This window comes from Lithobates pipiens, unplaced genomic scaffold, assembly GCF_037356315.1.
Source record: "Lithobates pipiens isolate NorthernLeopardFrog02 unplaced genomic scaffold, aLitPip1_a1.2 Scaffold_10, whole genome shotgun sequence".
NCBI lineage: Eukaryota > Metazoa > Chordata > Amphibia > Anura > Ranidae > Lithobates > Lithobates pipiens.
In genome coordinates this window covers 54,948,173-55,004,186 of record NW_027507686.1, presented here as the reverse complement: position 1 = coordinate 55,004,186, position 56,014 = coordinate 54,948,173, and the positions used below count along the sequence as shown (strand labels likewise).

At 44.1% G+C, this 56,014-nt stretch overlaps 1 protein-coding gene across 2 annotated transcripts; it reads left to right on the top strand.

Annotated features, from left to right (window-relative positions):
- Window positions 1-8,343: 8,343 nt before the first annotated feature.
- Window positions 8,344-49,908, top strand: B3GNT9 (UDP-GlcNAc:betaGal beta-1,3-N-acetylglucosaminyltransferase 9). 2 transcript variants are annotated; one of them, XM_077455172.1, is made up of 3 exons: window positions 8,344-8,700; window positions 8,791-8,846; window positions 47,183-49,908. In XM_077455172.1, the coding sequence occupies exon 3, from the start codon at window positions 47,245-47,247 to the stop codon at window positions 48,553-48,555; it is 1,311 nt and encodes a 436-aa protein (XP_077311298.1). In that variant the 5' UTR covers window positions 8,344-8,700; window positions 8,791-8,846; window positions 47,183-47,244; the 3' UTR covers window positions 48,556-49,908. The 2 variants fall into 2 exon arrangements, with proteins under 2 accessions (XP_077311298.1, XP_077311290.1); XM_077455164.1 differs by lacking the exon at window positions 8,791-8,846 and having other exon boundaries at window positions 8,345-8,700.
- The last annotated feature ends 6,106 nt before the right edge of the window (window positions 49,909-56,014 follow it).

Here is a 56,014-nt window from a genome sequence, read left to right as displayed (position 1 = left end):
TAGGAATTGTGATAGCGCTGCTACAAACTGAGTAATAAAAAAATGTGATAAACAGTGTCAATACATCATAATTATTATAATGCTGATTATATTCAATATTCATAGTCCAATAATTGGCATGAAAAAACAAAACATATAATGAAATAAATTAATGTGGTATGGATTAAAAAAGTCTTCTTATGAGAAAAAGTGCAATGCAAACTTCACAGTGTAAAAATGTGTTTCATGAATCAAAGGGCACTCCGTGATAACTACCACCTTCACCAGGTACAATGGACGCTCACCTCCTTATTAGACCCCGATAGGGTCAAACCTAATCAAAGCTCAAAATAATTCACATCAGCCAATGGCTTCACATTGATCTCCAATGGCTCCTAAAGAGACCCCGCAGAGGTCAAACACACTCTGAACCCCGTATACTCTGTGTACTTCTCCTTTAAAAATGCCTCCATGCGGTTCACCAGCAACTCCAAACCGAAATGAAAAAATAAAATGTTTCCAATAGTGGAATAAACCTCACCACCCCAGCTTCCAACATTAAACTCACATTTATTAAGGTAGAAAAACAGCATATAATAAGCATATATAAGTCCACCAAGGCTCACATATATCACCGCCAGGCTCTACCTACTCTACGCGTTACACCACCATCTTCGTGGCTTCATCTAGAGGGCAAAAACAAGACTTTCAATCCATGCAACATTAATTTATTTCATCACATGTTTTGTTTTTTCATCACAATTATTGGACTTTGAATATTTGTAATCAGCATTATAATATTTATCATGTATTGTATGTGTTTATCACATCCTCAGTTTGTAGCAGGGCTATCACAATTCCTATAATATACCAACTTGCACTAGATTTATTGCTCTCACGCTAACGTTCGTGGTGATAATTCACATGTGTGGTTTGAATGTCATTTACATATGCGGGTGCGACCTATGTATGCATTCTCTTTTGCGGGAATGGGTGTACTTTGATTTTTGTTTTTTTCTATTGTTTATTTTAATTTATTTGTTTACACTTTCACTTAAAAAACATTTTTGGTCACTTTTATTCCTATTACAAGGAATGTAAACATCCCTTGTAATAGGAATAGGGCATGAAAGGTCCTCTTTACAGATAGATCTGTTTAAGACCCCACATCTCAACTCGAGGCTGGAAAAAAATAGATCTCAGGCTTCCCAGCAAAAAAAAAAAAAACAGCAGTGTTTACATCTGGTCTCTGGGGGGGTCATAGAGATGGCCTGGGACCATCTGGTCCACAGTCAGCTCTATGGAAAAACCTACCACTAGGGATGAGCCGAACACCCCCTGGTTCGGTTCGCACCAGAACTTTCGAACGGACCCCAAATTCGAACGAACTTTAGAACCCCATTGAAGTCTATGGGACTCGAACATTCGGAATTAAAAGTGCTAATTTTAACAGCTAATATGCAAGATACTGTCCTAAAAAGGGTTTGGGGACCTGGCTCCTGCCCCAGGGGACATGGGTCAATGCCTAAAATGTTTTTAAAAATGGCCGTTTTGGCGGGAGCACTGATTTTAATGATGATTAAAGTGAAAAAAAAGTGAAATATTCCTTTAAATATGGTGCCTGGGGGTTGTCTGTAGTATGCCTGTGAAGTGCCACGTGTTTCCCGTGTTTAGAACAGTCCCTGCACAAAATGACATTAAACGGAAATAACACCATTTAAAACTGCTTGCGGTTTTAATGTTATATCTGGCTCCTGCAATATGGTTGAAAATCATTGAGAAAAATGGCATGGGTAGCCCTCCCTGCCCATTACCAGCCTATTTGGGTCTTGTACGCATATTAAGGGGAACCCTGTACCCATATTAAAAAAAGGAAATGCGTGTGGCCCCCAGGCCCTATATACTCAGAACAGCAGTATACAGGCGGTGCAAACAAGACAGGGACTGTGTAGGTTTGTTGTGTTAAGTTGAATCTGTTTGTAATTTTCAACTGGTACATTTTTAAAGTGTAGCTCCAGTCAAAAAAACTATTTTTAAGCTTTTTGGAAAACATAGGGAAGGGTTATCACCCCTGTATAATTTGTTTTGCCGTCCATCTTTTTTCATCTCACTTGCTGTTGTCTCCTTCCGTTTGCAAGTAGGAGATGTTTGTAAATTGGATGTTTGAAAGTAGGGGCCTGCCCTATATGCTCTGCAGAAATGGCGGAACAAGGTGTTGGTTTTGCCACAACATTGTAAGCCCTCAAAGTGACTCTTGGTGGGCGCTGGAGCGCCCTGCTGTGAACGATTATATCAAGAATTGTAATTACATGCCATTGTTGAACAGTGGTAGAAAAATTGAGCTTTGGTGGTTGTGGTGCTGGTGCCACAACACTATAAGTCCTCACCGTTACTCTGGGTGGGCACAGGAAGGAGCCCTCCTGTGAAATATTATATCAAGAATTGTAATTACATGTCCCTGTTAAACAGGGGCAGAAAAAATGGGCCTTAGGCACTGGTGCTGGTGCCACCACACTGCAACCTCTTCCATATACTCTAGTTTTATTGCAGGAATTAGCCCTGCTGCAAAGCATTGCATCAAAAATTGTAATTAAACGCCCCTGTTAAACAGGGGCATAAAAATTGGGCCTTAGGCACTGGTGCTGGTGCCACCACACTGCAACCTCTCCCATATACTCTAGTTTTATTGCAGGAATTAGCCCTGCTGCAAAGCATTGCATCAAAAATTGTAATTAAACGCCCCTGTTAAACAGGGGCAGAAAAATTGGGCCTTAGGCACTGGTGCTGGTGCCACCACACTGCAACCTCTTCCATATACTCTAGTTTTATTGCAGGAATTAGCCCTGCTGCAAAGCATTGCATCAAAAATTGTAATTAAACGCCCCTGTTAAACAGGGGCAGAAAAATTGGGCCTTAGGCACTGGTGCTGGTGCCACCACACTGCAACCTCTTCCATATACTCTAGTTTTATTGCAGGAATTAGCCCTGCTGCAAAGCATTGCATCAAAAATTGTACTTAAACACCCCTGTTAAACAGGGGCATAAAAATTGGGCCTTAGGCACTGGTGCTGGTGCCACCACACTGCAACCTCTTCCATATACTCTAGTTTTATTGCAGGAATTAGCCCTGCTGCAAAGCATTGCATCAAAAATTGTAATTAAACGCACCTGTTAAACAGAGGCAGAAAAATTGGGCCTTAGGCACTGGTGCTGGTGCCACCACACTGCAACCTCTCCCATATACTCTTGTTTGATTGCAGGAATTAGCCCTGCTGCAAAGCATTGCATCAAAAATTGTACTTAAACGCCCCTGTTAAACAGGGGCAGAAAAATTGTGCTGATGGCATCAACCAGAACCAGAAATGTTCTTCCAACATATCAGCGGAGGAGGAAGAGGATAGACAATCAACATAACAGGACAGTCACTCAGCATCAGCATAGGCAGTCTTGAAGGGATGTGATATTTCAAAAAAAATTATTCTGTTACATCAGCTTCAGGTGCTTGGTAGCTGTGGGTGATCCAAGACTGATTCATCTTGATGAAGGTCAGTCGATCAACTGATTCGGTGGACAGGCGCACCCTGTGATCGGTAACAAAGCCACCAGCAGCACTGAAGGTGCGTTCCGAAAGAACGCTGGATGCAGGACAGGCCAGTAGCTCAATTGCATACTGTGCAAGCTCTGGCCAGTGATCCATCCTCAAGACCCAGTAAGCCAGAGGATTTTCGGTGGGAAAGGTGTCCAAGTCTGACCTTGCCCCTAGGTATTCCTGCACCATGTAAATCAGACGCTGGCGATGGGTGCTGGAACCGATCATACCTTGGGGCTGCGGACTAAAAAATTGTCTGAAAGCATCAGTCAGACGGCCACCTTCTCCACCGCTCCTTCTGATCGATGCCTCAGCAACACGTTGTCCAGGACCAGGAGTTTGTAACCTCCCAGTCTCTGGGAAAGCGTTGCACAGACCTTTCTGAAAGGCCTCCCGGAGATGTCTCATCCTCTGCTCCCTCTGCGATGGCAAGATAAGGTCGGCAACCTTACCCTTGTACCGTGGATCAAGGAGAGTGGCCAGCCAGTAATGGTCCCTCTCCTTGATCCGAAGAATACGAGGATCCTTCCGCAGGCTTTGCAGGATCAGGGAGGCCATGCAGCGTAGGTTAGCTGAGGCATTCGGTCCGGAGTCCTCTGGGTCACTAAGGACAACATGATCCGCAGCTACCTCCTCCCAGCCACGTACAAGTCCACGTGTTTCTTGGGACTGTAAATCATCCCTATAAGACTGCTGCTGCTGATGCTGAGTGACAGCCTCCACCTCCATGCTGACACAATCATCCTCCTCCTCCTCTTCCTCCTCCTCATCCTCTTCCTGTGTGATGGGTGGCACAGCAGGAACACTGTCTGGATAAAGGGGGCCATGAGAGGCAAGGAAGTCCTCCTCTTCCTGCCTCTGTTTTGCCTCAAGTGCCCTGTCCATTATTCCACGCAGCGTATGCTCCAAGAGGTGGACAAGAGGTACAGTGTCACTGATGCATGCACTGTCACTGCTCACCATCCTTGTGGCCTCCTCAAACGGTGACAGGACAGTGCATGCATCCCTGATCATGCCCCACTGGCGTGGTGAGAAAAAACCGAGCTCCCCTGACCCTGTCCTGGTGCCGTAGTCGCACAGGTACTCATTGATGGCCCTCTGCTGCGTGTGCAGCCGCTGCAGCATGGCCAACGTTGAGTTCCATCTGGTGGGCATGTCACATATAAGGCGGTTCTTGGGCAGGTTCAACTCCTTTTGGAGCTCAGCCAGCCGAGCACAGGCATTAAATGATCGGCGGAAATGCACACAGACTTTCCTGGCCTGCTTCAGGACATCCTGTAAGCCGGGGTACCTGCCCAAGAACCGCTGCACCACCAGGTTAAGGACGTGAGCTACACAGGGCACATGGGTCAGTTGTCCCTGTCGGAGGGCGGAGAGGAGGTTGGTGCCATTGTCACAAACCACCATTCCTGGCTTAAGCTGGCGTGGTGTCAACCACCTCTCGGCCTGCCCCTGCAGAGCTGACAAAACATCCGCCCCAGTGTGGCTCCTGTCCCCCAAACAAACCAGCGCAAGCACGGCATGGCATCGTTTTGCCTGCGTACTTGCGTAGCCCCTGGAACGCCTACAAAGCACCGCTGGTTCTGAGGACAGAGCACTGGAAGAGGCCATGGAGGAAGAAGAAGAGGAGGGGGTGGAGGAGAAAGGTGTGTCACAACCAATAGTAGCATTTTGGAGGCGTGGTGGTGGAACAACCTCCAACACTATTGCACCTTGTCCTGCATCCTTCCCAGCTGCCAGAAGAGTGACCCAATGGGCCATGAAAGACAGGTAACGTCCCTGTCCATGCCTGCTGGACCATGAGTCAGCGGTAATATGCACCTTACCGCTGACCGCCCTGTCCAGCGAGGCAAGGACATTGCCTTCCACATGCCGGTAGAGAGCCGGAATCGCCTGTGGTACTGTAAAAGTGCATGGAAATGAACATCTGATATAAAAATATATTAATAGTGCATCATACCAGTGTCTATACAGTAAAAAACGGGGGGGCTCCAGCTATACAGTGCAAAAAGTGAATTGCAATAGCTATAAAAAATAAAGTGAATCATCTAAGATAAAACACAAAAAGGGAAAGCCAAACATCTAAAATGAAACTACAAACATTATATATCAATAACTTCATGTAGCAAATAGTCCAAGAAAACCTATGAATGGTTTAAAAGTGCAAAAAACATAAAAACCAACAGTATAATCCTTAATAAAAAGGAAATAAAAATAGCAAAAAAAAAATAGTAGCGACAAATAGTGAATCTCGATAGTGTCCCATACACAGTCCAATCGTGCAGATCTAAAATGTGATTTCACAACCAAGCATAAAGTGCAAATGTGCCAAAGTAGCTCTCTTCCAAGCGGTATCCCGTGTTAATGTGGATAATCCTAAATAATTACCTCACAGCTGTAAGGCCGCGTACACACGGGCGGACTGTTCGCCCAACTTTGTCCGCTGAACAGTGTTTGGGCGGACAGTCCGCTCGTGTGTGGGCTTTCAGCGGACAGTTTCAGCGGACAGTTTGACGGACAAGGTTTTTCGGAATTTCCGAAAAACTGTCCGCTGAAACCTTGTTTCAGCGAACAGTCCGCTCGTGTGTAGGCTTGTTCGTCAAACAAAGTTGCGCGCATGCTCAGAAAGGATTTTCACGCCGAAAGCTATAATGCAGTGTATAGGACGTCGTATTTTTCGTCCCGTCGTACGTGCCGTTCACGTCATCGCGCACGGTTTCAGCAAACTGTTCGTCCGTCGTGTGTGGCCATGTCCGTCCATGCTAAGTTTGAGCGGACTGTTTGCCGAAACTGTTTGACGGACAAAGTTGGGCGAACAGTCCCCGCGTGTGTACGCGGCCTTAGGCTACAGCAAGAAAGTAAATTTGCAGGGGAAATTCCGGGGGATCAGATGGGCTGTGACTGGGACTTCTGACAGTGCCGCTCTTCCTTGTAGTTTTAGTCGACCAGCAATGCTCAAAATAACAAGTAAAAGATATCCTCCATAGTGTAGTAGTTTTAAAATGAACGATTTATTTGTAAAACAAACTATATCTACTCACAAACAGGAGCGAATAAACAGGCACACACAACTAGACGGATCGATGGATCGGAAGTGACGTTCGTATCATTCATCGATCCGTCTAGTTGTGTGTGCCTGTTTATTCGCTCCTGTTTGTGAGTAGATATAGTTTGTTTTACAAATAAATCGTTCATTTTAAAACTACTACACTAAGGCTCGGTTCACACAGGGGGCGATGCGAGGCGACACGACTTGCCTCGCCGCGACCTGCCGCGACCTCAGCGGCGACTTGCAAATGACTTCTGTATAGAAGTCAATGCAAGTCGCCCCGAGGTCGCCCAAAAGTAGTACAGGAACCTTTTTTCTGAGTCGGAGCGACTCGAGTCGCTCCTCTTAGAACGGTTCCATTGTACAGAACGGGGGCGACTTGTCAGGTCGCGGCACGGCAAGTCGTGTCGCCTCGTGTCGCCCCCTGTGTGAACCGGCCCTATGGAGGATATCTTTTACTTGTTATTTTGAGCATTGCTGGTCGACTAAAACTACAAGGAAGAGCGGCACTGTCAGAAGTCCCAGTCACAGCCCATCTGATCCCCCGGAATTTCCCCTGCAAATTTACTTTCTTGCTGTAGCCTTACAGCTGTGAGGTAATTATTTAGGATTATCCACATTAACACGGGATACCGCTTGGAGGAGAGCTACTTTGGCACATTTGCACTTTATGCTTGGTTGTGAAATCACATTTTAGATCTGCACGATTGGACTGTGTATGGGACACTATCGAGATTCACTATTTGTCGCTACTATTTTTTTTTTGCTATTTTTATTTCCTTTTTATTAAGGATTATACTGTTGGTTTTTATGTTTTTTGCACTTTTAAACCATTCATAGGTTTTCTTGGACTATTTGCTACACGAAGTTATTGATATATAATGTTTGTAGTTTCATTTTAGATGTTTGGCTTTCCCTTTTTGTGTTTTATCTTAGATGATTCACTTTATTTTTTATAGCTATTGCAATTCACTTTTTGCACTGTATAGCTGGAGCCCCCCCGTTTTTTACTGTATAGACACTGGTATGATGCACTATTAATATATTTTTATATCAGATGTTCATTTCCATGCACTTTTACAGTACCACACATTTTGCACTTGTTTTTTGATATTTTGTGAAGGATTGACAGTCACTTTTTATCACATAAGTTTATTGTTTATTTTTCTTTTGGTATTTAAGGAAGCGCAACACACCCCCCTTCTGTTTTATCTAGTTTTATTGAGAGTTTACTCATAATAGTGTCTGCTGCTCCGATTAGAACTATTTTTTCACTCTACTTCCAAAATTGTTCTTCTTTTCCATAGAGCGCAGGAGCCTTTTCACATATATAATGCCTGTGTATTCTTTTATGGACCTCAAGTCGCATAAAAGTGGAACCACAGTGTCCAGGGACTACTTTGAAGTCACACAGTTATGAATGGTACTCATTGGAAATCATGGGGTACGACTTCGCAGTCCCAAGTCGCATGACAAGTCGCACTAGTGGTAACGTAGCCTTAAACTGAAACATACAGTGGATCTGAGCCCTGATTCCGAAGGACCAGCTTCCTATTGTCATTATCCGAACAAAAAAGTACAAAAAAGGAAGACACATGAGATGCCACATTACATATACCGTACGTAAGATCGCCATGTATTCAGACAGCCATGCAAGTCCTGTCCTGCCTCTGGCTGCCTGGCTTAAGCTCAGATTTTATTTAGGAGGAGAGTCAAAAAGAATGCACATACTGAAACAAATCCAGATGTGCTTATTTGGCAGTCAGTAGCAAGACGCTCACACACAAAGAACACCAGAGACCCCTAGAACAAGAAGACCCTGGTGCAGAGTAACAATGGAGGATCTGCCCCTTCCCCTCTCTGACAACTCGCTCTTATGACAAGCCCAGTCTGGCCGGTTACCAGATCTTCTGTGGGGGATCCAGCGGTTGTGGCTGGCTGTTCCAGCTGTGTCCACAGTATAGAGATTCATGTTTTCTGCCACATCACGGACAAGCCTGGACCTCACGTATCAGAAATCCTGGAGGATCTAGCCACACTCCCATGGGCACCTAGCAATTCTGAGCTTCCAAACTTTGAGAGGGTAAGTGATCTGCCATTCATTTTATATCCAATGTGTAGATTTCTGCTTCCGAACTGTCAGCTCATAAAGCTATATGTGCAATTGTTATAGACCAGACCTGACTCCAATCATTATTCAGAGCAAAACACCTGGTGCTTCAAGTGATGGTAAGTCCAACATGGTGCGGGAAAGGTGTGTGCTGTGTTCATTTCCGACATAACTTTCAAATGCACTGTCCTTGCGATCTACATGCGAGTGCCAATTAAGTGTTAATGGCACCCCAAACACACATCGTACATTCAGTGCCTATGCAGGCATCAAATCCCATGGTACTACAGTGCCATTTGGTGTGACGTGTTTTTTAATAGTGGTGCATGCACTACTTGTTCCGGGTTTTGGTAAGATTTGCAATCATATCGCACCACACATGAATGTGTATTGTGAACTGGCCCTTAATCCTTGCCTGTGATCTAAGTTTAAGCTGGAGCCAGTGGTGGCCCATAATGCAGGGTGGCCGCCTCCCTTATCTATGCGTCCAGCCCCCTAATCTACATGCGGGGCGCCGGACACATGGATTCCAATGGGGCTTTTTTTTTTTTAGAAGCACGTGATTAGAGCCAGATGTTCTAATTAGCTTAAAAAAAGGGTGTGCTTGGGGCACAGAGCACTGCACTGCCATGTGGCCTGGTAAGGTTCAGGGGGGGTGCTCTCTCGACCCCCCCCCCCCCTCTTTTCCTACAGCCTGCCAGGTTGCGTGCTTGGATAAGGGTCTGGTATGGATTTTGGAGGGGGGGCCCTATGCAATATTTTAAATTTTGGCGCAGGGTTCCCCTTAAATCTATACCAGACCTGAAGGGTCTGATATGGATTGGGGGGGGGGGGGGGCAACTATATAATTTTTTTATTTTTTTGGTTTATTTTGCCATTTTTTTCATTGAGTTTTATCTATATTGCCGAGAGCCGACAATTCATAGCCACAAGCAGTTTTAAATTATTTTTTTTCCTTTAGAAATGTAATTTTGCTGTGGTACTGTTCTAAACACTGGAAAACTGCGCCACTTTACAGGCATACTAAGGACACCTCCCAGGCACAATATTTAAAGGAATATTTAATTTTTATTGTTACACTTTAAGCATTATTAGAATCGCTTCTCCCAAAAAAAACTTTTTTTTCATTGATATGTGTTCCTGGGGCAGGGCCCAGGTCCCCAAACACTTTTTCTATAATAAATTGCCTATAAGCCTTTAGAATTAATCTTTTTGATTTTTCATGTTAATGTCCTATAGACTTTAACTGTGTTCTGCAGCTTTCTAATTTGCCGCGAACACTGCATAATGTTCGCTGTTCGGTGAACAAACGATGTTCAAGTCAAACATAAAGTAGACTCGAACATCGGGCTCATCCCTATTAATGAGAAAGTAAACCCTGATGTGTTTTACTTTCTCTTTTTTCCTCCTGCAAAGTAAAAGCATACTTAGTTTGCCTGCAAACGAAGCCCGCGCTGTCCCCGCATCCATCTTCGCCCCTCTTCCTTCCGGGGCTGTAGGCTCCGGTTCTGTGACTGGCCCAAGCCGCATGATGTCACTCCCATGCATGAGCAGTCAGTCACGGCACTTGCGAGTGAAGAAAGGGTATGGAGGGCCGTTTCTTCACAGCACATTCGTCGATTACATCATTGGCAAACTACAAGGGAAATATCTCCTAAATGGTGCACGTTTAAGAGATATTTCCACTACCTATAAGTAAACCTTATTAGTCAGATCAGATTATATTGTCGGAAAATCCAATAGTGTGTGGACTCTATCAGACTTTTTCCGTCGGAAATTCAGACGGAAAAAATTTGAGAGCAGGATCTCAAATTTTCCGACAAAAAAAATCAGAACGGACTTTTTCCGATAGTTTGTAGAGAATTCCGATTGGACAAAGTGCCACGCATGCTCAGATCAAATTACGAGACCAAAGATATTGGCTACTAGCCTCAACGTAGTCCCGTCGTAACGAATGAACGTCATCATGTTCCGAACGATCAGATTTTCCGACAACTTTGTCCGACTGTGTGTATGCAACACCAGTTTCGGACAAAATCCGTCGGAAAAAATCCAACGGATTTTGTGGTTGGAATGTCCAACCGTGTGTACAGGGCATTACACTTACAGCTGGAGTATATAGATCACAAAGGTTTGCTCTTCATTGGATTCAAGGTATCCTATGATTGGAGGAGGAAGAACATCACAATCTCCCCTCCTCTGATCACAGAGATCATGTTGAAAAGAATGCATGATATTATCAGAATTGTCGAGCTGCCAAGCAAGCGACCCACTATGATCTGTGTACTCCAGCCAGAACTGTAAGTTTTAGTGTAGGATGTTGAGAGCTGACTGTACTGTACAGAGGGAATGGAAGTATGATTATTACATGACACAGCACTGTAGTGGGTACAGGGTACATCTAGGAGAATAAGGCGCATCCTTATCTGTAGTGGGTACAGGGTACATCTAGGAGAATAAGGAGTGTCTTTATCTGTAGTGGGTACAGGGTACATCTAGGAGAATAAAGAGCTTTGAACCGCGATCAAAATCTCCGTGTTCGGGAAAGTCCGTTCATTTCAAATGTCCGGCGGACTAGCACACACACGGCCGGATGCGAGTCTGGCGGACCATTTTTGAGTCAAAACTACTTTCTAAGTCCACCGAACTTTTGAGAAAAAAAAGTCAGCCGGAGCCCACACACGAGCGGAAGTCCGTTGGATAGTTTGATCGTGTGTATGTGGCATTAGGCAGACCATACATGGTGCAATTTTTTTTTCCTGCAACCATAGACAGATTTGACAGGGGAATCCCTCCTGCCATTATATTCTCCTGGTGGGGGGGGGGCAGGGGAAGACTTTCCAGCCGGGAGAAGACAGTGATTATTGCTAGCGGCTATAGCAGTTGCTAGTGAAAACCACGTGTAAATCAAGCAGGCTGGTTGTACCCAAGTTGATTGATTGATCAATTTGGTACAGTCAGCCTGCTCATGCATGGTTCAAATCTGGGACGGTTCCTGCTGAGCCAGGCAAGATTTGAATCATCTATGGCCAGCGTTACTTTCCTAGATGCACCCTGCACCCATTACAAAAAAGGGCTCTCCTTACACTCTTAAGCCTCGTACACACGATCGGATTTTCCGATAGTGATGACAGGCTGTTGGCAGAAAATACGAACGTGTGTATGCTCCATCGGACAATTGTTGTCAGATTTTCTGCGGACAAATGTTGGATAGCAGGTTTTAAAATTTTCCACAGACAAATGACTTTCCGAGCGTGTGTACACAAGTCCATTGGACAAAAGTCCAAAGTACAAACAAGCATGTGCGGAAGCAAGGACGAGCCAAAAGCAGACGGTCTCGTAAACTAACGTTCATAATGGAGAAAAACAACATTTGTGACGTGGGAAAGTATGAAATCTTGAAATACCGCGAAAAATTCTCTTCTTCTAATGGAATAATAATGAAGCTGCTTTGCTGGTGATACTGATGGAGATATTGCAATTTTTCAAAGTTTTTTTTCTTTCTAGTGATAGCAAGAATAATATTATTATGCATTTTTTTTTTATGAATTTTTTTTGTGCAATTTACCACAACACCATTATCCCGTATTTTTTAAGATCAAAGATACAACTATGTTGGTGTCCTTTGTTAATTTTACATTGTATTTTTCTAAATGTAACTACCTACTCCCAAACTGTCATTTGAAGCAAAACACATAGCCAAGTATTATTCTACACAATTATTTTTATTGTGCATTAAAAAAAGAAAACAAATAAAATTAGACATGCTAACTGCCAATAGAACTTAACCAAAAAGTGCATTCTATGCATCCAAAAATATAGAAAATATACCAAATCAAATCATTATTTAACCAAAATAATGTCAAAGCGATAACTCCAAGGCCGATAATAAATAACACGTTATCTCCTCCGATTCCGCAACATGTCTGGTTGACGAACGGCCGTTCAGAAACAAACTGAAAAGTGCGAAATGAAAAGCGCTAAATGAAAAGCGTGAATCAACACTCACCAAACTTCTACTAACATGAAATTAGCAGAAAAAGGCCAAAGGGTGGCGCTAAAGAGCTGAAAAACCATGTAGTACGTCACTATGTTTGTAATTGTTGGCCAACAATTGTGTGCTGTGTGTATGCAAGACAAGTTTGGGCCAGCGCCCTTCGGACAAAAGTCCACGGTTTTGTTGGCCAACAATCTGATCGTGTGTATTAGGTTTTAGATTTACTCTGTACCTATTTCGATCCAATGCTTATTAAACAATCGCATCACAGCAAAGAACAGCTGTGATGTAATCATTACAGATAAGGCCTCGTATTACTCTCTACTTTTGTTTTTAATTAGACTGACTCCATACATTTGTGAGCATGCTCCAATTTCATCAAACATCCAGGGCGTCAAAGAAAAAAGTCTCAATAGCGTAAAAATGGCTCAGACAGAACACACAGCATGTACAAAATACCTTATTAAAACTTCAGAAAGTTTTTTTTTATTACAAAAACACTATTTAGAAAGAACACAAAACCAAAACGGATGCATGCTAGGAACTATTAGGAATTTATAAAAATAGAGAATCAGGCTAAAAACCGCACCGATGAAAAAAAAAAAAGGAAAAAAAAGAAAGCAATATCAAAAGACAGTGTCTAGTATTCATAGCCCACCTTTCTGACATGTCTCATCCTGTCATCCATGTCCAGGATGTTCAGCGCTGACTGTACTGAAAGGGGTATTAAGAGTATTGCATAACAAAGCAGCAGCCACGTATTGCACACATTTTATTAGTTTCATTTATTTATTTTTTAATTATTTTTTTATTATATTTTTATTTATTTTTCCAGTGCAAATAGGCAATACATGTTTTGGCTGGAGTTCAGCTTTAAGCTTAGTGTAAAGTGAAAGATAAAATCCAAATTTATATATAATAATATATTTTATATTATTAAAAAGCACAAAAAAATAATGATGTGAATTTAAAGGGTTAGTTCACCTTTTCAGAAAAAATGAAAAGATGAACTAACACCGTACACTGTGTCTGTCCATCCCCCACCCACACTGTACTTACCTCTGCGAGTGATGAGTTGTCAGTGCCCATGCAGCCAGTACAGCGGTACAAGGATTTCAAATCCACAGTATTCTCCCTCTTCTCTATGCAGCACTTCCAGGACAGAGCTGAGCAATTCTCTGTGTCTGCATTGACCAATCAGAATCAATCTGAACTGTCCCCAAAGTGCTGTATAAAAAAGAGCGTGAAGACCAGAGATTTCAAATCCCCAGGCCACTGCACCTTCTACAGTATAAAGTCACTGATAGTTCATCACCAACAGAGGTAAGTACAGGGGGGACCTGGGAGTGGGGAGGGTGTAAAGTGTTGGTTCACTTTTTCATTTTTTTCCCAAAATGTGAACTTACACTTTAAATAAAAATGTTGATTTTTACTTTAAATGCATCTGATAAAAATATTGTTATTCTATTTCTAATATTTAGCATATTTAACCACTTTCCACCCACGCTATAGCCGAAAGATGGCTACAGTGTGGGCTTCCAGTGCTGGGAGGGTCTCAATAGGCGTCCTCTCGTGAATGCGCTTCTCGCGTGCCCCCTGAAGCACGTGGGCGGCAAGCTCTGTGATTGCCGGGTCCTTCGAACATGGCTGATCACAGAATAGGGTAAAGGGCCAATCACAGAGGCCCTTTACCACATTATCAGCTGTCAACCAATGACAGTTGATCACGGAAGAAAACAGAAGCTGGTTATCGGCTTTTTTTTCTTCTCCCGATCAGCGTGAGAATAGAAGAAAGATGTAAACCAGCTTCAGTTACAGGGACATGCAGGGCCGTCTTTAATATTGATTGGACCATGGGCAAAAATTTTCTTAGGGCCCCCCTCCCCCCATGCAATTTCGCTCTCCACCTTCTCTGAGACATACAATAAATAGCAGCTAGACTTAAAATCAGTTTACTGTATCAGATCAGCCAGCGATTGCGATTGTTTGCCAGAGGTTACAGCATATCATTACTGCTTACTGACTGGTTGCTAGAGGTTACAGCACTCCTTAAGGCTCACTGATTCGTTGCTAGAGGTTACAGCACATTTCTGTTTGTTGATTGGCTGCTATAGATTGCTGTACAGTAATACTGCTCACTGGTTGCTATAGGTTACAGCACATCTTCTCACTGCAGGGGGGCATGATATACCTATGAATGCTGCCTTTATTTACATATCAATGCAGTTGGCCTCAGCTATTTACATATGCATGTCATCGCTATTTACATATGAATGCCAGTATTTACATGTAAACACAGGGTCTGCCGGTGAGTCATCTGTACACAACAATAGGGCAGAGCTGGGCAGCATTAGTAGCAGCACAGGACTAAAACTTCAAGGGACAAGGGAATGTAAACTGGGATAGTTGGCAAGTATGAGGCAGCTGCTTTGGGCCCCACAACAATGACAGGGCCCAGGGCAGCTGCCCCTTTTGCCCTGCCTTAAAGACGGCCCTAGGGACATGGGTCCCAATCTGTGCCTGCTGGTGCTGCTAATAAGTGCCAACCAGTGCCACCTATCAGTGCCCATAATTGCTCACAAGTGGCACCTATCAGTGCCAATCAGTGTTGCCAATCAGTGCCCATCAGTGCTGTCAATCAGTGCCCATCAGTGCTCCCAATCAGTGTCACCTATCAGTGCTGCCTATTAATGCTAACTACCAGGGCCACTCATTGCCACCTATCAGTGCCCATCGTTACCACCTCTCAGTGCCCATTAATGCCACCTCTCAGTGACCATCAGTGCCACCTATCAGTGCAGCCTCATCACTGCCCATTAGAGCTGCCTTAGTGCCATCAGTGCAGCTTCATCAGTGCCCATCAGTCCCACCTATCAGTGCCCATTAGTGCAGCCTCATCAGCGAACATCAGTGAAGGAGAAAAATTACCTGTTTGCTAAATTTTCTAACTATTAAAAAAAATGTATTTAGTTGTTTTCAAAAATGTTTATATATATTTTTTTGTTTCTTTAGCAAAAAATTAAAAAAACAATTGTCATTAAATACCACCAAAAGAAAGCTCCATTTGTGTGAAAAAAAATGATAAAAATTTTGCTTGGGTACAGTTTTATATGACCGCGCAATTTTCATTCAAAGTGCGTCAGCGCTGAAAGCTGAAAATTGGCCTGGGCAGGAAGGGGGTAAAAGTGCCTGGTAAGCGAGTGGTTCAAATCATTTCTCCCTTTCTCCCCTCTCAACTTCTAAGGTTAGGAGTTATGTGATGATAAAGGGCCAATACCGTGAAAACCTAAAATACAATTATTTAAAAATACAGCCTGTATGATTATCCTTAAAGTTAAAAAAGAGGCAACAAAAAAGTATTTATTCTGTCCAAAAAAAAAACGAAAATGCTGCTTCATCGTGGTTGGGTTTGGTATGCTTCTATGTCCAACATCCAAATACACTCTAATCCTGCATCAGTCCGGCACACAGGAAAGGTGTACCGTTGCAGGATGTTTAATTAAGTATTTAGGACATCATGCAGGCTGTGAAATAAAATAACCATGTATTCATTTTTCGGTGAAGGTCCTCTTGAATGTTCTGAAAAGCTGAAACAATTTTGTTTGGCTTCTATTGGGGCTAAGTCATAAAAGCTGGACGGATGAAAAAAGAGCTTTTGCCAACAGAAATAATTACCTTTCACTTCATGGAAATATTACACAAGATGTCTGCCATGGGCAACAAATCCACTAATTCTTATTTTCTTTTTTTGACTTGCTATGAATTATCCATAGCCTTAAGCCTCGTACACGATTGGATTCTTGGCCAATAAAGCACCAGGCTTTTGTCTGAAATAATTTGAAAACCAGGTTGTCTCCTCTAGGAAAAGGACTTTAAAGTGGGCAGGGGGCCAAGGAGGTGTACAAAATATAGTAAAACATATCATTTTTAATTATGATAATTAGAATAATAGCACATACAGTGTTGACATAAATATTACAATACAGATGTCATATATTTACATAAGTTAAAAAACCACAGACAAAAATTAATTGCCATAGCTTGTTCCTGTCTTACTATTTTTCTCCTAAAACCCAACTGTATTACAGTAAATTACAGTGGACAAAGGAAAAATCTCAACGCGTTTCGAGATCTTAAGTAAATAAATTCTCTTCATCAGGGGTATATATAATTCACATAAGACAGTAATTAGAAACTGGTAATCTGAGATTGAAACAAAATCAAATTGAAATTAGTGTATCAACATTTCAATCAAACAACAATCAGTAAATGCTATTATCCATAGATAAAAAAAAGGGGGGAAGGAAAAGGAAAACACTAGCCAATATGGTATCCAGGTTATGTATGCCGGACATGAGGAATATGAGTGATATAAACACAGATGAGGGAGGGGGGACCGAAAAGAAAAAACCCCTCTCTCTGGTCTTCAGACAACAACGTAAGCCAGTGGGATCAACAAGCGCAACTTCATACCGCACACAGAACAGAGACTCCACAAGGGACGTCAGTAAATGTAACCCAAAGGGATGTGAGGTCACTGAAAAAAATAAATACAATTTTTTTAGTTATAGAGATAATAAATATATATTTTATTGATGTTATTATATAATTCATATGCAGGGAGGGCGACATACATCCAATACCCTGCAATGGTGGATAGTATAGTTATATTTAAGACTCTCATCCAGGGTAAGACCAGCAAATGCTGAACCCCCTGCATGAGAGACATGTGCAAAACTAGGCAATTTAATAGACATATAGAAAAATATAACAGTTATAAAGAGAAGTAATAACATAAGAAAGCTACCTGTTCTGCTACCACCAAGGAGAGAAAGAGAGCCAGAATTCTATAACGGAGACTCAGCAACAAAAACTCTGCACACATCACCTACTTGGACAAAAGCCAAATTGCCAAAGCCCTACAGGGGAAAACATAAAGAGACAAAAACGTTGTCTAACTTTTAATATCCTATGTGAGGCGAGCAAGATAGCTGACCATCAACATATAAAGGACAGAGTGTAATAGAGCAGTTGTAAAAAGGCCATCAAACCATGCCTGTAAGTGTATCTACCTGACTGGGTGACATATGTGAAGGCTAGATCCAAGGGTTCACGTCCTGAGCCCTTGAGGCCATGCCTACACTAAATAGGGCTGATAATTGATGTGGGAGGTGGCAGAACATGATCACATGACATGTTACTATCAAATGAGGAGAGGAGAGCCTGTGGGTGGTCCCCACGGCGGCGGCGTGGGAACAGCCAGCCCGCCGTTGTTATGGTAGCCTAAGTGGCGTCACACAGTCAATGACGGGCAGCATCACATGATCGCAAGCCGAAAGCAGTGGTTGTTCCCTTAGGGTGGCGGCGCGAGAACGGCCCGCCCTCCGTCCTCATGAGGACCGGTGTTCTGCCGTATAGTGTCCGGCCATGAAATAGTGTCCGCCCCATACTGCGCATGCGCAGTACGAAGCAGACGAAGCTTCGGAAAATTTCCGAAGCTGAACGGCGCCTGCGCCGTGAGTGGAGGTGGTAGCCCCACCATCCAAGCGGACATAGGGTTGTGAGTATTAAAGGGCCCCTCGCGGGCGAGCTTCGCTCGCCATGCTTCGCTTGCCACGCTTCGCTCGCCACGCTTTGGGCTCGGCCTCGCTGCGCTCGGCTCTTTTTTATTCCTACTCTATGTCGACTTGGATAGTGGGGATAGAACCTGGACTCACGGCGCAGGCGCCGTTCATCCTCGGCAATTTTCGGAATCTGTTGTGCTGTGTACTGCGCATGCGCAGTACACAGCGGACACTATCCGATGGAGGACGTTATTAGACAAGACACCGGCATAAACAAGCCAGAAGTCACAGGGACGGCGGGTCAGCACCGCAACTGGCAGAAGTGAGGCAACTGAGCCGTCCCGCGCAGCCACCCATCGGCACACAAACCCTGGCCACGTGACCGGGGAAACCAGGTCACATGACAAGATGTAAATAGAGGCCGCCGAATTGTGCATAAACATGCCACAACGGCGGCCTCCTGTGCGCCGAGTAGAGAAACCATTGCGGTACCCCACCGCGAAGCATCAATCAGCCAGAGAGAGGGAGGTACAAAAAAAATAAAAACATTTTTTTATTGTTAATAGGGGGATTGTGGTGTAAAAAGGAAAACCAAACAGTACAGCATATAAAAGATACATTTATAATAGAAAACCAACAAGGAAAAGCCACAAGAACATACACAAAAACACAAAAACAAAAGTAAAAACCAAAACCGAAAATACAAGCTCTAATGATTAGAGGGCTCCCATTCACAACCGCCCGATGAAAAACCCTCCAGAAATGGCCTAAACGATATAGTGCCATTAAGGCCAGGAGAGGAGGTGGCATTTAATCTGAAATCCAGTGCTGTTCACGCTGGAGCAAAGTCCGATTGTAATCACCCCCCCCCCCCCGTGCTCCAAAGTGGACACGGTCGAGGATGACAAAGGAGACTTTGGGACATACTCCAGCGTGAACAGCGGTGACATGCCTACCCAAAGGAAGAGTGGGGGTACAGGATTGTAGGGATATCAGATGTCGGTATGCTCTCTTCCAAAACTCTTGAATTGTTTTCCCCACATAAAAACAATTGCAACTGCACAGGAGAAGATACACTACACCTGGCGTTTTGCAGTTTGCATAGTGTTGGGGTCTATATTGCTCACCATTGGGGAGCACCAAATTAGTGGTGGTATTCATAAAGCGGCAGTAACCACATCCACCACATGTGAAGGTCCCAAAGTGTTTACATGGGTCTCTTTGGTTACCCTCCTTGAATGCGCTAGATACTAGTTGGTCCCGTAGGGACCTGGCCTTCCTAAAAGTAAAGTGGAGTGTTGGAAACAAATGGGCCAATGGTGGGGTCCATAGTTAGGACATGCCAAAACTTACGTACGATAGTTTGAATTTTGTTAGACTGATTCGAATAACTTGTAATGATAGAGATCGGATTGACTTTCCTATTTTTAGAGGAGGGATTATAGAGTAGATAGAGTAGATCATTTCTTGTTCTACCACATGCCCTCTTAAAAGCCTTTTTGAGACATGTTTTGGAGTATCCGCAGTGGAGGAGTGTCACTCTAAGGAGATCTGCCTCCTTTTTGAAGTCAAGATCAAGATCAAGAACAATTCCTTCATGTTCTGAGGTATTGGCCATAAGGGATAGAGTTGATAAGTGCCCGGGGGTGAAAACTGGTGGCGTGTAAAATGGAGTTCCCCGCCGTGGGTGTTTCCTATAAAGGCTCGTACTCAGGTACCCTCTTTCATCCTTGTGAATGGTCACATCCAGGAAAGTAATGTTTGACTTATCGTGAGTCATCGTAAAATTAAGGATGAACTTGTTGTGATTAAGCCCAATCAGAAATGACTGCAACAGTTCAACAGGGCCATTCCAAACCAACAGTATATCATCAATATAACGTGCCCACATGGATACATATACCATAAGTGAGCTGAAGTTTTCATCATTATTGACTTGTTCCCACTCCCCCAGGTACAGATTGGTGTACGACGGGGCACACGAAGTCCCCATAGCCACGCCCTGTACCAGGAGGAAGTGGAAACCATTAAAGACGAAGTGATTGTGTTGGAGAATGAAATCAAGGGCACCCAAAATAAAGTTCTTGATAGATGGATCTAGCCCAACATCTCTAGATAGAATATTTCTAATGCAGGCCATCCCTAACTCATGGGAAATGGAACTATACAAAGCTTCCACATCCACTGCCACAAGCGTGGCAGTGGGTGGAATACAGATACCATCAATGCTTTGTAAAAGTTTCATCGTATCTTGGATGTAGCTAGGTAACTCATATCTACATATCAGCGGAGATGTTCATCAACCCATTCACTTAGTTTGGCAGTAATCGAACCATTTCCTGAGATTATCGGGCGGCCAGAGGGGTTATGTATACTCTTATGCAATTTTGGTAGACAGTAAAAAGTTGGAATCCGTTTTTTTTTGTTCTTATAAATTCCCACTAATTTTTACTAATTGTGTTGGTGGACCTTGCGTGGTCCACAAGACTATAGAACTCCTGATAGAATCTTTGGGCCCCTTATTAAAGGGGGTTGCCGGATTCTGATAAGCCCCCTGCCCGCAGACCCTGACAACCAATGGCCAGGGTTGTCGGGAAGAGGCCCTTGTCCTCATCAACATGGCGACAAGGTGCTTTGGGGTGGGGGGGCCGCAGGGCCTCCCCTTCCCAAAAGCACCCCTCATGTTGAGGGCACGTGGCCTGTTACGGTTCAGGAGGGGGGCGCTCGCCCGTCCCCACCCCCTTTCCTGACCGGCCAGGCTGCGTGCTCGGATAAGGGTCTGCTAAGGACTGTGGGGGGGACCCCCAGGCCGTTTTTTTCTGCCTAGGGGTTTCCCTTTAACTCCATACCAGGCGACGGGCTCGTGAGGTGTCAATCTCGCCAATGGAGGCGGCGACATTCACTTCCTTTGCTAGTTCCTTCTATAGAATATAAAAGTCACAGTTACTTTGCTGAGTAACTAATTACTTTTCCACTGTAGTAACCGAGTTACTAACGCAATTACTTTTTGGGAGCAGTAATTTGTAACTTAACTAATTACTTTTTTAAAGTAAGATGACCAACACTGCCTATTTTTTACCTTACATCCTAAGTATTGGTGTAATGTGTTCCTACAGTTGAACCTAGCCTTTAATATAATGGGGGCGTTTACACTGGCCACTGGCACCCCAACCACCCACCTGGTGCCACCCCTGGATAATGCTAACGCACATGGCACATCCTGTGCACAAGCCTATGGTCAGCAGACGTGTCACCGCTGACCCATAGGGATGAATGGAGGCTCTGATTAGGTCCACCTGAAATACTGGCTGGTGGACCTGATCGGAAAGCCGTGTAAAAGGGACCTTAAAATTTGGAATGAGTGAATCTATGTGGGTTTGATTTCTGGCAGGTTTGATAACCTTAACTTAGCAGTGGATCCTATTGAAGTTTATGGGGGTCATATCTTGATATTAAATTATTCCCATCTTCAAGGCTAATAGGCAAGATTTTGTAAAAAAAAAAAAAAAAAAAAAAAAGGCATAGGAATCTAGGCACTGCCCGGGGAAGCATGTGCCAATGCAAAAAATAAAATAAAATAGTGGAGACAGACTTGTTTATGCAGCTTTGCAGACGACATAGAAAATGCAAAAATCTTTGAGGCTTGAGGAATGTCTTAAAGCTCTATGTTGTATTTTGTATGATATTTTTTTATAGGTATTTATATTTTTATTCTGTATGTTGGGTATTGATGCAGTGGTTGGGCCAAGCATGTCTGTAATTCCTCTGCTTTGACAACATAATCTTTCTCCTCCCGGGCACTCAGGAGCCAGTTATGTTTGAGTTTTTTATTTATTTCATTATAGTCAGGGCCCTGGAGGTAAAGCTTTAGACCAGTCCGCCCTTCCCCAATTTAGGCCCCATTCACACCTGAGCGATTATCTGCTTGAAGCTTGAAAAAGTAAATTATTCTTTATGGAGACTGTTCACATCTCCACTCCAAGTCACCTGAAGCTCAAACAAGTTCTGGACCTTTTTTTGTCACACAAATCAGTCAGATTTAGGCGTTTTCGGCGCATTTGTATTTCAATAGAAATTAATGGAAACTGACCATTTGCACGGTTTTGCGTGTTTCCGTGCGAATTTTTATGCGATTTTTCTGCTCAAATTAAAAAAATAAAATAGTAAGAATATATGAATAAATAAATGTAAAATAAATACACAAATAACTAAAAATCATCATAAATAAGTAAACTAAATTAATAATATGTAATAATACATGAATATATAATAATTAACCACTAACCTTGAAAATATTAAATATATTATTATTATTATTATTATTATTATTAATAATTATAAAATAACACCCAAATTCAAACAAAAAATACATTATTAATAATAATAACAATAATAATTTTTGTGTTAGGGTTAGGGTGTTAAGTTATTTATTCTTATTTTTTTTGATGGAAAATGTGCGATCGGATTATGTTGTCGGAAAAGCTGACCATGTGTGGGCTCCATCGGACTTTTGAGAGCAGGATCTAAAATTTTCCTACAACAAAATCCGATCACATAAATTCCGATCGTGTGTAGACAATTCTGACGGACAAAGTGCCATGCATACTCAGAATAAACTAAGAGACGTAAGCTATTGGCTACTGGCCCGTTTATAGCCCCACGTACGTTTATGACGTCACCTTGTTCAGAACGATCGGATTTTCCGACAACTTTGTGCGATTGTGTGTATGCAACACAAGTTTCGGCCAAAATCCGTCTGAAAAAATCAGATGGATTTTGTGGTACGAATGTCCGACCGCGTGTATGGGGCATTAAAGTTAAGGGTTAATTATTTATTTATTGTTACTTAGTATTAATTTATTGAATTTATTTATTTTTTATTTATTTGTGTATTTATTTTACAATCATGTATTCATTTATTATTAGTAGTATAATAATAATAAAAGAAAAAGAAATATAAAATAAAATAATATTAAATAACCCTAATCCCAACTCCTAATCCTAACCCTAACCTAAACTGAACTCAAACACCTTACCCCAACGAAAAAAACATTATGATAGATGAATAATAATAAAAGAAGAAATAAAATCTAATGGAAAAGCTAAAAAAAGCTGAAATACCTAGCAACAAATGATGCAACACATAATAGTTTTCTCTATTGGTTAATAAAAAATGGCAAAGCCTAAAAATGCTGCATACAAACGCACAAAAACGTGCCAAAAATGTGCCAAAAAACACCAGAAAAGTGCTCAGACGCTACGCTCGGTGTGAATGCTCCTTGTTTGTGCACTTTATGTTATGCGGTGACAATGCTCCACCACTGTCTCCCTACAATCTCCCAATTGTAAATCACCCCGTCACAGCTTCCCCTGAAGGAAACTACAAGATTCTTTGCTAATTTACATTGACCAAGCACCTTTCACTGTTGTCACTATTTAACCGCTTAATTTTTTGCAATAAGGCAGTACGTTACTTTAACTGACAATTGTACTGGCGTGCAACAGTGTAACAAAAATTTATGTTTGTTTTTCTCCCACAAATAGAGCTTTCTTTTGGTGGTATTTGATCACCTCTGCAGTTTTTATTTTATGCGCTATAAACAAAAAAAGATTGTCAATTTAAAAAAATATATATATATATTTTTTATCTTCTGCTATAAAACATGGGAAAAGAAAATGGAAAAAAAACAAATTTCTTCATCAATATAGGCCAATAAGTATTTGGCTACATATTTTTGGTAAAAAATCCCAATAAGCGTATATTGATTGGTTTGCGCAAAAGTTATAGCGTCTACAAGCTATGGGATAGATTTATGGAATTTTTATTTCGTTTATTTTTTATTTTTTACTAGTAATGGTGGCAATCAACGATTTATAGCGGGACTGTGACATTGCAGCAGACAAATTGGACACTAAGTGATACTTTTTGCGGACCAGTGGCACTAATATTGTGATCAGTGTTAAAAAAAAATATACACAGTCACTGTACTAATGACACTGGCTGGGAAGAGGTTAAAATCAGGGGCGATCAAAGGGTTAACTGTGTGCCTAACCTGTGCATGTGTACACTGTGCTTGTACTATGGGAAGGCAGAGATCTGTGTTTCTGCTTGGCAGGAACACAAGTTCACAACCTTCCCTTCTCGCATAAGAGCGGTCTGCCTTGTTTACATAGGCAGACCGCTGTTCTGCCTGTGTCCCAAATGGTCGGCGGGTTCGTCGATTGGCTCTCAATGTGTTGAAATAATAGTGGGAGTGGGTCGCCAGCGTGCACGCCCAAGAGCTGGACGTTCTGGAGCACGTACATGTATGTGATCCTGCCCAGGAAAGCCGCTGCTGTATATATACAGTATACAGTTGGCAATCAGTTAAAAAACACCTGTGAATAAACTATTTCACTCAGCAATAATTGCATAGCTCCCAACTGTCCCTGATTTCCAGGGACTGTCCCTGATTTGGAGCAATGTCCCTCTGTCCCTCTTTCCTCCTCATTTGTCCCTCATTTTGGTCTGATCTATATAGTTGTATATAAAATGCCCTTGTTTAGCACTGTTTGTGTTTCCCAGTGCTAAACCTTTCATCCAAATTCTAAATTGCTGAATTTGTCAATTTTAAAAGCCAATATAACGGAATAGTAGTGGTAAAAAAAAAGTCCTTAGTTATTAAATAACCTTTTTTTTGGTTAATTCTCCTTTAAGGGGATGTGCCAGGGGAGCGTGTCCTATGCCTACATACGTTTGCAAGTAGGTGTCCCTCATTCCCATCTCAAACTGTGAGGTTTGATAATTGGTAAATATGCCCTATGAAAAAACAAATGCTGCCTGTTATGACCGCAGTGCCTGTAGACATAAATAGACTTTTAAGAGGTTTCAGAACATCAGCAGCATTGAGATGTAACAATGGATGAAAAAAGGTCTAAACTCCTCTTCCACCTCCCCAATTATCTAAGATAGAGAACATTTTGCTACTTACATGACATTCAGTAAAGGTTTACATCTACTGTACTTCAACAGACCTTATTTGCAGTGCTTCCCTTATTATACCCAAAAAAAACAAAATGTAATGAATGGGTGGGCGCATATTTGAGTGCTTTTACATTGGCAGGACCAACAGCAAAAGTATAACTGTCACACAAATCAATCAGGTCTGTTCATAGTTTTGTTATGCAGTGTAATGTATTATAAAAAAAAACACTGCCTGTATAAATTTTGCACTGTTAATATGTGCTCTGGAGTCCATAGATATTAAAGCTGAACTGCGGTTAGCTTTTCCTCCCCTTAGAATAAGAGACCACATCGTTCTTATGGAGTATAATGGCCATAACAGCCTTTTATTAAACAATCTGAATAAAACCTCCAAAATAACCTTAAATATATAACATATATAAAACATCAGAGAAACAACATGTTTCAACCCCAATCTGTTGGTCAATGATGGAGCTACCTCCTTTTTCCACCATATATCACCAGTACACTGCAGGACCTTTTTCCAAACATAATAGGCCTCCAGCTGTACCGCTCGGAGACAACCCCCTTCCCGCAGTACAACCATACCAGTATTCCATCAACCATTAGGTGGAATACACCGGGGGGGGCCATACTACCGATGAGCCCCCTACCCCTTTTACCACATCTGTTACTGCTACCGTCACCGACCAACAGAAAAAACACAGCCAACCCCGCCAGCTACCATGAGGTTCATCTTCACTTGATCCTGAAACAGAAACACACACATTAACACCATCAACAACAAACCTGTAAGGGAGGGCGGGTGGTAAAAACTGCCTCCTCGTTCTGTCCCCCACACGAATGTCTGGACCTTGGCCCCACCCCTATAAATAAGGCCACTCCCTCTGCCTATCCACTAGTCTCCTCCCCTTACTAACCTTCCCCATTTTAACCCTATGTGTGTCACACTAGACACACAGTCATGCCCAGCCCTACACTAAATTTTTCTTGCTATATTTCGTTCCGGGCCTCACTAATACGGGGAGAAAGTGTGGGGGGAGAAAGTGTGGGGTGGGGGTTGGAAAATGGAATAGAGGAAACCTGGAGTGACTTCACCACTTATCCATGTTGTACGATTACATTGGTAAAAACTAGTACCAGAATGGGCTGTTGGGGGCCTACTGTACCCACCATAAACAAGAGCCTTCTGACTCCTCTCAGCATCCCCGCACCACATTCCATATACAGTTATCGTTCTGAATTTAGTCACAAATGTCTAGAGGTGGACAGATTAAAGTAATACAAGGACAACATTGGCACAGGTCATAAATGTGGAGGCTTTTTGCTACCCCATTAACCGATTTGCTGTAGGATGTGCCCTCTAAGTGGCATTATGGTAAATATAGCCCTGCCTGCCTCCACACAAAGGCCATCCTTGTCCTCATTTATACAAAATAACTTTAATCCTGTTGATCTGTGAGTCATGTTGATTGTGAAAGCAGATCTGGTAGACAGATGAAAATAAAGAGCCAAGTAAACACTAGTTGATGCTGGGAAGATCAGGGCAATGAGCTCATTGTACAAAATGAGTTAAATAGTCTTTTTAGCTACATAGAGTAACAACATATAAAATATAAGTATTGAAAATAAAAAAAATGTTATTCCTACATGGAAGCGCTAATTTTAAAAATGGTTCTCATATATCCTAAATATTCCTAGATATATTCTCCTCTACAGTGGGTCGTTTTTGTAGTCCTAAATACTTACCTCACTCTATCCAGTGCTGTGCCCATCTGTAGCGGCTCTCACCTCTCTCCCTACATTCACAGGACAGAGAGACAGCAGCTCCCTATGGTGGCACAAGGAGAAGAGAAGGAGCCCAAAGTGTCGGCGATTACTGGGCTATACCAACATGGAGAAGTAGACATTGCCCTTTGTTGCCTAACTATTTAGTGATGCTGCACTATTCCCCCCAGCCAGCTGAGGGGGAGCCACAGCCAAGCCTGCCCTTGGACTCCTATGCAGAGCACTGAGAATCATGGGAGTTGCACTTTGAGATGGCAGCCATACAGTGGGGCCGATGGATTCTTTACACTACAGTTCCCAAGAGACACTGAGGAGCAGGGGGAGTGGTGAGATGGCTTTTACTGACTTGCCCAGGAAACATTGCTTTTTTGGCACCATGGGACTCAGGAAGTACACATTTGCACTCCTGTGGGGCCAAACCCGCGGGATCGAGCGGAGGCCCAGGAGGGGAGAGACGCCCTTGCCTTGCAACACAGACTACAGTGATTGCGCTGCACCATTGCCACAGGGAAACTGGAGTGTCCTCTCACAGTCTGCTTCCCGCAGTGAGGGTCTTGAGGCATCCTAGGGAAAGAGAGAGGGCATGGTGCCCCATTCCACAGTAAAAGCTCGCAACTGCACAGCTGGGACTGGTAAGCGGCCTTATCATCTATCAGTCACACCGTTATCAGGAACTGAGTCATTGGAGACAAGACATGAAGCACATCCATACTGCCACTGTGCCTTACCCATTCAGCACCTATACCCCATTGATACTGCACCTGTGCCATATCTGTGTTACACTTCTACCACCCTATACTGAATGCTGGTTTATTAAAATTGTTGCCAAGTGCACCACAGCCTCTTAAAGGGCCCCAATGATAGCCGGCTGAAAGGACTGCCCTTACCGTTAAAGGACTGTCACTCCCATTAAGCCATCCTACAGGTCCTTTTGCCCCTCCCCCTTATCCCCTTTTTACTATTTGTTTTCTATGGATAGTACCTTCAACAGTACCTTCAACAATGACAACTCCCATAATTCTGTCATGACTATTTACTTTTAAGTCAAGCTGACATTTTTAGCCTGCATATCTGACTGACTTCTAAGGTGTATGAGCAGTCTAGGGTCCTGTTCACGTCTGCATGCTGCACAGCATTTGAAAAGACCTGTACAACACACCTGCAATGCAGTGCATCCACAGAAATGCTAAAACAGATAGGTATGACTAAAAATTTACTGTTTTTTAGTGGTGGATGTCCCGTCTCTCAGGCTCCCTATGTCCTGCTAACTGAAGGCTCCTACAGTCATGAGCATAGGTGGCTTGTGTACAGATTTATGGTTCCAACCAAATCTACTTTTAGTTTAAATCAGATAATTATGTCCCTAGGTGCATAAAAAAATGTGTCTTCTTTGGAAATCAGCTAGTCTGTGTAAAAAAAAGTCTGTTCCCTTTAAGCAGCTGAGTGGGAACCTTGCTCTGTGTGTTGAAGGAAAGGGCTCTTTGTAGATGTCCGACACGTCCCCTATTGAGTCAGACTTTGGCTCTGCAATCAGATATCTACTCATCAGACAGCTCTAGCTGTGACTCAGCAAGGGGTATGTTGGACTTCTGCATGGTGATCAGTGCTTCTTTGCAGCATGCTGGCAGGGGACAGGCATTTCCACTTAGGCTGTGGCTGCTTTTTAAAGAAAAATTAAACACTACACACTACACGTGTTTGGCAGCGGTTCTTTAGACCCGTGGAATAAAATGTGTCGCACCACAGTAGTATGTACTAACATGGCTGCTTGCCGTGTTAACTTATGTCTCGCTAATACTGGCCCAACAGCCCATTTTCTTTTTGCCCCTGCCCAGCTGTGTAAATGAGGCCTAGGGGTTCTTTCACATGGGCGGTCCGCCTGGCAGACTCCTCTTTGCTCACCGAGGGGATCGCTCCACTAATACATGCTGAGCAGGCGTATGACAGGTATGTCTCCACTCACTGTGCAGAGACGGACCCGTCAGAGCCGCGCTTTCCTCTATGGGGAGATCAGATTAAAACGGACCGATCCCATCCGATCCACCAGACTGATGGAAAATAGGGTCTCCATCCGTCTGGATTTCATGGACAGGATTGGATCGTATAGCAACAGGTGTCAGCTGACATGTCACCGCTGACATCCGCCACTCCATAGAAGTGAATGGAGGGTCTGATCAGGTCCACCTGAAAAACTGACAGGGGGACCTGATCAGAAAGCCTGTGTGAAAGAAGCCTAAGCCCTTGTACACACGGTCGGAGATTCCGACGGAATGTGTCCTATCGGACCGTTTTGTCGGATATTCCGACTGTGTGTGTGGTCTGCATTGGACTATTTCCGTCGGCATATCCGACGGACCAAGTTTTCCAACTTGCCAGTAAAATTTTTCAACAAAATGCTCCTATCGGACATACTCCGATCATGTGTAGCCTACTCCGACGGACAAAGTGCCACGCATGCTCAGATCAAATTCCTAGACCAAAGCCATAGGCTACTAGCCTGAACGTAGTCCCGTCGTAACGAAATATCGTCATCACGTTATGTACAATCAGATTTTAGATAATAATCAGATATAAGATTTTCAGACAACTTAGTCCGACCACATGTATGCAACATCACTACTGGACCTCTTCCGGAATTAATCCGTCGGAATTACTGCGACGGAGTTGGTTGTCGGAGTCTCCAACCATGTGTACAAGGGCTAAGACCTTCCACATATACTCACCGGCCACTTTATTAGGTAAACCTGTTCAATTGCTTGGTAAGACTAATTGCTAATCAGCCAATCACATAGCAGCAACTCAATGGATTTAGCCATCTAGACTTGGTGAAGAGGACTTACTGAAATTCAAACCGAGCACCAGAATTGGGAAGAAAGGGATTGGCTAAAGCAGCAGAAGACCACACTGGGTGCCACTCCTGTCCCTTCAGAACAGGAAACTGAGGCTACAATTCTCATCTCTGGCTTGTATCAATGGTTCAGGCTGGTGGTGGTAGTGTAATGGTGTGGGGGAGGTTTTCTTGGCACACTTTAGGCCCCTTAGTACCAATTAAGCATCGTTTAAAGGGCTCTGTCTACCTGAGTATTGTTGCTGACCATGTCCATCCCTATATGACTACAGTATACCCATCTTCTGATGTCTCCTTCCAGCAGGATAATGCGCCATGTCACAAAGCTCAAATCTTTGTACCACTGGTTTCTTGAACATGACACTGAGGTCACTGTACTCCAATGGCCTCCACAGTTATCAGATCTCAATCCAATAGAGCACCTTTGGGATGTGGCAGGAGATCTTCATCATGGATATGCAGCTGACAAATTTGCAGCAACTACGTGATGCTATCATGTCACTATGGACCAAAATCTCTAAGGAATGTTTCCAAACACCTTGTTGAATCTATGCCATGAATAATTAAAGCAGAGTTCCAGTTACCTGTGGAAAAAATAAAAGTCATCAGCTACAAAAACTGTAGCTACTGACTTTTAAAAAACAGCCACTTACCTGTCTCACGATCGAGCGGTGTGCTCACCCCAGTCGGTCTCACCTGCTGTTTTCGGTTATCGGTGCTGGCATCTTCACTATGGGCACCCGACTGTAACAGCTTGCAGCTTCACAGCCAGGTGCCCACTGCGCATTTCCGAGTCTCTGCACGTTGTGAGTGGTGAATGCAGTCTTCAGGGACCTGTCAGTGTCCCAGAAGACTGCAGGGGCAAGAGAGGGAGGAGAACTTCCATTTGCAACCGCCGCGGCGGACGGAACGGAAGTGGGAAGCGGATGCCTGTCAAAATTGGGTACCTGCTCTCTCCACTCCTCAAAAGTTCCAATTGTTCAAGAGGAGCGGGGAACGAGTCCTTAAAGCGGAACTTCCACTTTTGGTTGGAGCTCCACTTTAAGGCAGTTCTGAAGTCAAAACAAGTCCAACCTAATACTAGCAGGGTGTACCTAATAAAGTGGCCAGCGAGTGTATTTTCTTTTGATGGACCTGTTTAACTGATTTAAACCCAAATTTCAGTTGACATAAACAGACGTAATGGGTCAGTAAGGCTGTATGCCTGGCAAAGAATCCACTGAGATGGTTTCATCTAATTGATAGGGGCAGAATTTGCACATGTTTAGAAATAATGCATCCCAGAATAAGCCGTAGGGATCACATGTCCTGGAACCTCTTTTGCATAACTAAGTCTGTGTTTCATCAGTCACCGGAACACTTCCCTCCCTGGTGGGGATACCTTCCTTCTCCCAGATGTGTCCCACCTAAATTATCATGAATTCTCTGTACAGCATGGGGCAAAGTGTGTCCACTGTCTGTTCTATCTGTCTGCTAGGAGGGGACCCAACATTCCATTTTAGCATAGGCAGTGCAATTCAGAAATTAGAATGCTTCATAGAACAATGATGAGGTTCTAGCACTAGAAATATTCCCTCTTAAAAACAATAAGCCATAGACTTCAAATGGCCACTTTATGTATTAGAATGATCTAGCTATGGAAACATTGTTTTAGGTCATGTTCAACCTCCGCACGCAGGCGTGCGCATGGGGTGTGCCTGGGCACACCCTAATCGCCCCATGCGCGTTAGCATTAGTGCCCTGGCCCCTCGCCCCAGCAGTGCCTCCAGCTTCCCTCCTCTCCTTTCATGTCGGTTGCTGCCAACACACAGGGGAATCTTCAGGATGGAGAGTAGGGAAGGGGCCGATAAATAATCCTGATTATTTATTCTGTGCAGCTGAGGCTGCAGAAAGAAACTGGGGAATGTGTTTCCTCGGTCCCTTACTGTGTCTCAAAATTGAGACTTTAGGGGTGATATTCCACCAATGCCCCCCACCCAAAATACAAAACATTGTGAAGAAAATGTAAGATAAAAAAATGGGATCAGTGGCAGAGGGATGGTGGTGGAGGGGGGATGGGATCAGTGGCAGAAGGGTGGTGGTGGAGGGGGGTGGGATCAGTGGCAGAGGGATGGTGATGGAGAGTGGGCTGGGATAAAGGGAAGAGGGATGGTGGTGGGGGGGGGAGGGATTAGCGGCAGAAAGATGGGGGTTGTGGGATGGGATCAGTGGCAGACGGATGGTGGTGGGGGGATGGGATCAGTGGCAGAGGAATGGTGGTGGAGGTGGGGATGGGATCAGTGGCAGAGAGATGGTGGTGGAGGGGGGGGGGGGGGTCAGTGAGAGGCAGCAATGGTGGTGGGGGAGGACGGCACAACCGCTGACACTGATCCCACCCCCCTCACCACCACCACAGATCTCATCTCTATTCCCCCCAGGATAGGGATGGGATCTGTGATGGTGGGATCGGTGAGAAGCAGCGGTGGTGGAGGATGGGATCAGTTGCACTGACATCTGGCAATTAGTCACTTACTTAGTCAGTTGATTCCCCCTCAGTAATCACATGCCTCCAGGGATGCTTCTGTGTCATGGGGTCCGCCTTCACTCTATTAGTCATCAGCTGGTCAGCTGATGCCTCCTTTTTAGCCTTTTAGTGCTGACTGCTCAGCCTCCCCTCAGCAGTCAGTAGGCGGATGCCCCCCCCCCCCCAACATACGAATGGACGGACGGGCTCCTTACACTGGCACAACCAGAACGGGTGGGCCCCTCACAGCGAGAGAACAGGCCGATGGGCCCCTCACAGCGGGAGAATAGGCAGACGGTCCCCCCTGGGCAGGACTGGACTTCAGGGCCCAAGTGTGACTGTTGCGACCCTGGTAGTTCCGCCACTGATAAACCATAAGTATTGGAAAATAAACCTTTTTATTATTCCTATAAGGAAGCATTATTTTTTTTAAATAGTTCTCATATATCCTCAATGTTCCCCTCTGCAGTGTGTAGTTTGGTTATACAGAAGCTACTGTGTCTTTGCATTGGAAGTGGACATTTAAGGTTGCTTGAGCTTTTAACTAGCCTCGTAGATGTCCAACGCGTCCCCTACTGAGTCAGAGCTATAGCTCTGCAATCAGATCCCTGCTGATCAAAGAGTTCTAGCTGTGACTCAGCAAGGGGGGGTGTTGGACTTCTGCAGAGTGATCACTGTCTCCACACCTAGAGAAAGGGTCCTTCTCTGCAGCATGCTGGCAGGGAACAGGCATTTCTACTCAGGCTGTGGCTGGAACAATCACACACGGTTGCAGTGTGGCTCCACTCTCTAGAGTGGGTTGTGTTTGGTGGAAGTACTTTAGACCTGTGGAATAAAATTTGCCGTACCACAGCATTATGTACTAACATGGTGGCTGGCCATGTTAACTTGTGTCTCAGCAGTCAAAGGACAGTAAAACTGGTTCAACTTCCCGTTTTTCCTTCCTCGGCTCACCTGTGTAAATGAGGCCTCAGACTTTCTACATATTTTTCTTTTGATGGACCCGTGTTTAGCTGATTTAAACTAAAATGTCAATTAACATAAACAGACGTAAGATGGGACACTCAGTAAGGCTTTATGCCTGGTACATATTTAGAAATAATGCATCCCAGAATAATAAGCTGTAAGGAACCACATGTCCTGGAACCTCTTCTGCACAACTAAGTCTGCGTTTCATCAGTCACTGGATTACTTCCCTCCCTGGTGGGGATACCTCCCTTCTCCCAGATGTGTCCCACCTAAATAATCATTAATTCTTTGTACAGCATGGGGCAAAGTGTGTCCACTGTTTGTTCTATCTGTCTACTAGGAGGGGACCCAACATTCCATTTTAGCATAGGCGGTGAAATTCAGAAATTAGAAGGACATGTCGAATGCTTCACAGAACAATGATGAGGTTCTAGCACTATAAATATTCCTTCTTAAAAACAATAAGCCTCTTAAAAACAATTATGTATTGGAATGATCTAGCTATGGAAACATTGTTTTAGGTCATGTTCAACCTCCACACCTAGGCATGCGCATGGGGTGTACCTGGGCACACCCTAATTGCCCCGTGCGCAGGATGAGGATGAGTTTCAGAAATTACAAGCACATGCCGAATGCTTCATAGAACAATGATGAGGTTCTGGCACTAGAAATATAGAAATACAATAAGCTGTAGACTTTAAATGACTGTTTTACAGTGGCGGCTTGTGTTGTTTGGGGGGGGGGGGTGGTTGTTGGCCGCCCGGTTGCTGTCTGCCAGTCAGTCCGGTACTTGCCCCATCTAGGTGGCAGGTGGCGGGCATCAGCATTGGGCATCGAGTAGAGGTTCCTGTGTTCTTTCCTCCATAAAGGCGGCCGTGCGTCTCCTCCCCTCCTAAGTGTCCAATCGGATCGCCTGTCCTTTCAGCCAATTGGCCGGAGGAGGATCAGTGTTACAATAGCTAATATTCATTCGTGAATGCGAACCAAGCCCACCTTATTTTGAAGCCTATGAGAGCTTTTGGTTCTAATCAGGTTCATAAAAAAAAAAACACCCCCCCATTGCAATCCATGCATCCCACATCCCGAAAGGGGCTGGTCACATGGATGGGGGGGGGCGGCACCCTGCGCCCTTAAAGGACTGGTCCCTGCCATTATATGTATTGGAATGATCTTGCTATGGAAATTTTTTAGGTCATGTTCAACCTCCAGAACATTTCCCTTCTTAACCAATGATACCACAAAGCTTCTATAGTAATTTACTGCCCAATTATCTTCCCTTTTTGTCCCCTTATTATGTCCCCAAGGCTGAAATCCCCCACCCCCAGAGAAATTTTTATTTTTTATGGCCATACATACATTTCTAATCAAAACAGATAAAATATATCAAGCTTACCTGAAATTAACATCCCAGTGGGTTTAATATGATATGATATGTGTTTCCAGCAGTGAAGAGAGCTCTGTACCCATCCCACGACCTGCCCTCGGGACAAGAAAATCAGACAGATGCAGTTTTTATTAGTAAAATATGAACTGCAATAAAACAACAGGAAATAGAAGATCCACACAAAGCCAGGTCATCTGGGGATTTCTCCCTAAAAGTATGCATAGCCATGACTGTACGGCTGTACTGTTAATAACACGGGCAGGAACTCTCAGACATGAGGACCCTTCAGATCAACAGTGCAGCAAAGGCTTGGCTCAGCTTAAATAAATGATCCCCGGGTTAATTCAGAATAATATTAGAAGAATATTAAGGCCTCTTGCACACGATACTCCTTTTTGAGCATCTACTTTTTCAGACGTAACTTCAGACTTTTTTTTTTTTTTTTTTAAGTATTTCTGCATATTTTCACATACAGTGGTGTGAAAAAGTGTTTGCCCCCTTCCTCATTTCCTGTTCCTTTGCATGTTTGTCACACTTAAGTGTTTCGGAACATCAAACCAATTTAAACAATAGTCAAGGACAACACAAGTAAACACAAAATGCAATTTGTAAATGAAGGTGTTTATTATTAAAGGTGAAAAAAAATCCAAACCATCATGGCCCTGCGTGAAAAAGTGATTGCCCCCTAAACCTAATAACTGGTTGGGCCACCCTTAGCAGCAACAACTGCAACCAAGCGTTTGCGATAACGTGCAATGAGGCTTTTACAGCGTCCTGGAGGAATTTTGGCCCACTCATCTTTGCAGAATTGTCCTAATTCAGTTACATTAGAGGGTTTTCGAGCAGGAACGGCCTTTTTAAGGTCATACCACAACATCTCAATAGGATTCAGGTCAGGACTTTGGCTAGGCCACTCCAAAGTCTTCATTTTGTTTTTCTTCAGCCATTCGGTGGTGGACTTGCTGGTGTGTTTAGGATCATTGTCCTGCTGCAGAACCCAAGTTCGTTTCAGCTTGAGTACACGAACAGATGGTCGGACATTCTCCTTCAGGATCTCTTGGTAGACAGCAGAATTCATAGTTCCTTTTATCACGGCAAGTCTTCCAGGTCCTGAAGCAGCAAAACAGCCCCAGACCATCACACTACCACCACCATATTTTACTGTTGGTATAATGTTCTTTTTATGAAATGCAGTGTTCCTTCTACGCCAGATATACTTGGACACACACCTTCCAAAGAGTTCCACGTTTGTCTCATCGGTCCACAGAATGTTGTCCCAAAAGTCTTGGGGATCATCAAGATGTGTTGTGGAGAAATTGAGACGAGCTTTGATGTTCTTTTTGCTCAGCAGTGGTTTTCTCCTTGGAACTCTGCCATGCAGGCCATTTTCGCCCATTCTTTTCCTGATGGTGGAGGCATGAACGCTGACCTTAACTGAGGCAAGTGAGGCCTGCAGTTCCTTGGACGTTGTTGTGGGTCTTTTGTGACCTCTTGGATGAGTCGTCGCTGCGCTCTTGGGGTAATTTTGGGCGGCAGGCCACTCCTGGGAAGGTTCACCACTGTTCCATGTCTTCGCCATTTGTGGATAATGGCTCTCACTGTGGTTCGCTGGATTCCCAAAGCTTTGGAAATGGCTTTATAACCCTTTCCAGACTGATATATCTCAATTACTTTCTTTCTCAATTGTTCCTGAATTTCTTTGGGTCTCGGCATGATGTGTAGCTTTTAAGGATCTTCTGGTGGACCTTACTGTGTCAAGCAGCTCCTATTTAAGTGATGCCTTGATTGTGAACAGGTGTGGCAATAATCAGGCCTGGGTGTGGCTAGAGAAATTGAACTCAGGTGTGGACAACCACAGTTATAGTATGTTTTAACAAGGGGGGCAATCACTTTTTCACACAGGGCCATGATGGTTTGGATTTTTTTTCACCTTTAATAATAAACACCTTCATTTACAAATTGCATTTTGTGTTTACTTGTGTTGTCCTTGACTATTGTTTAAATTGGTTTGATATTCCGAAACACTTAAGTGTGACAAACATGCAAAGGAACAGGAAATGAGGAAGGGGGCAAACACTTTTTCACACCACTGTATATGCGTTTATTCTTGTTCTGTACAATATGCAAAATGGGCACTGCGCGCATGAGGTGTAAACTACTTCGTTTTTTTTTTCACAGAACAATGCACGGCGCTTGTTTGCACACCTGTGTGCATAGGCACGTTACAACTAAAGAGGTGGGTTTTACTTCGTCTTTATTTCCCTGCAAAGGTAAAGCATAATGGGCTACTATGCATTGCAAAGTAGCCCATTAAGTGTCACTTACCTGACACAGAAGCCTGCGCTGTCGCCGTTGTCCCCACTAGCAGGGAGCTTCCATTTTCGCCCCTCTTCCTTCCCGGGGGCCACAAACTCTGGCTCTGTGACTGGCCAGAGTCGCGTGACATCACTCCAATGCATGCGCGCGAGAGCCGCCAGTCACCGCATGACTCCTAATAGAAATGCCACGATGTACCCTTTCTAAAGGGTGTCTGCGCCGATGACATTGGCGCTCGTCTTTATAGTAAATATCTCCTAAACCGTGGAGGTTTAGGAGATATTTCAAGCACTTACAGGTAAGCCTTAATATAGGCTTACCTGTAGATAAAAGTGGTTGTACCAATGGGCTGTATTTTAGCTCAGTAAAAGGAAAAACAAAAAGCTGTACTGAGCTTTTTCAAGCTGCAGTGCGCAAGAGGCCTAAGAGACCAATACAGAGTACAGTAACCCATAACAACCAATAACTTTGACAATAAAATTGATGTAAACCCTCTCCTATACCCAGTGAAGTGAATAGCCTCAGATGATACACAGAGATGAAACAAATCTCCTTACATAAATTTTGTATGTATATCTGCTGTCTTTCTATTTCTGCATACTTTGGAAAGTGCACATTGTGCTATAAATCTTTCTTCCTCTTCCAGCAGTGGGTGTGGAGTTTGGGCATACACTGTGAGCGAGCTGATTTTAGTAAAGGCATACACCACCCCCCTCTGGCTCCTCCATATAGGCAGAGGAACGAAGGAACATGCAGAGCTGTATTCCGAATAATCTTCCTCTGTATGTGACAATGTTTTAGCGAGGTGGAGGAGAGCACTCTAGCTCATATAAAAATACCTTAGAAGGAAGCCCTCCAACAGCGCTGGACGGCTGACATCTTCCCTGGTGCTTCTTCTGGGTTTGTGGGCTCCGGCTCTGAAACCGCAATGATGCCACTCCCGCGTATGCACGTGGGAACTGCTGGTCACGGCACAGGGCCCTGAAGCAACGGCACGATCGGTCATTCCTTCAGAGCACATGTGCTGATGACGTAATCGGCGCAGTATACAGTAAATATCTACTAAACGGTGCAAGTTTAGGAGATAGTTACAGCCCCTATAGGTAAGCCTTATTATAGGCTTACCTGTAGGTACAAACAAACAAGGGGAGTTTACCTCCGCCTTAAAGCCGGATAAGGGAAAGTTCATATGTCTGTAGGCACTGACCATGGTACACATCCAAGTGTCCTGGATCTACAGCCATGTTGTATTTTTCTCAGTCTGTCTGTTATTTTTATCAGAGGGAAACCAGCATTCAGTTGTCTGCTAAGCTGCACACCAGCTTGTGTTTGTACCACGATCTTTTGTCAGAAGGATTTTCAGCAGCCAGACTTTAAAGGGTCAGCCCACCCAAAGTGATCATTAGGATACTAGTGGAGCCTGCTTGATATGTGTTGGATACTCCTACGCTGAAATCTCCCTGAGTTCCACCCATTTAAAAGTCAGCAGCTACAAAAAGTGTAGCTTCTGACTTTTAATAAACAGACACTCATCTGTCCCATGGCCTCACTCCTCTCCCCCTCCTCTCCGCGGCGCCAGCTTTGTAACTGTGGGCACCTGGCTGTGGCTTTGCACTGTGCACTGTGAATGACCGGCAATCTTATGGGACCTCTGACTTGTCCCAGAAGATTGCAGGGTGGAAGGAGGGAGAGGTGAACTTCCTTCTGGTGCCGCGGCACCAGGGGAGGAAGTGGAAGCTGGGTGCCTGTCAAAACTGGGTACCTGCCCCCCCCCCCCCAAAAAAAAAATGAAATCCCAAATGTGGCATGTCAGGGGGTCACCAGTACTTAAAGCAGAAGTTCTATTTTTGGGTGGAACTCGACTTTAATTTGTGCCGACTGAGTAGCTTTGCCAAACTACAGAATCTGCAGTTTTTTGGGTCTCATAAGAGATAGAGGGGAGACATTTGACAGGTAAGGATACATGCAGGAGGCATGTACTGTATATGCTTATAGATAACCACTATGGCGGTAGCGCAACACAAAGCAGGTAAAGCACAGCCTCTGAACTGCATGCGCCTGGCTCGATTAAAGTCAATCAGACATTACAGGCACACATCAGCTGCAAGAAAATTGATGCAGCATCAGATTGCTGCCTCTTCACTGAGAACTGAGTGATTAAATACTGCTGATCACTCAGTTCTCCCCTCTGCTCTGAGAAGAGAGTGGTGACTATTACTATTACTCTCTGCTCTGCCCCTCTAGCACTTACTGGAGCATTGGGCTGTGGAGGGGGCAAGCGGCTGGCTCAGTCTCCCAGTGGCTCGCTGAGAGGTTGAGCAAGCTGCCTGTCCAGGCATCTGGGTGTATCCCAACTATATAGTCAGGATATTTCCCCGGACTGGCTGAGTGAGGTTGGCTAAAAATGGGTCACAGGAGTGCAGAACGAACTGCACTTCTGTGATCCATAGAAGTATAGCCAAAAAAAGCTTCGGCCATACTTCTCCATTAACTCTGGGCTCACAGGTAGAGAATTTAATGACACTGGTTGTCATTCAACCACGAGTAGAACTGGTAAGGAACCAGAGAACAATGAATTTCCTGAGGACAGTGCAGGCGTAAAGCATAGTATTGTCCTAAAAGTGGATTTTTTTTTTTGTTTGCTTTACATTGTGCTGAGCAATGGATTTTTTTTTAAAAAAGTCTCATTGGAGCTGAGCTTTACCTTTACGAGTTTTCAGATCTTGATAAAATGTAGAATAGCATAAAACCAATACATTTCCTGTAATTGAAACCACATGACCGCTCTTCATCAAAAGTAAGATTAGTCACAATAGCCACGTCTCCTCCATATCACTGGAAAAGGTCCATTGGGCAGTTGGTACATGAGTCTGAAATGTTCATCACCATTCTTCCATGTAATGCGGGAATCCCTTTTCTGGACTGGTTAATGGCTGGCAGCCTCTTAGTTTTCTCAGACGCTCGTAAAGTTCACAATTTGGTTTTAAATCCCAGACCTAAAAAATGAATGCAAACAAACTCCTGAAAATTAGACTTGACACAAGGGCGTATGTTTAATTCGATGGCACATGATACATAAATTCTAGAGGTCTTCTTAAAAGCTAATGACATTAAGCCCTGAAATGAATGATTACACATAGGGAAATATCGCACTCTGCGCCAAGCTCTGCACTTTTGGCTTTGTGGTCTCAGTATTTTAACAAACTCTGCTTTTTTTATACGCTTCCAAGAGTTTGACAAAGACATTTCCCAGATGTTTTAGCCAAGACTGAAATTAAGCTTTCCAGGGCTGACTCATTGTAAAAAAACACCCTTTGGGTGCCTGGGAGCCACCAAAAGGTTTTGCATAGAAATGTCTAACTTCTCATACTGTAATCAGGAGGCCTTTAAAATAGGAATCCAAAAACACAAACTCCCAGTAGACTTATAAAATGTTACATTTTTAAGTTAAGCTTTAGAAGTATTCATAATGAAGGTTAAAGATCAGTTCCCAGATTTCCAATTAAGAGCTTGTAGGTAAACCAAATTACATACACTATATTACCATAATATAGCAACATCCCCGGCCTCTAAGGGCCTAATGATGACCTCCAGAGTCAGGGAGAGCTGACATCCCTCCTTGTAGTGTGGGCAGGGGCGGACTGACATCTCATGGGGCCCCCGGGCAATAGGAGATTATGGGGCCCCCAGGCAATCAGAAATGATGGGGCCACACAGTATACACACACACACTATACAATCACACAGTATACACATACATGTTTCTATTGGCTGAGAAGGTACTGGAGAGGTGGGGCAGCTATAATCTCAGGATTTTTAGACCAAAAAGGATGTCGGTAAGGGACATTTCAGAGACAGATGTAAAAAAAAACACAGACTTTTACATACTGTCCCTGGTTTTATGAGGCTGGCAACCCTGATGGGGCCCCCTAGTGGCTCGGGGCTCTCGGGCAGTGCCCGAGTGGCCAAATGGTCAGTCCGCCCCTGAGTGTGGGTTACTAGGCATGGTGAGTGTAACGCAAGATAGAATGATTGGGCGCCAGTCATTTTTTGAATGCAAGAAAAAGATTATAGATTTTCTCTCACATCATCCTACTGTAGATCTTCACTCACTGAGCTCCCGGTCTCTCACTAGACTTCAAGATCCCAGTCGTCACTGGATCCCCTGAGCTCTTCCACAGCTAACCCGCTGTATACTCCTCAGCGTCACCCCTGCTAACCCGCTGGGTCCCTGGCTTGGCACTCTACTGAAGCTTTCCCACTTCTTCATGGTCCCCAGCTGGTGAAAAGGCTACTCTGGTACGTCTTCAGACTTCCATAGACTGGCCCCTGATAACAGGAGTGGTTGTCCCTTGTTGGCAACTGCTTCCCCTTTACCTCTGGCCTTGGTCCTCACTTGCCCCTAGTGACAGAAGTGGCCACCCCTTATGGCACTGTTTCTCCCTCACCGCTGGCAACAGTTCCCCATCTGGCAGAAACTCTGCAACTTGGCTGGGCTCCCGACCTGAAGCTTCCCAATCCCACGCTGCTTCTCTCAAACCTGGATAGGCCTCAGACAGCCTAGCAGCCAGGTGCTCCCGGGATAGGCCTCAGGCATCTGGCCTAGCAACCTGGAGCCTTATGACACACATCCACCCAGACAGCCGTCCAGGTGGCACAGAACACCAATCATCTGACTCCTCCCGAATAAATAGGCTCTCCCAGCAGGCCAAGGGACTAAAGAAACCCCTGACAAAAATAGCGCATGTCCATTTTTGTGTGCTTTAACCACTTCAATACCGGGCACTTAAACACCTTCCTGCCCAGACCAATTTTGAGCTTTCAGCGCTGTCGCACTTTGAATGACAATTGCGCGGTCATGCTACACTGTACCCAAATGAAATTTTTATCATTTTTTCCCCACAAATAGAGCTTTCTTTTGGTGGTATTTGATCACCTCTGCGGTTTTTATTTTTTGCTAAACAAATAAAAAAATACCGAAAATTTTGAAAAAATAAATGTTTTTTTTTTGTTTCAGTTTTAAAACTTTGTAAATAAGTAAATTTTCTCCTTCACTGATGGGCACTGATGGGGATACACTGATGGGCAATGATAAGGCGGCACTGATGGGCACCGATGAGGTGGCACCAATGAAGTGGCACTGATGAGGTGGCATTGATGGACACTGATATGTGGCACTGATAGGCGGCACTGATGGGCACTGATAGGCGGCACTGATGGGTGGCACTGATGGACGACACGGGTGGGCACTGATAGGTGGCACAAATTGGCACTGATAGCTGGCATGGATGGGCATGGATGGGCGGCATGGATGGGCATGGATAGGCGGCACAGGTGGGTATGGGTAGTCGGCACAGGTGGGCATGGGTAGGCGGCACAGGTGGGCATGGATGGGCACTGATAGGTGGCATGGATGGGCACTGATAGGCGGCACGGATGGGAACTGATAGGCGGCATTGTATATTAATATACTGTACTAATGGATGCCAATCAGTGCCAAACAATAATGCATGCCAATCAGTGATGCCCATTGTGGGCACTGATTGGCATCCATTATGGGCACTTATTGGCATCCATTGTGGCACTGACTGCAATCCCTGGTGGTCTAGGGTGGCATACCTTATCCTGGGCATCCCTGGTGGTCTGGTGGCGTCCCTGGTGGTCCAGTGTGGGCATCCTCGGGGGGGCTGTGCTGATAATCGATCAGCACAGGCCCCCCCTGTCAGAGGAGCAGCCGATGGGCTCTACTCTACTCGCGTCTGACAGACGCGAGTGAGGAAAAGCTGATCACCGGCTCTTCCCATTTACACTGTGATCAGCCGTGATTGGACACGGCTGATCACGTGGTAAAGAGTCTCCGTCGGAGACTCTTTACCGAGATCGTAGTTGCAGGGTGTCAGACTGACACCCCGCAACAACGATCGCCGCGATGCGCGCCCCCAGGGGCGCGCAGCGGCTCATAATCCTGATCACGTCATATGACGTCCGATCAGGATTATGAAACCACTTTGCCACCGTCAATTTGTAATAGGGCGGGCGGCAAGTGGTTAAGGTGCACTGCCAGCCTATTTAAATTGAATAGGCTGCCTTAATGCTGTGCAGTGTAACATGCAGTAATGTGTTGTGTTATCAAAATGTGTGTGAGGCCTTAAGGAAATACAGCGGACATTGCAATTTGTAGATCTCCTTTTTAAAATACTACCTACCTTACTGTCATGTTGATGCTTTGGCTTCAACAATTTCTGAATTATTGACCTGAAACCAGTATGCGCCCAGTGTAGGCAGTTCTGAGTTCTGAGCTGCATGCTTGTCCCATAATGACATGTTTCATTTAAAGGCCAGGTCCTTTGAGAGCTTTTCATTTTTACATTTATTATTATTATTCAGGATTTATATAGAGCCAACAGTTTGCGCAGCGCTTTACAACATGAGGGCAGACAGTACACTTACAATACAAATATAGAATCAGCTATTAAATATTCCACACTGTACTGAAAATCTTTGCATCATTTTAGTATTCAGATCAGAAAAAATAATCTTGAAAAACTATAATTGGTACGATACACTTACTTCTGAAACAGAGATCTTTATATGGAAAATTCACAGGTTTGCACACCTCTTCTCCCTGCTGCAGTCTGCCAGTTGTTGGCAAGAGCTGACAACTAATTCCAGCCAGATGCAGAGTGGCATGCTAGAAATGGATGTAAGCCAGTTCCTAATGGTAGTCAGGGGAGAAGGATCCCTGATATTGGTGGTCAGTGGAAAAATCCCCTTAGATTGGTGGCCAGTGTAGTCTCTACTGATATCAGTGCTCAATAGAGAAGGGTCCTCTGATGTCAGTGGTCAATAGAGAAGGGTCCTCTGATGTCAGTGGTCAATAGAGAAGGGCCCTTACTTTGGTGGTCAGTGTCCCCTGATATGGGTGATCAGTGGAAAAGAACCCCCCAAGGGTGTACCTAGAGCATTTGGCACCCGGGGTGGATCCTATATTTGATACCCCCTAACTTTAAAATGTAAAAACACCCCACTGTGCCCCCGGCATACCTCTGCATCCCCCAATATCTCTTTGTCACTACTTTGTACCCCCTCTCCACAACTTGACCCCTTTACATTATACAGCCCCCCCCCCCCCCCCCCGCAGCCCTGGACCCCTGCACATTACACACCATCCCCTGCAGCTCTGGACTCCTTTAGATTACACAGCGCCCTGCACGTCTGGACCCCTTGACATTACACAGCACCCTGCACCTCTGGACTCCTTTGCATTACACCACCCCCTGCACCACTGGACTCCTTTACATTACACAACCCCCTGCACCTCTGGACCCCTTTACATTACATAGCACTCTGCACCTCTGCACTCCTTTACATTACACAGCACCCTACACCTCCTGCACCTCTGGACTCCTTTACATTACACAACCCCCTGCACCTCTGGACCCCTTTACATTACACAGCACCCTGCACCCCTGGACTCCTTTAGATTACACAATCTGCTGCACCTCTGGACTCCTTTACATTACACAGCCCTCTGCCCCTCTGGACCCCTTTACATTAGACAGCACCCTGCACCTCTGCACTCCTTTACATTACACTGCACCTTGCACCTCTGGACTCCTTTACATTACACAACCCCATGCCCCTCTGGCCCCCTTTACATTACACTGCACCCTGCACCTCTGGACTCCTTTACATTACACAGCACCCTGCACCTCTGGACTTCTTTACATTACACAACCCCCTGCCCCTCTGGACCCCTTTACATTACACATCACCCTGCACCTCTGCACTCCTTTACATTACACAGCATCCTGCACCTCTGGACCCCTTTACATTACAGAGCACCCTGCACCTCTGGACTCCTTTACATTACACAACCCCCTGCACCTATGGACTCCTTTACATTACACAACCCCCTGCACCTCTGGGGCCCTTTACATTACACAACCCCCTGCAGCTCTGGACCCCTTTACATTACACAGCATCCTGCACCTCTGGACCCCTTTACATTACAGAGCACCCTGCACCTCTGGACTTCTTTACATTACACAACCCCTTGCACCTATGGACTCCTTTACATTACACAACCCCCTGCACCTCTGGACCCCTTTACATTACACAGCCCCCCACCCCGCAGCTCTGGACCCCTGCAAATTACACAGCGCCCCACAGCTCTGAACCCCCTGAACATTACACAGCCCCCCAAAGCTCTGGACCCCCTGCACATTACACAGCCCCCCACAACTCTGGACCCCCTGCACATTACACAGCCCCCCAAGCTCTGGACTCCCTGCACATTACCCCCCCCCCCACTGCTCTGGACCCCTTGTGCATTACACAACTCCTCCTCCACAGCTCTGGACCCCCTGCATGTTGCATAGCTCTGCCCATTCCTACCTCTTCCCGTTGTCTATTCAGCGCTGCCCCACGCTCTCCCTCCCCTGCTATACATGAGAGCGAGAGACAGTGTTTTCTTTCTCCTGCTCTGGCCGTTCGTCCTGCGTTTCATCTGGATAGCAGTACAGTCTGCACCCAGCCTGGGCATCCCCCGCACCCTGTCACAGCTGGGCTCTCCCTACGCTGTCAGTCTGTCACATCGCCGCTACACTGCCAAGTCTTCCCCGCTGTCACTGTTTCATACAGGGGAGGACAGGGGCGGCGCCTGACACCCCACCCTCACTGTGTGGCACCTGGGGCGGACCGCCCCCACCCCACTGCCCCCCAGTTAGTATGCCACTGACTGCATGACTAATAGTTGTCTAATAGACTGATTCTCCCACCTGAACTGTGGATCTCTACAGAGTTACCATGGGCCTTTTCGCTGCTTCTCTGAATAATGCTCTACTTGCCCGGCCTGTCAGTTAAGGTCGACGGCCATGTCTTGGTAGGTTTGCAGTTGTGCCATACTCTTCAGATGATGGATTGAATAGTGGTACGTGAGATGTTCAAAGCTTGGGATATTTTTTCTATAACCTAACCCTGCTTTAAACTTTTCCACAACTTTTTCCTGACGTGTCTGGTGTGTTCCTTGGCCTTCGTGATGCTGTTTGTTCACTACGGTTCTCTAACAAACCTCTGAGGGCTTCAGAGAACAGTTGTATTTATACTGTGATTAAATTACACACAGGTGGACTCTATTTATGAATTAGGTGCCTTTTGAAGGCAATTGGTTCCACAAGATTTTAGTGAGGAGTATCAGAGTCTGAATACAAATGCACGCCACACTTTTGAGATATTTATTTGTAAAACATTTTGAAAACCATTTATAATTTTCGTTCCACCTCACAATTATGTACCACTTTGTGTTGGTCTATGCCCTTGTACACACAGTCAGAAATTCCGACCACAAAATCCATCAGATTTTTTCAGACGGATTTTGACTGAAACTGCATACACCGGGTTGGACAAAGTTGTCGGAAAATCCAATCGTTCAGAACTTGATGAAGTTAGTTTGTTACGATGGGACTACGTTCAGGCCAGTAGCCAATAGCTATGGTCTCATAATTTGATCCGAGCATGCGTGGCACTTTGTCCGATCGGAATTCTCTACAAACAATCGGACAACGTACGATTGGATCACGTTGTCGGAAAGTTTTATATCCAGCTCTCAAACTTTGTTGGTCGGACATTCCGACGGAAAAAGTCAGATGGAGCCCACACACACACAGTCGGATTATCCAACAACACGGTCCGATCGGACATTCTCCGTCGGAATTTCCGACCGTGTGTACAAGGGCTAACACATAAAATCCCAATAAAATACATTTACGTTTTTTTTTTGTTTTTTTTGTAACATGACAAAATGTGGAAAATTTCAAGGGGTATGAATACTTTTTCAAGGCACTGTATATTAAAGGCAATGCATAATTTCTGTTTTGATAGATATGATTACAACCTATTGTGACTGACACCCCCATGAACATTACTTGTATACCTTGATTGTAATCTAATTTATCATATATAGAAACAAATCTTGAAAAAAAAATGCATAAGCATTCAGTACATCCATTGGGTAATCCCTTTAGTCACTTTTGAATGACATTGTTTAAAAACAAAACATACTGTATATATAATTCATTCTTTTTTAACAAATATTATTCTAATTCATGTTCTTTGTTTCAGATGGGATCATACAAACTTCTATATGATACAAGTACGTAACCACTAAAAACGCCCAGGTAAAAATGAGAGTTCGCCTTAAAGGGGATATTCTCTGCACCCTTTTACTCTTAATCGCTCTATGTACATTATTCTATACTCTGATGAGACCAACGTCAAAAATATCCCCTGTTAAACCAAAGCAGGCAAAGATTGTGTCCAAAACCGCAAAGCCGAGGAAGTTTTTGGAGACAAATGAAAGGGCGAGTAGCGCCAGGCTTCTCTCAGAATCATACCATGTAGAGGATGATATTGAGGAGAATAAGCCTACTGATCAGGCTGCAGTTACACCACCAGTGTTTGACTTTCATCAGTATCTCAACAGTAAAGACCAGCGAAACTTCACCCTGCTGATCAACCAGCCAAATAAATGTTCCAAACCCCCAGGAGATTCATTCCTCCTCATTGCTGTAAAGTCTGTTGTGGAAGAATTTGACCGGCGAGAGAGTGTACGCAAGACCTGGGGTCGAGAAGGGGTTATTAATGGGGCAAGGGTTCGAAGAGTGTTCCTTCTGGGAACACCCAGGAATAAATCTGCTGTGTCCATGTGGGAGTCGCTCATGCAACAGGAGAGCCATTACTACAAGGACATCCTACTTTGGGATTTTCTTGACACCTTTTTTAACTTGACACTGAAAGAGATTCACTTCCTTAGATGGGCAGAAAAATTCTGCGGCAACGTTCAGTTCGTATTCAAAGGAGACACTGATGTTTTTGTTAATGTAGAGAATCTGATTAGTTACTCACAGACTCAAAATCCTTCCAAAGACTTGTTTGTTGGTGATATTATAAATCGTGCTAAACCTATACGATCAAAGAAGAGTAAATACTACATACCAGAGACAATGTATGGATTAGGCATGTACCCGGCATATGCGGGTGGAGGGGGATTCCTAATGTCAGGCATTACCATGAAGAAACTATCCAAATCCTGCAGTGAGGTGGAGCTCTTCCCCATAGATGATGTCTTTCTTGGCATGTGCTTACAGAGAGTTAACATCACACCAGTGCTACATGAAGGGTTTAAAACTTTTGGAATTACCAAACCCTCAGCGGCCCCCAACCTGCAAACATTTGATCCTTGCTTCTACCGGGACTTGATGGTGGTACATAGCCTAAAGCCTGCCGAGATCTGGCTTATGTGGAATCTGCTTCACAGTCAACAACCACCATGTTCTCAGAGACAGAGGATAAAGAAACTTTTTCATTGGAGGAAGAAGAAGGCAAAGCAAGCAATAAAAGCAGTTACAAACAAAAAAATGAACACAGAGGTCCCAGATACAGGCTCACAGAATCAAATATTGGAAATGTTGGGACTAAAAAAACAATACTATTAAATGACTAAGGTAACGGGGTCTGGAACACAAATTAGTTACAGGCCCTGATTACTCAAGATATTCCTAGATCATGGTGACAAAATGGGCAGTGTGCCATTCATAGTGAGTGGTGCTCACATTACCTCGATTGAAAGTTGGGATTGGCCATGTGGTCACCACATTTGTTCGAGGAACTAGAATGTTTGCAACCATGCAGTTGTAACAAAGCCTAGAGGAAAAGAAAAAATGCTTGGTCTTCTAAAGTGTTGGCAAAATGATAAGTGGAATGGAAGCTGTTAATACAGGCACACCCACTTCTTCCTTTTCAATAGCATATCTTACAGAGAATGCAAAAGTTCTTCTCACCTGCCATAGTGAAGAATAGGAATAGTTGTATCAAAACATGTTTCAAAAGAATTATATTTACAACGCTTTCACAATACCTGCCTTCATATGTAGCTGCTTTTAAGTCACCTGCAGCCATGTGGGCTGCATTAGAGTTCATCATAAGAACGAGGCCGGGTATTGCACAAAAATAATACAATTTATGCAAATATACAAAAAGAAAATACTATAGTGCAGTCAAATTTATTTTTTTCTAAATAAAAATGTGATCTAAAGTCAAGCTATGATGATTACAGATACCTGTTGTACAAATTACTATCACAGTAAAGGTGGGAAGGAAATTATGTATGGGCAGCCCCTAGAAAGTTTCATAGTTAGTAAGGTTGAATAAAGACACCAGTCCATCTAGTTCAACCTGAGTGAGTGACTACCCCCCTATCCCTGTACATTGCACACTCACATTGGTCCCTACCCTCAAAGATCCCACAATCTAAGGTCCCCATTCATATACTAGGGCCAACTTTTGGACAGAAGCCAATTAACCTACCTGCATGTCTTTGGAGTGTGGGAGGAAACCGGAGTACCCGGAGGAAACCCACGCAAGCACAGGGAGAACATGCAAACTCCAGGCAGGTAGTGTCGTGGTTGGGATTCGAACCAGCGACCAATATACTGCTAGGTGAGAGTGCTAACCACTACACCACTGTGCCGCAAAGTGTACACAGCTCGTCTGCACTGGATTCTTATGAATTGTATGTGTGTGTGTTTGGGTTTTAGAATTTGTTTTCTGTAATTTCCACATTAGAATGCAACTCTATTTAAAAATCAAAGAATTCCCTTCTAGTGACTTCATGGGAACATTCCAGAATGCCAGGATTAAGATTATGTCCCGTTCTTTTTTTATTTTTTTTTTAAAGATATTATTTTTAAATTTGTACATCAACATACAAAAGAAAAACTTTGGTTATTCATAGCATTGCATTTTGCAGAGATACACTTGAGTGGTCAATAAACAGATTTCAATTGAAATGTCTCTTGTGGTTATTAAGTACAAAGTTACAGGGCATCAGCATGTACTTCTCCATTTACGAAGCAACCAAGGGGGTTGACATGGTAAGCTGCACCTTAGGAACAGTATATAGAAGAGTATATACCCTGTAGTAAGGGTTAGAGGGCTTGCCAGCCATCTGCCCCATATTTTTTGAAAGGTGTTGGTTCTTTTCCGAACCTCAAACGTGAGTTTGTATAGAGGCAAAGAGTCATTGATCAGTTTTAATTAAAGGGATTTTAGAGGTATTTGTGATCCTTTTCAGGACAATAGAATGTCTTTCTTTGCGTTGAAATGGAGGATGTGAAGGAGTCTCTTTGCATGGATTGAAATGTGAAGATCCCCAAAAATCCCTAGGAGGCAATTTTTGGGGTGGAGAATGTTTGGGAGGCCTATTGCCGATGAGATGAAAGACCCTATCTCCATCCAAAAGTCTCGGCCTATTGGACAAGTCCAGAAACAGTGTAAAAAGTCTGCCATTCGGCCACATCCTCTAAAACAGTCTGCTGTAGGAGTCAATCCCATTTTATATAACCTAGCAGGGGTAAGGTGGGATAGGTGAACATTTTTTATATTTATGATACGAGCTTTGGAGGCTATTACTGAAGTCTTGTATGTGTCACTGAATTCCGACGAGTCATCTAATGTAAGTGTACTGTCCATAGAGTCCCATTTCGCCTGGGCCACTCAGAATCTAGGGTTACAGTCAGTCATAAGGGCAGCATAGTATGTGGAGATAAATTTAGTAGGGTCAGAGTTTCGTAGTATTTTCTCCAACTGAGGTATGATGACAGGGTTTTCTAAAGAGTCAAACTGGGCACTAATAGCGTGTTGGAGTTGGTAATAGAAGAACATATATGAGCGTGGTAGGTCAAAATCAACATGCATCTGTTGAAAGTAGGGATGCACTGATACCATTTTTTAACAATGAGTACGAATACCAATACTTTTTTTCAGTACTCACCGATACCAATTACCGATACCTACCGCAACTGTTTTGTTTTAAAGTGGTTGTATACTCAATTTTTTAACTTTTACCTACAGGAAAGCCTATATTAAGGCTTACCTGTAGGTAAAAAAATAATCTCCTAAACCTGTACGGTTTAGGAGATATTCCCCTCGGTATGCGCCGCTGACTGCAACGGCGCATGCGCACAAGGGGATTCTCGGCCTGAAAATCTGGCAGTGGCCGACCGGCTGGAATGAAATCTCCCGCACGCATGCACGGGAGTGACGATATCGCGGCTCTGGCCACTCACAGCGCCGGAGCCGCGATACCCGGAAGAAACGCAGTGGGAGCATGTCAGCTTCCTCGGCGTGGATTGGGCCAGATGTCGGGGCCTCGTTCTAAGGTAAGTATTTCATAATGAGCTAGTATGCGGTGCATACTAGCTCATTATGCCTTTTGCTTTGCAGGTTTAAAAAAGAAAAAAAAAATTTGCGGGTTTACTACCGCTTTAACTTCAGCTGTCAGCAATGGTACAAAGCATTGAAAAGTTATGTACAAATTAAATAAATAGATTTCTTTTTAATTTAGTGCTTTTTCAATGTAAAATGTGTAAATATATGTTAATATATATGTGTAAAAATATTCACTAACAAAGCAAACAAAAAAAAGGTGTAATTGTTTATTATTTATAAAATAGACATGAACAAAAGAAAAAAAGCAGGAAAATAATAAATATATGGAGGAGAATAGGGAGTTAATTAAGGTTGATTAGAGTACATTAAGGGGTTAAACAGAGGAACATTTGTTCATCCCTTTGATCTGCAGATGAAGAAACAGAAATATACAAAAAGAAACAATATTGTGATTGGTCCAATGGCCAGGGAACACCCAGTATACAGTATTATCAGCACCACATCCCAGAGAAAAGCATTTACTGGTACGGAAAAGATGATAGGGATTTTAACGGTGCCTCCAAAAATATAAAGGTAGCTGAATTTATTGTAATACAAAAACAATGTAATAAAAATATATCAATTTTATTAACCACCTCGCGCCCGCCCTATAGCCGAATGACGGCCGTAGAGCAGGCGCGTTCGTCCGGGTGGTCGTCCCCGCATCGCGGAAGTTCTGTGTTCGCCGTGTCCCCCGGGGCCAGGCAAACACAGATCGCTGTAAACGGCCGCTGTGATTGGCCGTTTACAGCGTGATCGGCGTGTCCAATGGGAGATGATCTCATATGTAAACATATGAGATCATCTCTCAGCGCCGCTCTCCCTCCTCACACAGACAGTGTGAGAGGGGAGAGATGAACGGCTGCAGCGGCAGCCGTTCTGCCTCGAGGTAAAAAAAAAGAAAAAAGAAAAAAAAAAAAAGTGCCATCCTCCCCCAGCAGTGCCATCCTCCCCCAGCAGTGCCATCCGCCCCAATGCCACCCGCTCCAGTGCCATCCACCCCAGTGCCATCCACCCCAGTGCTACCTGCCCCCAGTGCCATCCACCCCAGTGCTACCTGCCCCCAGTGCCATCCACCCCAGTGCTACCTGCCCCCAGTGCTACCTGCCCCCAGTGCTACCTGCCCCCAGTGCCACCTGCCCCCAGTGCCACCTGCCCCCAGTGCCATCTGTCCCCAGTGCCATTTGTCCCCAGTGCCATCTGTCATCAGTGCCACGTATAAGTGCCATCTGTCATCAGTGCCACGTGTCATCAGTGCCACATAGTGCCATCTGTCATCAGTACCACGTATTAGTGCCATCTGTCATCAGTGCCACGTATCAGTGCCATTTGTCATCAGTGCCACCTGTCAGTGTCACGTGTCATCAATGCCACTTATCAGTGCCATCTGTCATCAGTGTCACGCGTCATCGGTGCCATGTATTAGTGCCACCTGTCATCGGTGGCACGTATTAGTGCCACGTATTAGTGCCATCTGTCATCAGTGCCACGTATTAGTGCCACGTGTCTTCAGTGCCACGTATTAGTGCCACGTGTCATCAGTGCCACGTATAAGTGCCACGTGTCATCAGTGCCACATATTAGTGCCATCTGTCATCAGTGCCACATATTAGTGCCATCTGTCATCAGTGCCACGTGTCATCAGTGCCACGTATAAGTGTCATCATTGCCACGTATCAGTGCCATCTGTCATCAGTGTCACGTGTCATTGTCCTGGTGCTTCAAAAGTGTAATAAATAGTCAACAAGTTAGATGTGTAATTTATGTTCCTAGAACACATGATGGCGCTACCTGCATGTTGGGCCTCTCTATGTGGCTAGGCTGTGAAAAAGTCCCACACATGTGGTATTGTAATACTCAGGAGGAGTAGCAGAATTTTTTGGGGGGTGTCATTTGTGGTATACACATGCCACGTGAGAGAAATAACCTATTACAATCACAATTTTGTGGAGAAAAAAAAAAAAAGAAAAATCTTAATTTTGCAAAGAATTGTGGGAAAAAAATGACAACATCAAAAAGCTCACTATGTCTCTTACTAAATACCTTGGAATGTCTACTTTCCAAAAAGGGGTCATTTGGGGGGTATTTGTACTTTCCTGACTTGTTCGGGTCACAAGAAGTGAGATAGGCCACCAGTACATCAGATGTGATAAATTTTGTGCGATTCGCACCACAGCTTGTAGACTCTCTAACTTTCACAAAGACCAAATAATATCCACTAATTTGGGTTATTTTTACCAAAGATATGTAGCAGTATAAATTGTGGCCAAAATTTATGAAGAAAAATTAATAATTTGCATAATTCTGTAACAGAAACAAAGAAATATGCGTTTTTTTTCAAAATTTTCTGTCTTTTTTCATTTATAGCGCAAAAAATAAAAACCCCAGAGGTGATCAAATACCACCAAAAAAAGGACAAAAAATTAATTTGGGTACAGTGTTGCATGACTGAGTAATTGTCATTCAAAGTGTGAGAGCACCGAAAGCTGAAAATTGGTCTGGGCAGGAAGGGTGTTTAAGTGCCCAGTAAGCAAGTGGTTAAGATACAAAATATAAAACAATTTCACAAGCTTGTTTAATGGCAATGGGGTCCAAAAAAGCCAACAGAGTCTATACACACTTATCCCGACATGTTTCGCCAGGTGGCTTCTTCAGGGCGCTCACCCTTAACCAGGACCACCGCAATAAAATGACCCTCAAAAAGATAGAGCATCCACCATACGGTACCCCAATAATGGATTTCGGCTGGATCGCCAAAAAGGGGGGCACAGAGGAAGCTAGAGACAAAAAAAGGAATAAGGAAAAAAAGAAATAAGTGACTTGTAAAGGTTTTAATTCAATACATGAATTTCAACCTAAATGGGCATATATCCTCCATTAATTAGTACAACAAAAACAAAACAAGCTAGTTTAGATACTTGTAAAGATAGGGCGAAGGGGCAAGTTGACAAGGTAACATTTGTAGGCAAGGAAATTATACTTACATCGAAAGAAATTGTTGTTGTTTAAATAAACAGGGGTTTATTGCAGATACCTTTATATTTTTGGAGGCACCGTTAAAATCCCTATCTTCTTTTCCATATCAAAAAGAAACAATGTTTCTTTTTATTTTAGGGTTTCAGGGCTGAGCAATATTGGTAATAAACATTGACGGCTATTTTTTTATTTTTTTTTGACAGCTCAAATTACCAGACATCTTTAACACTGGGGAGACCCACTGACAGCTCAAAGAGCCGAGCCTGAAAGTATCGGTTTCAGGTATTGGTGCATTTGCATGAGTACCGATACTTGTGCAAATACTGAGTATCGGCACTGATACCAATACTAGTATTGGTGCAACTCTAGTTAAAAGGACACAGGTATTTAAATCCTTTGGAGTACCAACGCTGTGGGTCAGGTATAGAGCACAGTTCTTTCAAGTTTGGATTGAACCATAGAGGGTTGTTAGGGGACACTGACCATGACTCCTTTGAAATTTTTGAGACAACAGGGAGAGCGAAGTATTTAGCATAGATGTGCCTGGGCGGGCCCGGAACTCAACCTCTGTATATAATGTTATGGAGGGTCTCTAGAGAGGATGCAATAGCTTTCTCAGTGGATGCACAGGCATGTGCCGCAACCGGGTGCAGCCAGTCATGAATGTGAACCAGTTGGGAGGCCAAGTAGTATAAGCAAAAGTTAAGGAACGCCAAACCTGCCAGATGCGTTGGCAACCGCAACGTCTCTAGTGCCACTCTAGGGGACCTACTATTATACAAGAATGCCATGCAGATTACATCTATCCGCTTGAAGATGGATTAAGGGACTTTACAGGGTGAGTTGGCTAGAACATATAGCAGCTTAGGTAGATAGATAGTTTTAAGGGTATTAGCCCTTCCCATTAGGTCTAGGGGTAGGTCCATCCACTGTTTAGTCTGTATTTGTAGGTGGGTCAGCAGGGGATACCAGTTGTTTTCAATATAGGAGGACAAGGGTAACTTCACTATAACCCCCGGGTATCTAAAAGAGAACACCACCTGGAGACTTGTTGAATCTGCAAGGTTGCATCAGGCTCCAAAGGGAAAAGATTAGATTTGTCCCAGTTCACCCAGAACCCAGAGTAGTCACCAAAATTGTCTATCTCTGATAGTAGCGTCTTTAGTGAGTCCTGGTTGTCTGCCAAGTATACCAGGGTATTTTCTGCATACAGCCTGATTCGTTCCTCTATTATGGCAATAGGAAGACCCTTAATCAGCTGGGAGAAGCGAATACGCACAGCTAGCGGCTCCATAGCCAGGGCAAATAGGACGGGGGACAACAAACACCCCTGCCTAGTGCCTCTAGTAATAGGAAAACTATCCGTAGTGTGGGAGTTAACTCGTATGCGGGCCAGTGGGGAGGTGTAAAGGAGTCTTATCCAAGCAATAATGCGGGGGCCAAAGGCAAAGCCATAATGTTGTAATACTTAAAAAGGATAGGGCCATTCCACACTATCAAAGGCCTTACATGTGTCCAAGGACACACTGGCCCGGGTAGGTGTGCAGTCATGAGGGTATTGGAGATTGTGGAACAGTCTACAGACATTTATTCTCATAGATCTGCCACGTATAATGCCTCCTTGATCGCTCGACCCAGTTCACAACCACAGTGTTCAGACAGTTGGCCAAGACTTTGGTAAGGATTTTAACATCCACATTAATAAGAGAA

Coding starts and splice junctions, on each gene's coding strand:
- B3GNT9 (XM_077455172.1), top strand. CDS start 47,245: ATGAGAGTTCGCCTTAAAGGGGATATTCTCTGCACCCTTTTACTCTTA.